General features: G+C 33.1%; 3 protein-coding genes across 3 annotated transcripts; all 3 read right to left on the bottom strand.

Moving 5' to 3' along the window:
- Positions 1 to 36,697: 36,697 nt before the first annotated feature.
- LOC127119905 (uncharacterized) lies at positions 36,698 to 40,106 on the bottom strand. The gene is made up of 7 exons (XM_051050271.1): positions 39,749 to 40,106; positions 39,569 to 39,658; positions 39,224 to 39,400; positions 38,648 to 38,818; positions 38,167 to 38,403; positions 37,963 to 38,051; positions 36,698 to 37,688 (listed from the first exon to the last, which is right to left on the bottom strand). The coding sequence occupies exons 1-7, from the start codon at positions 39,834 to 39,836 to the stop codon at positions 36,879 to 36,881; spliced, it is 1,662 nt and encodes a 553-aa protein (XP_050906228.1). The 5' UTR covers positions 39,837 to 40,106; the 3' UTR covers positions 36,698 to 36,878.
- A 1,061-nt stretch (positions 40,107 to 41,167) lies between these two features.
- On the bottom strand, positions 41,168 to 44,157 carry LOC127119895 (ATP synthase subunit epsilon, mitochondrial). The gene is made up of 3 exons (XM_051050262.1): positions 43,991 to 44,157; positions 43,021 to 43,221; positions 41,168 to 41,414 (listed from the first exon to the last, which is right to left on the bottom strand). The coding sequence occupies exons 2-3, from the start codon at positions 43,202 to 43,204 to the stop codon at positions 41,386 to 41,388; spliced, it is 213 nt and encodes a 70-aa protein (XP_050906219.1). The 5' UTR covers positions 43,205 to 43,221; positions 43,991 to 44,157; the 3' UTR covers positions 41,168 to 41,385.
- A 2,083-nt stretch (positions 44,158 to 46,240) lies between these two features.
- Positions 46,241 to 51,917, bottom strand: LOC127119888 (potassium transporter 8). The gene is made up of 8 exons (XM_051050252.1): positions 51,450 to 51,917; positions 50,832 to 51,321; positions 50,502 to 50,555; positions 48,770 to 49,030; positions 48,585 to 48,637; positions 48,008 to 48,131; positions 47,653 to 47,907; positions 46,241 to 47,422 (listed from the first exon to the last, which is right to left on the bottom strand). Exons 1-8 carry the CDS (start codon positions 51,486 to 51,488, stop codon positions 46,365 to 46,367), a joined length of 2,334 nt encoding a protein of 777 aa, XP_050906209.1. The 5' UTR covers positions 51,489 to 51,917; the 3' UTR covers positions 46,241 to 46,364.
- Between the last annotated feature and the right edge of the window lie 20,172 nt (positions 51,918 to 72,089).

The following is a 72,089-nucleotide window of genomic DNA, read 5'->3' as shown; positions in this document are numbered from 1 at the left end:
AAATGAAATGGTTTATTTACCAAAGTTTTATATCTTTCACTCCTATTCAATTTGGTCACAAATTTGACATCATTTGTATTTTTCTTGAGGGAGTTATGGATTTTAGAAGTTGAGGAAAATTGCTTGTTCAATGGTAATGGCCCAAAATGACCTATAATATTTCCTCTTGTCACATGCCCTTGCACATTTATTTTGACATTTATAAAATAATAAAAGTTGTAAATGATATCTTTAAATTTATCATGAAACTTGGATGGCCTTCATATCATAAAAATTGAGCAAGTTATGGTCCTTGGAAGTTGAACTCCCATCTAGGGCACAAACAAAATGACCTATAATCATTCACCATAAACAATGACTTTCCAAGCAAAATTAGCTATTTATTTCAAAATAAAAGTTGTTTGGAATGTCATAAATAGTAACATTTCTCTTGGAATCATTTTCATATGACAAAAACTATAAGAGATAGGGTTTAGGGAACCCTAGTTTTGACCAGTTGACTTTCTCTGGTCAGCCTCCTCGAACCAACTTAAAATATTGAATTTTTATTGATCTTTGGGACTCATAGAGGATCATATATGCATAAGATGATGTATAATGAAGTATCCCTTGATATCTTTGACCAATTGATGAAGAAGCTTGATGAGGAAGTCACACAAGATACCCAGATGAATTAGGGTTTCTCAGGAAAACAATCTTCAATCTCTTAATGAATTCTTGATAAAATTGACAAATTAAGAACATGGGGATCCATATATTATGTTTGGAACCATTGTTAGCCTTTTCTTGCTTGACCTCTTTCATTGAGGGTTTCAATCCCTAGGTATGAGCTTGATATGGCACAGATGGGCACACACACTACCTACAAAAGAAACAAGGCTACACATAGACATATTTTTTGTATTTTGGTTAGTAAACAAAATAAAATAAAGTATGATACAATCAAATGTGCTTGGTGATCTCTCCCAATACAAACCCAATGATTGAGGGGTAAGGTGGATGCCAAGGTGTGATCCCAAAGCCAATGCAAATGATGAGATAGCACGAGGGATCTCAGGGTCAAAATTAGGGTCTTGCACCTAACCTAGACTCTCTCACTCTTACTTACAATGAACCTTCTCATCTACCTCAGTATGAGGCTCCAACTGCTAGTTCAAATTCCTCTCATTCCCTAATGCCAACACCTAACACTGATAATGATTATCAAGCTCTTCGTAGTAGTTATTTCAGAGGAAGAGGTCGACCTGGAAAAGGTAGAGGAGGTAGATTCTCTAACTCTACCCATGCAATGTTAAGTTTGCTCTAAATTTGTTCATTCTGCTTTACAATGCTGGCATCATTTCAATCAAAACTTTCAGCATTCTTCATTCAATGGAAATAAGTCATTTGGTGCTCCTTAGCAACCTTGGCAGAATTACTCTTATGTCAATAATGTTTGGAACAAACATACTTCTCCCATGAGGCATTCACCTCCCTTTCAAGCTCCTCCAAGTACCTTTATTGCCAACACATTACCCTCCACTTCTACTTCCTAGTTTCCTAGCTCAGGAGCCTCTTTTCATGTGACTAGTGAAGCCAAAAACATTTAGCAAGCCACATATTTTGAAGGTCCTGATCAAATTTACATTGGCAATAGCCAAGGTTTGCATATTTCCTTTACTGGCTCTAGTTCTTTTCCATCTTTTATTCACCTTTACACACAACTTATACTCAACAATCTTCTACTTGTACCTTCTATAACTAAAAACCTAATTAGTGCTAGTCGACTTTCAAAGGTTAATCATGTTTATTTTTTGTTTTCTGCTGCTAAGTTTCTTGTTGAATCACATGAAACTGATGCCACTCTTCTTGAAGGTCATGTTGGAAATTATGGGCTTTATGAGTTTCCTCTATAGCATTATCCCCTCCTACAAAGTTTCCCACTATGTCTATGTCCGGTTTTCTTTTCAATGTACCTATTATTGATTCTACTTGTATAGGATCTAAGCTACCTAGTGTGTGACACCTTAGACTAGGTCATCCTAGTTTTAATTCCCTAATATGTGTTCTACAAGCTTGTAATATTACATTTCATTCTAAATACAATAATATATTTTGTACTTCATGTTGCATGGGAAAAACTCATAGGTTACCTTCTTTATCTTCATACACCATACACTCTACACCCTTAGAATGATATATTGTGATTTATGGAGACCTTCCCCCAATTTATCTACTATTACTATATGGAATTTATGGATGCATACTCCAAATTCACATGGTTTTACTTGCTTAAATATAAATCTTAAGCACTTAACATTTTTAAACAATTCAAGTCTATGGTTGAACTTCAACATGGTTATCCTTTTAAAAATGTACAGTATGATTGGGGAGGGGAGTTTAGACCCTTCACCAAATTCTTATATGAGATAGGTATTGTCCATAGATTCATTTGTCCTCACACTCACCACCAAAATGGTGTAGTTGAAATAGAGCATAGACATATTTTAGATCCTAGACTTACTTTACTCAGTCAGGCATCTTTACCCCTTGCCTATTAGGATTATGCTTTTTCTACTTCTATTTATCTTATCAATAGGATGCCATCTACCTCTCTTAATTTTCATGTTTCATGTATAACTTTGTTTAACACTCAACCTGACTATCACTTCTTAAAGGTGTTTGGGTGTGCTTGTTTCCCTCTCCTTCGACCATATCATGCTCATAGATTTGAGTTTAGATCCCAATAGTGCCTATTTCTTGGGTACTCCACCTCTTGCAAAGGCTATAGATGTCTCTCTTCCAATGGAAAATTATACATCTTTAAAGATGTCTTATTTAATGAAACTAGGTTTCCTTATCTTGATCTATTTCCTAAATCCAATCCTAGTACTTCCCCATATCATGGTGTCACATTATCACCTCTCCTTCTCATTCCTTCATCTAGTTTTCCTCACACTACTATGTCTCAATCTACACAGTCTCCTACTTCTTTTGCCACTTAGAAACATGCAGTCCATACTTCTCCTTCCAGGTTTGAGGCATCTTCTAGTTCCTCTCCTAAAACTCCCTTTGTTGAGTCTAATTCCTCTCAATCTTCTTCCTCCAACACTTCTCAATCTGAACACTCCTTAGCATTTCATGTTTATATACCTACTAGAGTCATTCCTCTTACTGATATCCCTGTCAATTCTTGTCATATGCAAACTAGGGGCAAATCAGGCTTCATTCAAACTAGAGTTGATCCTAGACTGCTTCTTGCCAACTCTGAACCCAAAAATGTTAAAGAAGCTCTTAGTGAGTTACAGTGGAAGTCTATAATGCAGGCATAGTTTGATGCCCTAATCAATAACAAAACATGGTCTCTTGCTGCTCTCCCATCTCATAGATAAGCTATAGGATGAAAATGGGTTTTTAGGGTGAAGAAAAATCTTGATGGGACTGTAAATAGGTACAAGGCTAGTATTCTTGCCAAAGGTTTTCATCAAAGACAATGGTTTTATTTTTAAGAAACCTTTTCACTAGTTGTCAAGCCTATTAATATAAGGGTTATGCTTACTATTATTATTACTTATCATTGGACCATTCAACAAATTGATATTAATAATGATTTTCTCAATGGATTGCTTGATGAGGAAGTATACATGGAACAACCTAAAGGGTTTGTCAATTATGATCTCTCACTTGTGTGTAAGCTCCACAAGGCCTTCTATGGCCTCAAGCAGGCTCCAAGGCAGTGGTTTGAAAGGTTGCAGGCTGCCTTGATTCAACTTCAATTTAAGGCCAGTAAATGTGATCCCTCTCTCTTCACTTACTCCTCTAATGGTCATACCCTCTACCTTCTTGTGTATGTAGATGACATAATCATAACTGGTAGCTCCAAGTCCTTGGTTCAGGACATCATCACCAAGCTAAACCAAGTCCTTTATTTTAATTTCGTATTTAATTTTCAGCTTAAACAGTTATTTGATACCTTCTCGTTGAACATATCATAACTTGAGCTACGAGTATCAGATTGATGCGTTCTAATATGCATTGGAAAGCTGAGAGGATAAGCTAAAAGTTTTTTGTTTAAGTAAGAAGTAAATAGGGAGTTCATAAAAGTTTCATAATTTTTATCAGTTCAGACTTAAGAGAATACTTATTTTTTGGGCCAATTTTGTATTAAAAAAATCCGGGTCGATTGCAATTAGGCACGATTTCCCTTGCTCTATTTAAAAAAATTAGTAGTTTTAAGTTTCATTATTCAGAATTCACAAAATAAGAATAGGGATTACAAATTATATGGAAAGCTAATTCCCAAAGAGTCGATCTACTGTTTTGGATTCCAATTTGAGGTTTTTATAAATTTCAGTTTAATTTCAATTTCTTTTTAATTATTCCTATAAAATCGTTTGCTTAATTTGATTTCTCTCGTTTTCTTAATTCAATTGTTTCTTATAGGATAGAGTTGATTAAATTCGATTGTTGTATGATTCTTAACTATAATCATGTTAGCGTAGCTTTTTTGTTATCGTGTTTGATTAAGTCGCGTTTGTTTAATTCGCGACAGCTTAAATATGTTTGCTTAATCCGGAAATTAGGAACATACATCACATAATACTTGCACTTGTCAGTGGGTATTGCAATCGAATATGATCGAATTCGATTAGGGAGTTGGAATTATAAGAATCAATGATAAGTAGGAAATTGATACAGTAGATTAACTTATTTATCAATTTTTCTTTTGCCTTTAATCATCTTCGATTTAAATTCTGAACCTTAAAAACCCTCATTCTTTTCATTCGTTTGATTACAACATTCAGGAGTCCTTGTGATACAACATTCGAGTGTCGCTTCCGTTTTACTGCACTTTTAAACTCGTTTTTGACCTGTATGCGACAATGGACTAAATCGGCGCCCTTTCCGGAGACTCTTCTTGATTTTAACCAATATTAAAGTCATAAGTGTTGCATTTCAACGTTCTTGCGTTCTGACCTTTTTGCGTTTTAGCGTAAAAAATTGGTTTTTAGGAAAAACGTCTCATATTAGTCTAATTCTTTTTCGATTCATTAGAAAAAAGTTAGGGATCAAAAGCTTCTATTTAGGAACTAAATGAAGGACGCCCCCTAAAATTCCGAAATTACTTATTTTTCTATTTATTTTGATATATTTTTTGTTTTTATATTTTCGAAAAAATCCGAAAACTTTTGTAGAGTCTTATTTTGACTTTATTAGATTTTTAGTGATATTTCCAATTTTTATTTTATTTTATTTTAATCGTTTTTCATTTTTTCAACTGTTTTTCTCATTAGGGACATTGTTGGTATTTTCGTCATTGTTGCATTACTGACTCATGATGCATGACTACTAGTGATTCTGATTTCGTGTTCTCCCATAATTTGTTTGACTCTGATTTTGAGTTTGGTTATTATAATATAGTTGAACAAAGAACCTTAAGAGAACTTGATGCATCTGATTCACTTTTTGTTGATTTCCCTTCTTTATCTGATTTTGATGACATTTATACTTGTGATGTTTGTACTGATACTCACTTGTGTTCAGTTTGTACTAAAATTGAAGCTGCTTTACAGGGTGATATTTCTTCTAATATTTCCTATGAGATTTCTATTGATAAAGTTGATGTTGCAGATGTAAATGTAGCTCTTGCTGTCAAAATTTTGCCATCCATTGAGTAACCACCTGCTTTAGAGCTAAAGTCACTCCCTGTGTTTTTAGAATTCAATAAAAAATTGTCTGCAATAATTTCATCCAAACTTGAATCTGAATAGGAACAAAAGTTGTTACAGTTATTACAGGAACATAAGAAGGGAATTGGATGGACCTTGGCTGACATTTCTGGTATTAGTTTGTCCATGGATATGCATAGAATCTTACTTGAAGATGGAGCAAAAGCACTGAGGCAGGTCCAAAGGCGACCTAACTCCTTGATTTTGGATGTTACAAAAAACAAGATCTATATTGCACCAAAGTACAAAGAGAATACCACTTTTTCGTTCGACACTTTTACCTATAGAAGAATATTCTTTGATCCTGGAATAAAAAGTGAAGATACTGATAAAAATTTCAAATTCAATTGACACTGCCTTAAGCTATTCCATGAGAGCCTCATATTTTAAGAGGAAACTATAGAAGAGATTTCATTGGGAAATGTTATTTATTCAGTCATCTATTTGTCTTAACTCTTCAGGTATGTTCTCTCCTCTCTCTCCTATCTCTTATTTTATATTTGTTTCTTTCATTGAGGACAATGTGTGTTTTAAGTGAGGGGGGTGGATGCCATTTAATTTTCTTGTTTTGTTTTCTTCATTTAATTTTCTTGTTTTGTTTTCTTCATTTAATTTTGTTGTTTTGTTTTCCTAAAAAAAGGTATGCATGTTTTTTCGTTGGTTTTTGGGGTTGTAAGCGTAAGTAATTTCTCCATTCTCTGACTAAAGATCATGATGTGATGGGAGTGATTTGATGTCCATTTTTAGTATGATAAGTAGGATTAAACTCTTAATTATGCATCATTTTTGGTAGATCATTAATATTTGTGAGATTTTGAGCCTAATAATGGATAACATTCAAAAATCCATCTATTTCTTTCTTGTATAAATTCACTCATGTTTGTTAGTCTCTAGAACTTGATATGACTCTGTTTGAAACTGTTTTATTACTTATGCATATTGATATGATAAAGACAACTTATTTTTTTATTATTTATTTTTTAGCCAGTTAGCCAAAAAGTCAATTCTTAATATATTATCCCTTGTTTGAAAATCCCATTGAGTCTATTTATCCTATTTTTTGTTTATAACTCATTACAAACCTAAAAGTGAAAAATAATAGTATCACCATATTCAAATGGTTGAAAGAGTCTTGTTTGAAACTGTGTGGGGTTGAATAACTATAGTTGTGATATTTCATTCAAAATTTGGTAGAAAATAGAAAAAGGAAAAAAAATAGAAAAAGAAGAAAAAAAGGAAAAGGAAAAGAATGATGACAGTACATATTCCTTCTGGAAAAAAATATTAAAAGAGAAAAGAGAAGAGAATTAGATGCAAGGTTGTTGTTTGAAAAAGAATGAAATTTTAGATAGTTCAACTCCCACAGTTTATTTCAATTTTCTTTTGATCCTTTGAATTTTAGCCTAGTACCCCCTTAGGATTTCTCTCAACCTTACCTTAGCCAAATTACAACCCGAATAAAAGTTCTTTTGATATTTGTGTGCATGTATTTCAAATTTTGGTTGTTAGAGTCTTTTCAAGTTTATGGTAATGCTAATTTTCATGATGTGTGTAACACCCCAATTTAATTTCCGTATTTATTTATTAGGTGTTTATTTTAATTAATCATTATTTGATGTGATAATTAATTAAATATGTGTTCGGGTGATTATTTGAATTATTTGAATATATGTGTTATTTGAATAATTAAATTTTATAAGTAGAAATAGCAATTGTCTAGTAATGGACCTAATTAATTAGAATGGGTGGATAAGTGGTTTAAGCTCATTATGAGTTAAAAAGATAGTAAGAATTTTAGAGATTAGAGTTAGTTTTGTAAAACAAAAGAAGAAGAGAGAATAGAATAGAAGAGGAAACTAAAAGAAGAAGGACCTATAGATTTCATCTATACTAAGGTAAGGGTGAGATTTCAAGTGGTTATGGGTAAACATAATGTATGTAATATATGTGGGTTAGATATCATGAACTTAGGATTTGAGGATTTTGATTTTTGAGAAACCCTAACATGTGTTTATGTTTTAATCCATGAAATTGATGTTTATGTTATGCTATGATGTTTCTATATTGAATTCCATGAATGGGTATGTGTATAGAACATGATTTGGTGTATAATTGCATGTTTGAGTTTCACTTGAAAATGGTTGATTTGGGATTTTGGTGAAAATTAGTGGAGCTTAGAATCTTGTTTCTATGATCCTAATAGTTGCTATATGATATATATATATATATATATATATATATATATATATATATATATATATATATATATATATATATATATATATATATATATATATATATATATATATATATATATATATATATATATATATATATATATATATATATATATATATATATATATATATATATATATATATATATATATATATGTTGTATAACTATTTATTTCATAAAAAATGATGGATTAATGTGGTTTTATGATGAAAATTCATGTTGGACAACAACATTTTTGCAACAACAAATTTTCTGGTTTTGACACATTTTGAAAAACTTGTAAATTCAATAACTTTTGAACCGTAACTCCGTTTGAGGTGTCGTTTGGACCGTTATGAAGCTAAGAATATTATCTATAACATGATATTCATTTTGATAATAGTATATTAATATTTTATCAAAAGAATCCTAATATGGATGTATGTTGTATGTGTGGTGAATATGAATGACATGTTTTCTATTGTTTGGCATGTATTGGATGATTTTAGATGGATTTTGTGAAGAAACATAATACTTGAAATTATCTATGTAATGATGTGAATTGGTTAATTTGATGAATAACATGAATTGACTTGTTTGCTTTATGTTAATGTGTTGTGATGAGATGATGAATGCTATTTGATGTATTGTTTGGGATTGAAGTCATGTTAGGTGTATGTTGTGCAAATGTTGGATGTGGTATGCCTATGTATGATTAAGGCGTTGCATGAGGCTTGTTGTTGTTGCACACTTACACTAGCATGAGTCTATGAAAGAGGCAATGTTGGGTAATCTCGCGTAGATTATTTGCTTGTCCCAAACCTAACACCGAATGGGGTTTGAAAGCTTAAGGCCGAGTCAAGCTTTAGAGGTAGTTATCTAGTCTATTTGAGAGACGCTCGGTAAGCCAGAAATGATAACGGATGGGATCCGCATGCATATCGCATTGAGTTACACATTGAGTTGCACGTGTCGGTGTGAATTGTTGTTTGTGTGATTATGTGATATGATTGTGTGGATATGATTTTGGTAGATATGCATATACGTGGATTTTAGGTGATCCATTTGACATGAATTGTTGATGTGTTGTTGATATGATATGTGTGCATATTTGTGATATATGTGATGAAATGGTGACTTCTATACATTATGGAATCATGTGAAAGTTGTATACATATTTGATGATGATTTGTAAATGATGATGGATGATAATATGTACATGAAATCGATATGTTATGAAATATGACTTTTGTACATCGTTTAGTATTTATAAATGAATACTTGTGGGTTGTTGAGCCATATCGTATGATGATAAACATGTGATTCTTTAATAAGATGATATGATGCATGTTTGTATGAAGCGTGATGAATTCTAATAATATATGTATGTTTGTTATATATTTCATATTATTATGTTTTTCTATAATGATTTGAATTCTCACCCTTCTGTTGGAATGATGTTCTATCGCGACATCGCTCAGGTACCAGAGATAGTGGTGCTTCGCACAAGGATTAGATTCGGAGGCTAGTTCTTGTTGTGTTTTGACTAGGTAGTCTATAGTGCCATGGTCATGTAACACTTGGGTTTATGGGATTATTTGTATTTGTTTTGATGTTGAGAGATATTGTTTTGCTCTCTTTTATCTTGTTATTTGGATATGTTGGTTTTGATGTTGAGTGACCTTAGAGTCCAAAACGATATTTTGTGGTAGATGATTTATGGGAATCATCACTATTTACCATTTATGAAGAGAGATGTTATTTCGCTGTGTGAGTTTGCATGTTGGTTATTTGGTTTTGATTTATAATCCGTGTTACTTGTATGTGAACATGACATGTGTTGTTTCTGGCAGAAGTAAATATGATGCCCTCGTGTATGCATGATTTAATTTACTCTGATTATGCAATTGTATGTTGTATTTGAGTATTAGTAGTTTGGGGGGTATTACAATGTGCTTTGAGTGTAAACAATAACCTAAACAATGGAGAGTTGAGAGAATTTGCTTTAACTGTGAGGATCTTGCTGCTTATGATGTACTATTTGGTAAATTATTTTCTTATTTGCTTTGACTGTCACAAGAAGTTATTCACTAACACCATTTTTCTTGAAGCTTAGAATGAGGATTTTACTTACACCCTCGTGATCTTGAAAGTCTATGAATTTGCATGCTCTATTTTTCTCTTATTTTTCTGTTTTGAATTTTAACTTTAGAATTTTGCTCGGAGTGCAAAAGTTCAAGTGTGAGGGAATTTGATCAGTGCATTTTTATGCATATTATTTCATACATTTTATTACTATTATAGAGTGTCTTGTGTTATTTTTACTATTTTAGTTTGCTTCCTAAACATAATTTATGTTTACCTATATTTTAATTTCGTATTTAATGTTCAGCTTAAATAGTTATTTGATACCTTCTCGTTGAACATATCATAACTTGAGCTACGAGTATCAAATTGATGAGTTCTAATATGTGTTGGAAAGCTGAGAGAATAAACTACAAATTTTGCATTTAAGTAATAAGAAAATTAGCAGTTAATAAGAGTCGCATAATTCGTTTTCAATTCAAACTTAAGAAAATACTTAGTTTTGGGCGAGTTTTGTATTTTTTTCGGGTCGGTTGCTATTAGGCCCGAATTCCCTTGCTCTATTTAAACAAATAAGTAGTTTTAGGTTTAATTATTAAGCATTTACAAAATAAGGATATGGATTACGAATTTTATGGAGAGTTAATTCTCAAAGAGTCGATCTGTTGTTTCGGATTCCACTTTGAGGTTTTTATAAATTTCGATTTCTTTTCAATTATTCCTTTAAAATAGTTTGCTTAATTTGATTGATGCTTATAGGATAGAGTTCTTAACTATAATCGAATAGGATTGAATCCGCTTAGGGAACTGGAATTATAAGAATCAATGATAAGTAGGAAATTGATACAGTAGATTAACTTATTTATCAATTTTACTTTTACCTTTAATCATCTTCGATTTAAGTTATGAACCTTAAAACCCCTTTTTTTTCATTCATTTGGTTACGACGTTCAAGAGTCCTTATGATAGAACATTCGAGTGTCGCTTCCATTTTAATACATTTTTAAACTCATTTTCGACCCGTGTGTGATAGCGGATCACTCATCAATTCTGTCTTATCCCTTTCTTTATAGGTCAGTTGTAGGTGCATTACAATATGCCATCATAATAAGGCCTAACATTGCATATGCAGTAAATAAAGTTTGTTAGTGCATGGAATTCCTTCTTGAGGCACATTTGATAGCAGTTAAAAGGATCCTTAATTACCTCAAAGGAACCCTTGGACATGGCCTTCATCTCTCTCATTACTCTCCTCAAGTGACTTCTTCATTATAAGTGTTTTGTGATACCGATTGGGCCTTTGATCCTGATGATAGGAGGAGTACATCAAGTGCAACCATATTTTTTGGGGACAATCTCATCTTCTGGTGGTCCAAGAAACAACCAGTGGTGGCTAGATCTAGTACAGACCTTACTCAAGGAAATATATGTGTCAACTAAGCCACCAATCACCCTATGTGATAATCAATCTACAATTCTTCTTGCCCACAATCCCATTATACACACAAGAACCAAACACATGGAAATTGATCTATTTTTTTTGTTCCAGAGATGATGTTTGCCAAATAGTTGGATGTCATTCACATTCCTGGTACATATCAGCTGGCAGATGTAACGACAAAACCCATTGGCCCCACTGAATTTCTTGAGCTTAAGCACAAACTCAGGGTAGCTAAAACTTATGACTTCTCGACAAGTGTATCGATAATGTCGCAGTAATAAAAAGGTATTGATTCCACGGAGACTGTTATTTAACAAAACAATAGTTGTGCAAGTATAAAAAGTAACAAATGCGACCGGGGGGGGGGGGTCGAGTTTGGATGTGAAAAATAAAAATTATTCTAGAAAAATAAGAAAGCAGTCAAGTTTTGTATAGAATCTCTTATTTCTCCCCTGTTGATGTCTAATGCATTACATGAATGAGAAAGTCATTATATTACTATGGAGAATTAACACAACCATTATGTGCAATCCCTTGGTGTATAGCTCACTAATTCCTACTTGGGGTCTCCTATCCCTATTCAACCAGCGTAAGTGAAATTAGGCGATGCAATAGAACGTTAATTCAAATGTCACTACTTGGGGTCTTTTATCCCTATTCAACCAGTATAAGTATAACAATTGCCTTAGTTCTAACATATAGACTAATGGCCAGTATTCCCTATATGCCCAAAATCAGATTAAAAACGTATCTCATATAAAAAGCATTAAGCAAAAAAAGCAATTGAATAGAAATATAACTCCAATTATTCATGCAATGACAAATTAAACATATGTCCCAACATGTTCAAAATAAGTTCATCAAACAAAACCTAACTTAGAGATGTTTAACTACTCATAACGATACAATCAAATACCATACAATGAGATGATGGTTGCATCTGAAAATCCTTGAAGAATTTGCCTCCAATGGCTCCCAATTCTCTCAAAATCGCCCTCTTGATGCTCTTTATTGTCACTTTCAGTTAAAAATTGCAGAACCCTTGAAAAGATGTCAAAAACTCCCTTTTATAGCTGTCAAATCAGTTCAGAACGTGTGAGAGGCCCATAAAAGGACTTATCACGCGTGTGATAGCTCTTGTCGTGGCTGGAAAAATGACAGAGTCGACACCATTCTCTATTCGTTCTTAAGGAATAGGGAAATAATGATAAAACTTATAAATTAAAGGTGAGATATTGGGTTCGGGAGTCGGTTAAGTAAGGGGAAGGTGTTAGGCACCCCTTACCTCCATTGTACTAAATGGGATCCTCCTTTAGTTCTAGGGTTAGTGTGTTTCTAAGGAACATTTGCTTTAATATTTATTAATTGTTTAATTAATTATTTATTTATAAATTTTTTTTATTATTTTAATAAGGGAATCCCTAAGAAATGTTTTTAATTATTATACTCGTTAGAGTCTTACAACTTTATGCTTACGTACCCTCAAATTTATTGAAGGATCAGAGCCCGTAGTTAGTCTTAAAAAATGTTGGTTGGTTGGTTGTTTTTATCCCTTGAAAATTCTCACACATCAGGGACGGAGAAGTAATTGATTTGGAGAAAATGCTTCAATGCGATATGGTAGAGGTATTACAATTTGAAGTGTGTTGAATTTGATTGTATTCCTTTATTACTTGCACACACAAAAATATTTAATTTATTTAAGAAAATAAATTAATGATCATAATTATGTATTAGACACAATCCTTTATCCCGTTTTTATCCTCAATTTAACCCTTAAAAATCTTAGAGTTTTATCCATATTTTATCCCATAATTATCCCTGAAATTATTTTATAATTATCCCATGAATTAACCCTAATTGATTAATATTCCATAATTAATCTCATTATTATTTTTTATTTATATTAACCCATTTTTAAGAATTAATCCTAATTTCAACCTGCCTAATTATTCTAAAATTAATCCCTAACATTAATTATATTTTTGTTAATTATAATAATCTAAGTAATTATTTAATTACATTTTTTTAATTAATCCTTAAATTTTTTTAATCTAATTTTATATTATAACCCTAATTAATAGTTATTGTAAAAATATTAATTAACCCTAATTATCCCAATTTAATATTATTAACCTTACATTCTTGATTAATATTTCATAATTAATTATATTTTTTATTCTTTTTATTTTTTTCATAGAATTATAATAGTATAAAAATTCTATTAATCTTAATATAGTATTAACTAATTAATTTTTTTGTGTTTAAAAGAGAAAAGGGAATATTTTGTATTTTTAGAATTTAAAATGAAATAAGAGGTATATTTTTTTATTCTTGTTTTTAAGTGAAATAAAAGAGTATTTTTCTATGTTTTTGATATTTTATGTAAAACTAATTTAAATTAAATTAAAAATTAACACCTAAATTAATTTAATTAAACCAAAAGTAATAAAATTAGGGATAGGGGTGTGAAGTTAGAAGGGAGTTGGGTGGTGAGTATAGACATAAAGGCCAAAGAATCATTTGGCCCTAATTCTAATAAAATTAATGAATAAAATAATAAATAGATAAAAAATCAAGAGTGTTGCATTCGTATTCCTTGATGAAAAGTTTGACTTAGTTTGACTTTTCTAGGGAGGCGTCGACGGGGGTTGCGGCTGAAGAAGCTTCGGAAGGCGGCGTGCGACGATTCTGAGGTGTCGCCGGTGGGAAAGCGGTTATGCATGGTGTGTGTGACATCGCTCTTCTCTTGTGCAAGATGGACCTTCATCGGAAGACTTCGGCAATCATGAACAGTAGTGTCGGCGTTGCGATTTCACGTTTTTCCTACTTCTTCCTCTTTTCTGCTTGCTTCAGATTCAAATGATTACATTTGTTTGTTATGTTTTTTCGATTGAATTTGAACATTATAGAATTTGGATCCTATGTTGTTGATAACGTTGTTATGATTGAATTGTTGTGGTTAGTGGTGTTGGGAAGTTTGGTACAGGGGTGTTCGTGGTTCATGAACTGCATTGAATCAAACCACATTTATAGTTCAGTTCAGTTTATAATAACCATTTTAAAAAAAATGCAGTTAATTGTTAAAATGGTTTCAATTCAGTTTAAAACTAATTTATAACCGGTTTGTATTTATAAACTAGTTTATAACAAGTTTGTAATTATAAACCAATTTTATAATTTGAACTCTTTTCAAATCAATTTTTTGAATTTTATAAAAAATAATTAATTTTAAAAAATAATAATATTTGAAAATATTTTTTTTTAACTTTTATTTATAAAAATTAATTAAAATTTTTATTTTTCTGATAAAAAATTGGAATAAATATTTTTAAAATTTCATGCAAAAAAATATTTTGATTTTAATTTTCGGGGGAAAAAATCCAGAATAAACTTTTTTCGAATTTTATTTTTGGAAAAACAAAAATAAAATCATTTTATTTTTATATTTCAAAAATTTTGGGAAAAATTTCACTACAAAAATTATTTTATTCTGAAATTTTTATTTTAAAAAAAAATATTTTTTCAGATTTTTTTTATTTCAAAAAACATTTTTTTTTATTTTTCTGATTTTTTTATTTCAAAAAACAATTTTTTTTTTATTTTTCTGATTTTTTTATTTCAAATTAAATTATATTTTTTTAATGAATAAAAAAAATACAAAACATTTTATTTTCAGATTGTTTTCTAAAAAAACTATATATTTTTTTATAATTTTATTTTTAATTTTCAATAAAATATTTTTTATTTTTCATAATTATAAATATTTTTAATTTCCATTTTTTTCACTCTCACTAATTCTTTTTTTATTAAAAAAAATTATAATTAAAGCAATTTATAAAAGAAAACTGGTTACGAATCAGTTTTAAACTGAATTATAATTGATTAATTTATGCTGCAATGCAATTCAGTTTAGGCATATAATTTGATTAACCATATTTTTGCACACCCCTAATTTGGTATGATTGTTAATGAAGAAATTGGTTTATGTTTGTTGAGAGTGGAGAAAGATTACTGATGACTTTGTGTGTGACATTGGTTTTATGTTGCCATTTCCTTGGTCTCTATAGTGTGTTGTCTGTGCATAGACTTGTATTGTTCTTGCATGTTAAAGGAGTATGGTGTTTTGGGTATGAATGTGAAGGAGGAATAATGGTCGTGGTGATTTGTGGCTTTTTCCTCCCTCTGCCCATATTTTTCCTTTTGATTTTATAGTAAAAATTAAGTTTTTTAGAATTAAAGTGGATTGAATATTTGGGATTAAGATTATGATATTTTTCTATTTTGATTTTGGGAAAGAATTGAAATGTGTTTGATTTGGGATGATTTGGAGTAATTGAGTTGGATTGCTTTTGTAATATTTTGGAATGTTTTTTTTTAATTGATTTGGAACAATAGTGAGTAACCGTGCTTTTGGAATTGGAAAAATGGATATTGGAATATGTTTTATTCTCATAATGATAGTAACAATAACAATATTTTTTTTGTCTTTTTATAATAATTTTCACCCTTAATAGTAATTAATTTAATAATATTTTTTTAATAATAATAATAATGATAACTTAAAATTAATAACAAGGATAACATATAATAATAATAATAATAACTATAATAATTATAAAAAGCAAAAAGAAAAAAAGTAAATAAATTAAAACTAGAAAAGTGAGAAAACTAAAAAAAAACATAAAAGGTCTCAAGCAAGATTTGAACTCAAGTTATTACCAAACAGACTATCATGATCATTTTAAATAAAATAGAACACAAACCAATATGATGATAAAAAGTTTATGATTTTGAATTTTTTTACTCTTTCTTGCATAAAATAGAACAAATATTATTAATAATATTTTTTGGGGTTTTTTGGATTCTTTTAAAGTAAAAGTGCATAAAAATGGAAAAATAATATTTATCTAAAAGTTGTTTGATTAAAAAATTAAAAACAAAAAATGTAATTTATTTTGATTTTGTGAAAAAAGAAAAAAAAATGCATTAAAAATGAAAAAACTATTATTCAAACTTGGGACATGATGCTTGTACCTCCTTATATTTTCACATCACTAACAAATGAATTATCTCATTCATTTGAGATAAAATGCAACTAAAACCTATATAATAGTAAAGAAGTGGAGAAAATTTAGGGTACTACAACTCTCATCGTGCGCGCAATGCTGACAAAACTCTTCTATCACTCGCACGATGGTGTGCGTGATTATTCTAGTAGCCACACGTTTTTTCCTCCTTTATTCATCAGATTTTTACTAAGTCTTATTTCTTCATACTTGGTCATTTTTGCATCTTTCTTTGGTCTTTATTCTTCAATTTTACTCCTCTTTGACTTATTTTGATCTGTTTCTTCGATCAAAAATATACAATAGCAGAGTGTGATCACTAACTCTCCATGAGTTTGTAATATTGAGATAAATAAATGAAAGTCACAAAAGTTAGTTACAAACAAAATTATGAATAGTATAAACATAGCTTTCTAACAAATCAGAATAACTTAGGAGATAAGACAATAACTTTCAATTGTATTTTTTTTTTTAGGTTTCGGGAGAGAAATGGAACACTAAAAGAATTATCTTTTGATAACCTAATTATGTTTAATTTTTCATTATGATTTAATTTCAATTTTTAATCTTTTAAAAATAAAATATAAATAAAAACAAATATAAATTAATATGTGTCATGCTACATGGATAATTATTTGAATGAAAAATAAAATAAACGGAATTGTGTTCATGCCACATCACATATAGTAATTGTGTCATGCTACAGGATGATGTATAATATGTTCAAATTGTTTTGATGGTTGTAATCGCTTAGTTATAGTAATGGTATTTTATTTGTTGTAATTTGTTGTGTTGTTGTTTATGTGTTGCTTGTGTGTTGCTTGTGTGTTGAATGTGTTGTATTTGTTTGTGATGGTATTTCCTCACAAAGTTACCATATGAAATAAATATTTTTTTTAATATAAAGCAAAAGAGGTACAATTAAAATTATTTTGTTGTGCTTGTTCCAACACTGAGACAATTAGTACGATTGTGACGGGGCTGCGACATGAACTACATAATCGAACCATTTTGTTCGCCGTATCCATTTCGGTTCGAATACGAGTGCTATTTGGGCCGCCCTTTTTCTTTCTTCGCATTACTTCATTGTGCCAGAGAATGTCCCCTTGATATTCAGGCCATTGATCCTATTTTGCAGCCACTGAAAAGCTAATTTTGTAAACATTGGATAGGCTTATGACTTTGTAAACGTCTGATAGTAAGTAGGATGGGTCCCTTCGAACCTTTGAACATGCCGCAATGACATGGGAGCACGGCATACGAAAGACTTGGAACTTTCCGCAGTCACACCAACCTATATCTAGTTCCACTCTGTATTGTCCCATCGACATGCCTTCATTGTGATTCATGAACTCGGCAACACTGTACCAACCTTTAGTACGGTCAAACACCATGACCAAATGTATGTTAACTTTGGAAGCGTCGTGTCTAATGAATTTCATTGAAGCATCACTGAACAACTGCCCAGATTATAATACTGAACTCCATTTGGAATGTCTGGTCTCAAACAACGCCATTAGCCTGAAATATGTTGCTTGCACTAAAGCGGTTATAGGTAGGTTTCAGATGCCTTTGAAGACAATGTTCATTGATTCCACAAGATCTATCATCATGTGGCCCCAACGTTGACCGTTATCGTATGCCTTAGTCCACTTCTCCAATGGAATACTGTCGATCTATCGTATTGCATCTACGTTAGACAATCTGATGTCTTCGTGGTAGTGTTTGAAAGAAGGTTCTTTTAATGCATAACCTGCGTTGAAAACCTTCTTCCTTAACATTTTTTCTTTGATCTCTCGCGTAAAATTTTGAGCGATATGTCCAATGCAGTAGACATGCATCGACGGAAGATCCTACCAGTCATTATCAATGTTTTTGTAGGCACTCACTGTTGAATGGTGTCGGTCAGAGATCAAACATAAGTTAGGTTGAAGAGCAACGTGTAACCATAGATTTTTTAGGAAAAAAACTCCATATCTCAACAGTCTCTCATTCAACTAGGGCAAAGGTGATTGGAAAAGTGTTGTTGTTACCATCTTGTGCCACTGCCATCAGTAACATTCCTTTATATTTCCTGTACAACCATGTACCATCAATTTGTATAATAGGTTTATATAAAGCAAAACCTTTGATGCATGGTTGATACGCCCAGAAGAGACAGTGGAATATTCCATTTCCAATAGCTCAAGTTCCGTCTGGGGTATACGTCGACAACGTTTCCAACTTGACAATAGTCCCTGGAGCATAATGTTTAAGAGCCACCAAGTATTTTGGAAGTTGTTTGTAAGACTCCTCCCAATTGTCATACACTTTGTCAACCGCCTTTGTCCTAGCTATCCAAGTATTAATGTATGATGGAGTATAGTTGTATTGTGTTATAATATGCGAGATTATTGTACTCACCTTTAACGATGGATTATCGCTAATGAAAGACAAAATTTCATCGCATATTAACTGAGAGCTAAGTTTGTGATGGTCTTGCATTAGGTTCGTGAGCATGCATGTGTGAACTAGACCCACGGATCCAATCTCCCAAGAATCACTCCTCTTCCAGTAAGAAGCTGACAACCGGCACCCAAATTATTACTTGTCGTGTGTTAAGGAGCACAACATACATGACTATCTGGTAATGGATCCTCTTCTTCTTCATCGTTCACCATTGAATCAACCAATAACTCGACTTCTTCTTCTTCCTCATCAACAACATTGACTTCAGCTTGTTCATCGTCATCAGTTTCACAAAACACTTATGACTGATCAATAAACTGAGACACTTGTTATTGTTGTTGTGGTAATATATATAACTCTATATCGTTGTACCCAGATTGTTCATGACTGACAAACATATGATGAACATCGTCATCATCTCGAATCTTCAACTGATAAAACTTTACTTTGTTGTCTACAAACCACACCGGATTTTTATAGATGATTTGGCCCACATGACTACACTGCAATTTATTTTCTATTCTTTATTTCAAATGTGAAAAATTAGATCGTCGATTTATTATAAATCGAGTTACTTCTGTGTTACGAAATCAAAAACTGAATAATTGATGCTCAAATATTTCACCATCGGTATGTGCACTGATCGTGTAATGTGGTGAGGAAGACATTTTTTTAAATGTAAGTTTAGTGTTTGATGGCGAATGCATTGATCTGTTATTCTCATGCAGTTAAATAGGGGAGACGATGTATGCACTGATCACGCAATTAATCTGCAAAGACAAGATAATGCAACATAAAGAATCCATGCAGAGACAAGACAATGCAAAGCATGTGCCTGCAAAGAATCTCTGCCCTAATAATCCAACACTAGAAGCATGTGCTTGCAAAGAATACGTATATGCCCTAATAATCCAAGGTAGACGCCCTTTTTAATGGCGCATAAAGCAAGGCATATGCCACTTGCCTTGGCACCTCTTCCTTGCACGCATAAAAAGGCATGCATGCGCCACTAACCTTGGCACATATGACCATGCATGTCTTAAACAAAGCATGTGCCACTTGCCTAGGCGCCTACACTTATCCCCGCATGCATGCGCCCTAGCCTTACCCATATCCCATGCTTCACATGTTGCATTCACATTCACATGCTGCAAATTATCTCATATATAAATAGGGTTACAACTCACAACACTTAACATCTGCAACACTAGCAATCAACCTTTGTAACACTCAACCTCTGTAACACTTAACCTCTACATCACTCAACCTATATAACACTCAACCTCTACAACACTATGTCTCTATTGACTATGGATGATGAACATCGAGGAACAACCGACAATATCGCGACATTTGTATGTTATTACTTCTTCTTACTTATTTTGTACTTATTTCTTACTTATGTTTCTATTGTTTATTACTTCTTCTTACTTTATTTCTTACTTATGTTTTATTAGGACCCAAAACGATTTCGATGTCGTGTACATGAATATGTACCCCACGATCCTTTGATAGAACCATATATTCGAGGATGTGGTTTTGGTAATTTCCTCAACATAGTCTTATACTCGGTTGACTACAAATTTATTCTTGCTTTGTTAGAGAGATGGAGACCCGAGACTCACACATTTCACCCTCCTTTCGATGAGTGTACCGTCACACTTGAGGACATCTACATGTTGTTAGGTCTATGTATTGATGGTAAGGCCGTGAATGATAGAGTTAACCAGGATAACTCTATATGTAATGAATTGTTGGATGCCCCTTTGTGTGACGACACAACTACGGGAGAGACTTCTAGGGGTCAAGGTATTAACTTAAAATATCTCAAACAATATTATGCGAGTATAACATTAACCGAAAAATCTATCGAGTATGAAAAAATAATTAAAGCTCGGTGTTATATTATGATTCTATTCGGTAATTTTTTATTTCCTGAAAGTACTGATAATACGGTAAATATTATGTATTTACCGTTGTTACGAAACATAAATAAGGTAAGCACATATAGTTGGGGTTCAACTGTTTTGACCCATCTATACAGTGTGTTGTGTAAAAATTCCAAAAAAAATATTTGTACGTTTTATTCATGCGCGTATTTGCTACAAGCATGGGGTTGGTCAAAAATGTTGTCACTTGCCCTGGTAAACGAGAAGTCATTCATATTTCCCTTTGTAACAAAGTAAGCTTAAAACTTTACCATCTAATTTATTAGACTTTATATTACAACTAACTGTAAATAATATTTTTCAAATGTTTTCGATCTAGGTGGTCAGTTAAAGAGATGAACTATAACAGGTGTCTGAAACACGTTGTAGTAGTCTATCGCAATCTATTGGACCACATTGGACTAGACAATGTAATACTACTACACAACTCTACTTTTGATTTAAAAATAAGTATCAAATTACATATCATCTAATCATGTCATATTCTTGTACAGTTTATCTGGAGGTCATATATGGGTCTTGATCGTTAGGTTAACCATGATGATTATGTAATTTGGACAGCAAAAACACTAATTATCTGGTTCACTACTGTGGAGATGCACCAGAGTGACCGTTTAAAATTGTAGTTCGACATACAGCAATTCCAGAACCTCCGACGTGTTTGGGAGATTGGCATCAACAAAGAGTCGATGCTCAATGGGATTATTCCGACTGGAGAGACTTTGCAAAAGAGATGTGTCGTCATTGGAGGAATCGACGGCAAACGAACCAGTCATATAGGGTGCTAGACCAACTCAACATTATATGACATGGTTTTGGTCAGTTACACCGTCACAATTTTGTCTGAGCCAAGGTATTTGATTGATCCACGCCAACTAGCTTCGTCATCATGCGCCCAACAACAAATCCCCGTCCAAGAACAATGTTAACCCACCCAAATCCAACGACCAACCTCACACCATCACCCTACCATATACACCCAACAACCAAACACCTAACCTCGCAACCCTTTCATGCCACACACTCAAACTCAAAACCAAGAATCAAACTCTAACCACCAACAACCATACACAGTCACCACAATAGTCTATAGCCCAAATAATTCATATGATTCAGTGTCATGCCATCGTAGCCACCCCCCCCCCCCAACCAATGACCATCCAAACATTTCATCGCCACAACATCCAACCATTGATTCGTTTCCAAACTGATTCAATGTCTCAATTCGGGCAACCATACTGTCCACAATTCACCCAACCACAACGACCCAACTACGACAACATGGGCACCGAACTCAATTACGGAAGCACTGTTGGCAACAATCCCCCAACTATTAGGGACAAATGATGACACATCTATCAAATACCGCTGGATCTTCCACCGAACCTTCACACCAGCCACCATGTGATCATGTCAGCACTTAAAGACCCCAAACACTTTAGAAAAATCGTGGGAAACCTCGAAGACAGACTAATGCACTTGGATGTGGAACATGTGGCGTTTCAATTGAGCGGGTCATTGAATTTCTTGTAAATTCTATATATATTTTTATTATAATATAAATATATTTTTTATTTTCAATATTTTTTTTAATTAATTATAAATTTAACATTTAAATTTAAAAAAAATGAAATGTGCATACGCCACATGCATTGACGCATACACTATGTAGTGTATGCATGCGCCAATGCATGTGGCACCAAGGCATGCATGCACCAATGCATGTGACGCCTACATGCGTTGGTTTTGCATGCATGCGTCTGCACTCTGGGCGCCTTCTATGTGCCTTAGTTAGATGTGTCAGTTCAACTGACGCATCAATTAAAAAAGATGGTTATTTTGTTATATTTTTTGAAAATTTGATTATTTTGATATTTTAGTTGAAAATATTGATTGTTTAAAAAAAATCCACTTTTTCTTTAATTAACGAAAATAGTATAATTAATTAAAAAAATTAACTTCATAAATTAACTTTGTAACGAAAATAGTATAACTTTTCTTTAATCAACTTGTTTGTCAGTACAACATAAAGCCAATACTATATTCCCTCACAAATTCCATTTTGCTTTTTCCATTTTTTTAATAATTATACATTCAGATTTCAAATTGAAATGCAATTTCAATAAAGAATACACACAATAACTAGAACTCCCTTTTCTTTTCTTTTTCTTTTCTAGGAACAGCCTTAGTTAATTAGTACTTTTTAATATAAATTAAATACTCTTTCATGCATCTGCGAAAATTAATTCTTCAACCCTTTTGTTTTAGTTTAAAAAATATATTTTTTTCTTTATATATTTTTTTAAAAGTTATAAAAAAAATGAAATTACTAAAAACTATTTTAACTCATTTTCTATAGTTTAAAATATTACTTTTGATATTGAATAACATAAATATACATTGAAAATTAAAGTTTAATCAAAATCACATAAAATGCTTATAAAAAAATATATTTTTCAAAAATAATTTTTATCATTCAAAATAATTTTAAATTTAAGTGATTTTTAAAAAATTTAATATTTAAATGTTAGAATAAAAAAATAAAATACTTAAAGTAATATTTTATGAATAATTATTTAAACACACTTTTTTTTAATTCTTTATAAAAATAATTAAAAATATATATATAATATTATAAATATGATTAAAAAAAACTAAAACAGACTATTGAAAAAATCTCAAATCTCACTTTTGTTAGTTGTAGAGCTAACTTATATAAAATGATCCTCTCACCTTACAAGTTGATTTTGTAAAATTGAATTAACATAAATTTTGATTCCGTCCATTCACATAAAACTTAATAATAATTTATATAAGATGATATTTGTTAACACTTAGATTACTATCAACACCAACAACACAGTTGGGACCACAAATAGGAGAGAGCCCAAAACAGATGCACTGGATTAACCCAATGAGAAGAGAGGATCCAAGAGAGCAAGTAACAGGCCCAAGAATCTCAGCAACTACGTTTAACAGAATCACAGCTGAAAAATTAGAGCAACATTATCCTAAGGTTCTAGAAGAATCACAGCTCAGCAAAATCTATCAATTTTGTTAAATTCTGTTAGGATCTTTTTGATAGAATCATTTTGAATCCATGTAATCTAAGAGAAACATTGGATTGATTGAGTAGAATCATTCATGATCGTAAGGAATTATCATGAAAAGCCTCTCACTGGAAATATGTTGTAAGGTTCAAGCCCTGCAACCTGCAACCTGCAACTTTATCTCAGGCAACATCACTAGCTAAAATCCAAGAAGATCAAATATAGGAAAGTCGTCGTGGTTTTAAAACAAACCAACAACTCTGACAACTCAAACACCGACAAATAATCATCCAACCCACCACCACGGCTAACCCTTAACCCTGCATGCGTCCAATTCTGCAAGCTTTCACCGGAACAAATGTCTTCTCGGCGAGAAAAAAACCTCTACTAAATTTGCAAAGAAACCTTCATCCTTGGAAATAAATGCAAGGGTTGTTTCTGACGAGCCAGATATCGAACCACCAATTCAAGAACTAACCCTCACTCTACCACCTGAAACAATGAACAATACCACCAATTCTGACCACCTCGATGGCCAAATCAGTTTCTATGGCCTCTCTAGTTCCGTTGCTGTATCCACCATGCGCATCACCGGCAAATTGGGACGAAAGTAGAAATTTTAAATTGTGGAGACAATATATTTGTGTAGTGTAATAAATTAACATTTATTTTTTAAAACATAAATTTATATTATATGTATTTTACAAGATTTATCTTTAAAAAATATTTAATAATTTTTGCAACTTATGTGTAATTTTCTCAATTTTAGTATCATCAAAAAAATATTTATTTATCTATCTTTTTCTATATAAATATAACTAATGATGTATGAGTAGTATGTGGTTCTTGGTGATAATGTGATAGTGTTAAAATAAAAATATATAAAATAACTTTTTTTTAATTATTTTAATCAAAATTCATTTTAAAATTGATTTTCAAAATAAAATAAAACATTCACAAATTCATAATTATATAAAATGGAACCCTAAATAATGATTCATATGCCATATAATTTATATTTAATTTTTAATAATATATATTTTAATTAATTATTCTATTTTAATTTATATCTTTATTATTAATCATTATATTTATGTGTGTATAGCAGCACTCATGTATGGAGCACAGATACATTTATGTGTGTATAGTAGCACTCATATATATATATATATATATATATATATAACAGAGTGGGGCATGCAACCCCATTTTAATGCAATGCAAGTAGCTTCGTTCCTGCCGGCAAAATCGACAACCACTTTGTTATTTTGTTATAATGTTTATCGATGGTGGAAGTAGTCACAACTTCATTCAAAGTCGCATGGCTAAATTTTCAAATTTACCATCTCTCCTGATGAACACTCTTAAGGTCATGGTAGGCAACTGTCACCTACTATAATGTAAGAGTCTTTTCCATGACATGGTGTTGACTCTCCAATCACATTCATTCACCGTAGATTTCTATATCATTCCACTCAGTGGAGCAGATATAATACTTGGGGCCCATGGCTTAAATTGTTAGGCCCGATATTCATGGACTACACTTCTCTCACCCTCTCTTTCACATATAATAATAAATCGAAAATTTTACTTTTTACTCCATCAATTATACCTATACCTCTACGTTATAATTTTTGAGACCAAAATACTCATATAAATTAGTTATAGAGTAAGTCTTCTAGTTCACAATAAACATATCGGAACTCTTAGTAAAAGACTTTCGGTTCGCCTCATATTTGAAACGTTGAACCGGAACTCTTGTTAAAAGACTTCCGATTTCCAAACTGTTTACCGGAACTCTTCTTAAAAGACTTCCAATTTTCATGTAATTCACCGGGAGTCTTATTAAAAGTGTTCCGGTGTTCAAACATTAATTTTTTTCACACCGGAACTCTTTTTAGAAGTGCTCCGGTGCTTTTTTTAATTTTTTTTTAATTTTTTTATAGTGGTTCGAAGACGGGGTGCCGACGGTAGGATTCCAGATCGTAGTTTAGCACGGGGCGCATCTACATTTGCAATAAAGTCGGTTGACTTTCCAGAAGGGTCGTACGATACATCTCTTTTGATAAAGTACAAACATCATGTTGCTCGACATTTATGGTTTGGTGAGGTAAATAAACGACATATATTTGATACTGAATAATATTTGAATATTTTATATTATGTGTTTTAATTGTTTTCAGGAGAGATGTCCGAAGAAAGAGTTGAAGGTTGCTGGACACAGGCTTAAGCTGACATCGAGGGTTCCATAAGCTCTTCCACAACAGACTAAGAGTTAGGTTTCTAGGTATGGGTTATATTCACTTCAGAGAACTAGTTTGACGAAGATAGACACAAACCTGGTATCCGCATTTGTGGAGAAATGACATCTAGAAACATCTTCATTTCACATGTCGTTTGGTGAGATGAGCATTACTTTGGATGACGTCTCTTATCTGCTTCACTTGCCCATCAGGGGTGTGTTTTGGAGCCCTCAAGATGTAACTAAAAAGGTTGTTGTTGAACTTGTTATTGACTACTTATGAGTGTCACAGAGTGAGGCACAGACACATGTCTGTAGCTACGGGGGTTCTTACTATAAATTGGAGTGAGTATACGATTTATTCATATAGCATAGAGCTACTTCTAGCTGGACATATGAGACTAAAGCGTATTTGTTGATGTTGGTGGGTTCCATAATTTTTTCCGACAAGACCTTTACGTTTGTCGAGGCACAATACATCTTACTGTTTACGGACTTAAAGAGATGTTCAGGATACAGTTGGAGAGCAACTATATTGGTTACCCTTTAGTGATACCTGAGAGATGCTTCCATGTTCAGTTGCAAGCAGCTCGATGGATATCCTACTCTCCTATAGGTATTTAATTTAATTTTGTTTATTATATGTAAATTAATTTTATAAAGTATGTTAATTTAATTTATTTTATTTATTATGTTTTTATATTGTAATAGTGTTAGATTCACGAGTACTTTCCAATAGAGAGAATTGGAAATCAGCTGATAATTTTGGTCTTCCTCGAGCGATGTGATGGTCCTATAAGCAAGGAGTCCTGAAGGTGGATGACTTGCGACTTATTTTGGACGAGTTGACACCTGCCAACGTCATATGGCGTCCCTCGAGGATCATAGAGTATGGTGTCAGTTTGATGAGTTATGTTTGTACAGGGGGTGTTTGAAGTGGGGTGACATAGTTTTTCCATACTTGCCTGACATATGTATACCTCAATTCGGATACAGTCAGTATGTTCCACCCCCACCTCCTGATTGTATGATGGCTAATGATATTGATGTTGATTGGATTGGTTACCATCAGATCGTTGTTGTTGTGATCCCTCTGACAATATTGGCTACCACTCCATCAGATATAGATGATGGATACCTTGAGTGGTATTATTGTGTTTCGTAACCTCATTTGGTCCCGCCCCATCGTGATGAGCCAAGAGAGGTGTCAGTTCCTGTTTAGGAAGCAAGACCATCTGATCCTAATTAGGCTCATGTTTCTACATTGATTCATCATTATCTCAGACAAGTTAACGCTGAAGAGGATGACTAGTGGTTTGCTGATTCATTTGAACCTTTGCATATTTCTCGTTCACATTGATTTATGTATTAAATTTTAGAACTTAATGTATTTAAACTGAATGACATAATATAATATTCATGTTTTGATTACATATTCATGCTAATATAGGCGTAAGTTATTGTCAATGTTGTAGACGTCCTGCAAATCCTAACATCCAAGACGTTGTTGATGGACAACAAAACTTCTTCCAATCTAATGTGTCTAGTGGCAACGGAACCCCCTCTTTCATGTTTCCCTGATAACAATAATTAAAACATATATTTAATAAAGTGAACTAAGTAAAATAATTAAAATAGTAAGTCATATAAAATAAAATACGTACCTGAACCCAATGATTTTTGTTAACAAAACCAATGCAATAAATGGAGACATTTGGTGAATGTGAATTTGTCATAGGAAATAAAGTCATGCACGGTTTGCCTAAACAGACAAGTACAACATTATAGAAATTTCCTATCAAGTAACCCATATCTGGTAGAGTCAACCATTTTTGTGGTGGTTGTGGACCAAAGGAATCTATCATCAAAGATTCCTTCACTTTTGCTAACCGATTATAAAATAACCTGTCATACAAACCTGATCTTTCCTGGTCTATTATTTCCAACTCCAAGTGTCGGCGAACCATTGACCAACCATCCTCACCATATCCATGCAATGATACAATGACTCTAAATCCATAATTACCATGTGATACAACATTGACTACATCTTCAATGTATGACCTAATATGATTAGGAAATTGAAGAGCGAAATGTTTCTTTGATTGTGGTTGCTTCTTTGATAATTTTAACTTCTTCGAAATCTATGATGGTTGAGATTGCCTCTATGAATATTGAGATGCTTGATCAACATACTCATGATACGAAGGGTCCCTATAAACATCATATCCTACTTTTTTTTCCTTTCTTCTTCACTCCTCTTTTGGTTTTTTATTTCTCAGGTGGTGGACACAATGAAGTCATTGTGGGGTAGGCAAGTTCACAAACCCTACTTTTTAATTCCCTTTCCCAATAACATCTAATGACCTAAACCATTTCCACAATTCATCTATTGCACAACTCATATCCACCTTTGATCCATCATCTGCATCTACCTCTAACTAAACTTCCATAGTTAGTTTCCTCCAATGAACATGAACAACATCTATTGGTATCGATATACCACCAAGTGTGTATCTTACTAACTCACAAGCACAAGGTAACACATAATATATTTTAAGAGTACATACACATATTTGCCTGTTAGTTCCAACATAATCAAATCTCAATAACTCTTCAGCAATATGTCTCAAAGCAGCTCAAGACACTCAACCACGTAGATTACCATAAAATGGACTTATACGCGCGTGATCAACTTCGTAAATTTTTTTTTGAAAAGAAGCTCTAATGTTGCCCTGTTGTAACCTCAAGTTGTTATTCATAGCTTCCCAATATTTGACCATGTCACCTATACTGTTTCCCAACATCTACTTTAACTTCCAATGAGCAGATTCAACCCTAAAAATAATACATATTGAAAATATTAAAAATATCACATAAAAAAATACATAGTAAAAAATATAACACATACCGATTAGTCGTTGTGTTATCCAAATGTAGCACTCGATTAATCCATGCTCCTAGAAATCTCTGCCTATGTGGAGTCAACCATGTGTCTTTCACATAATTAATAAATCCACTAAAATCAACACATGCTTGCATAAGTTGATGCAATCGTTGATCATACTCAACCTCATCACTAACCCAAACAACTTCCATCCATAATGTGTCAAATGTCTTTTGCGTGTCATTCACCATATATTGCTTGCATTTTGCACCAACATTTTTGTTAATGTGAAATCTACATAGAAAATTAATCGACCTAGGAAACACAATTTCAATTGCTTTCATCAAAACAAGATCTCTATCTGTCAAAATCACTTGTGGACACAAATTTTTCTTCACAGACAATTCTTTAAGTTTCTCCAATACCCAACAAAAATTATATGTCTGCTCAGACTCCATATACGCAAATGCGACAACAAACGTCAACTCGGTTGATGTCATGCCAACAATTTCAAACAACGGTTGTCTATATTTGTTTGTCTTGTAGGTGTTATCCATAACTAACATAATAGGAAAAATATTCAACAACTTAACTGAATCGGAATGGGTCTAAAATATCTCTCTCACAACTTCTGAGCCATCCTTTTTTCTACTCTAATACACATAGCCTGCATCCTCAATAAGCTTAAACAAATATTTTATCTCACTTCTAGGATCTTTTATCTCTTTTTCTATCATACTCTTATGCTTATATATTTGCATGATCCGAGTGGCATTCTCTAGATCTCGGTCTTGCAAGGAAAGCAATATGTGTCTAGGTGGTACATGTCTCTTTGTCAAATCAACAACATGTTGCTTCTCATCCGTGGTCAACCTACCAACAAATGAATGACCTTCTAATCTATCAGGTAAACCATAGTTATGGACCCCATGTTTTACATAAATCTTCCAACCAGACCCATCTTTCGCCGGAGTCGACCAAATTTTAAATGGGCATTCACATTTTTTGGACGCATTTTGGGTTTCACTATCAGTATCCTTGTATTTCTCAACTTTATCACAACCAAATATTAATTTGTTACTTCTCCCTCTCTTGCTTGTTTCAGTATCTGAACGAGTGATAATAACGGTTACTTTATTATGGATTCCAACCTCTTTAATCCACCTGATCACCAATTCTCGTGTACCAAATCTTTGAGTAGTTAAAGAAGCACCAGAAGTATCTACACATATTTGGAGAATAATTTCCATACCTGCACAATAAAAAATTGTCAAAAAAAAAAATTAACAATGCAAACTGGAAGACTTCAAAGAAGAGTTACGGATCATAGAAATAACAAACAGGAAGTCTTTCGGAAACTTCCGGTATATGTTAGTCTGTTAACCAAAACACATATGGTAAGTGTTCCGGAATGGTATTTTTAAAACTGAACCGAAACTCTTCAAGTAAGTCTTCCGGAACACATTATGCATTAAATCGGATGTCTTCCACAAAGTGTTCTGGTTTAGGGAAAAAACATACCGGAAGTCTTTTCTAATGTGTTCCTCTACGATGATGAATAATGCAATTTTCAGAAGTCTCAATTAAATGGTTAAAAGTGAAATGGTAAATTGGTTAAAAACAAACAAGGATAAAATTGGTATTTTAAAAAAAATTAGGGGTATAGGTATAACTGTAGGGGTATGAGGTAAAATTTTCTTACAAACCTATACTACTCAAAGCAGATGCATCCCAAAGCCTAACAGCTATTTCAGCCCAATAACTTAAATGTTGTGTCCAAACCCATTATGCTTCTGAACTATTTCATATCCAAATTATCCAACCAACCACCTTATTTGACCCACACCCTATCCCTTCCATTAACAAACTTTCCCCCCAATATTCCTCAATCTTCAACCCCAATCCATACCTTCCCCCTTGAAGAAACTATGATCATCGCATTCACCTTCAACCATCGTTTTCCACAGTATCAGTACAACCCTATTGTTACCCTTTTTCACAAAGAAATAAAATTTAGCATCAAGTCAAAGAGATGCTTCAATATGGTTTCCACCCCCCCCCCCCCCCTCATTTCCTCTCACTTTCATCGACAATCACCCACTTATCACACCACTCTCCATTTTAGATTCTAAGTGGGATAACTCAACTAGCCCTCCTACTTGTATGGTTCTCATTCAATGGAAGTACCTCAACCTATAAGATACTATTTGGGAATCTTAGCATTACATTTCTATAACTTATCACCTTGAGGACAAGGTGGTTTTCTCAACCCTAGGTGATGTTAACACTCCAATTACTATCAATACCAACAACACAGTTGGGACCAAAATAGTAAATATCACATAATAAATATACTAGACTATCCCAATAAGAAGAGAGAATCCAAGAGAGCAATGAATGGGCTCAAGCATCTCAAAAACTACGTTTAATAGAATCACAGTTGGAGAATTAGAGCAACATTATCCTAAGATTCTAGAAGAATCACATCTCAGCAAAATCTATCAATTTTGTTAAGTTATGTTAGGATCTTTTTGTTAGAATCATTTGTGTTCCATGTAATCTAGAATAACCATTGGATTGATTGAGTAGAATCATTCATGAATGTAAGGAATTGCTATAAAAAGGTTAACAAAATGATGGATAAAGCAAGTAAAATTTCCCATTTCATTGTCCATGTAAGGAGTGTTGGATTTAGGCTTCCTTACTATATGGAGAAATACCCAAATATGATTAGCCCATTTTTCTCACTTATTTATATGGAGATGATAAATTTAGGGTTGAAAGAGATAGAGAGAAAATAAGGATTCAAAAGAGAGAAAAGAGGAGAGAAACCTATTCTCGTTTTTCTGTAACCAGTCTCACTAAATTGACGATCCCAGATTCGTTAATGTCGGATCAAGCTCAAATTGGTAGGGAATATTCGCAACACCTGTATCTAACTTCTGATCATTTAGAATTTCAAAACAAGGTCTGAGCTGAGAAATATTTGCTTCTCACTGAAGCTACAGATTTGGGTAGTTTTTCAGCTTTTTGATTCTTATTTATAAGCTAGTTTGCTTTGTGACTTGCGATTGTTAGCACTAGGTTGTGAATCACTTTAAGACTCTCTTGTTCCCTTAATTGATTATAGTGGATCTATTTCTTTGGTCTAGGCGACTCATGGTTTTTACTTTCATATTGAGGTATTTCCACGTTAAAGTATCATATTTGTTTTTTGCTTTTATTTGTTTGATTTGTCGTCTTATATTTGTTGTTGATCCTCAAGGTTCCTACAAGTGTGAGGAATTTTATATTTGTTGTATATTATTTTGTTATTGTATCTTAATTTCCCATCAAAGTGGTATCAGAGCTCCTGGTTAAGGACTATTTTACTTGTTTCAATGGTGGAGTCAAATACAAAGATGAAAATTATATTGTTGAATAGTTATAATTACCGTTTATGGAAGGGCAAGATGAAAGACTTACTATTTATGAAGAAACTTCATTTACCGGTTTTTAGTTCTACAAAGATGAATTATGTGTCTGATGAAGAATGAGAGTTTAAACATCAACATGTAGGTGGTTTTATTCGATAATATGTAGAAGATAATATTTATAATCATATTGCTAATAAGACACATGCAAAAACTTTGTGGGGGAAGATATGGTCCTTGTATGACTCTAAATCAGGGAATAATAAATTGTTCTTATTGAATAGCTTCATGAGTTTGAAGTATAAGGAAGGGACTTCTATTTCATATCACTTTAGTGAATTTCAAGGGCTCCTTGATCAGATGTCAGGAATGAGTATCAAATTTGATGATGATTTTTTTGGACTATTTCTATTGCTATCTTTACCATAGTCTTGGGAGACGTTTCAGGTTTCTATCATAAGTTATGCTCCAAGAGGTGTTGTTTCTTTGGAAACGAATCGGGGTGGTATTCTTAATGAGGAGATGATAAGGAAGGCATAAGGTTCTTCATCTCAATCTGAGGTACTTCTCATTGAAAATAATGGAGAAGTCATAAAAAGGAACCGAATGGTGGTAGAGAGATAGTAGAAGCAAGTCTAAGTCATGATACAAGAATTTGGAGTGTCATTGTTTTCACAAAATAGGACACGTACAAAAGTATTACTATCAATGGAAATGATATAACAAAGGAAAGAAGGATAAGTCTAAACAAATAGACCATGAAGATCATGATGATGATCGTGTTACTACTTCTATTAGTGATGATCTTGTTATTCTCTGTGATCGTGAGTCTGTTAATCTTATATCAGACGAGAGTACATGGATAGTTAATCTTGTATCAGCTTCTCGCTTGTCTGCAAAATAAAGTGCACCACTAAAGGATTTTACCTTTAATGGAGGATTTCTTCAATCAAAGCAAGGAAACTATAAGTTTATGCCTTGAAGACAAAAGACCAAGTGTCGGAAAAGTTCAAAAAATTCCATGCTTTGATTGAGAGGCAGACAAGCGAAAAGTTGAAATGTGTTTGTTTAGACAATGGTGGAGAGTATTGTGGACCATTTGATTCATATTGCAAGTAACATTTATATTGCACATGAAAATACTCCTCCTAAAATTCCTCAGTTTGATGGTTTAGCAGAGAAGATGAATAGAACACTAATTGAGAGAGTAAGGTGTGTGTTCTCTAAAGCTAAGTTGCTTAATAATTATTAGGGCGAAGCACTTTACACGGCAGTGCATGTTCTTAATCTCACTCCTACTATTGTTTTGAACAGTGAAGTTCCAGACAAAATTTGGTTTGGAAAGAATGTCAAGTATGATCATTTTAGGGTCTTTGGTTGTAAGGATTTTGTGCATATTCCAAAGTATGAAAAATCCAAGTTTGATGCAAAGTCAAAACAGTGTATCTTCATCGGCTAAGGGCAATATGAGTTTGGTTACAGGTTGTATGTTCCCGTAGGGAATAAGCTTATCCGAAGTCGCGATGTGGTGTTCATGGAAGACCAAATTATTAAAGACATTGATAGTATAGAAGACTACACCCAAGAAAGATATAATTTTGTCTAATGTTGATCCAGTTTGGTTACCTAGTCATAATTTGTATGCTATTAGTGGTGATGATTAGAATGGTGAGCCATATTGAAGACATTGGTAGTATAGAAGGATACACCCAAGAAAGATTATGTTGATTATCAACCACTTGCAGATAAGGTCAATAGTCCAACTAATGATGGTGATGGGGAGAGTGATATGTCACAAGATGACATTCTTGGTGAAGCTTTAGAATCATCTCAAGTTCAACTTAGGAGGTCTAATAGGAAAAGACAACCTTATACAAGATATAATTATGATGAGTATGTGACCTTGACTGGTGAGGGTGAACCTGAGTGTTTTCAAGAGGCCATGGAAAGTGATGAAAATCAAAAGTGGTTGGATGCAATGCATGATGAGATGAAATCATTGCATGATAATCATATGTATGATTTAGTGAAGTTTCCTAAAGGCAAAAGGGATTTGGAAAATAAGTGAATTTATAGAGTTAAATATGAGAGAAACTGTAAGTCTTCTAGATATAAAGCCAGGTTAGTGGTGAAATGTTTCCTTTAAAGAAATAATGTTAATTTTAATGATATTTTCTCACATGTTGTGAAGATGTCGCCAATTAGAACCCTGTTGAGTTTGGTTGCTACTCTTGATTTAGAGGTTGAGAAAATGGATGTGAAAATGGCTTTCCTTCATGGTGATTTGGAGGAAGAGATCTACATGAAATCCACCTGATGGCTTTCAAGTTAAAGGAAAAGAAGATCATGTGTGTAAATTGAGAAAGAGTTTATTTGGGTTTTAGCAAACTCCAATGCAATGGTACAAGAAGTTTGAGTCTGTTATGTGTGATCAAGGATATCAGAAGACTACTTCAGATCATGGCGTCTTTGTTAGAAAATTTTCTAACGATGACTTCATTATCCTATTGTTATATGTTGAGGATATGTTTATTATAGGGAAAATTATTTATAACATTAAAATGTTAAAGTAGCCATTGGGAGCGTCATATTAAATTGAAAGACATGGGAACATCTAAATAGATTCTTGACATTAGAAACATGTGTGACAGAAAAGATAGAAACTTGGATGTCACAAGAATATTAAATCAAAAGAGTGTTGCAAAGATTCAAAATGGAAAGTTCTAAGGCGGTAAGAACTCGTCTTGCTACTCATTTCAAGTTGAGTTCTAATCAAAGTTCTTCAAGTGAAGATGAAGCGGTTGATACGAAACGTGTTTCTTATGTGTATGTTGTGGGTAGTTTGATGTATGCAACAGTGTGTACAAGACCAGATATAGCACATGTTGTTGGTACAGTCATTATATTTTTTTCAAATCCAGGTATAAAGTATTGGAATATTGTAAGATGGATTTTAAGGTATCTTCGCGGTACTACTTTCGCGAGGCTTTATTTTGGAGGAGATAAGTTTACTCTAGTGTGATACTCTGAATTTGATATGGCTAGAGACATTGATTCCAGAAAGTCCACTTCGGGCTACATGATTAAATTTGCAGGGGAAGTTGTGGCTTGGTAGCCCAGATTGCAAAAGTGTCTAGCATTGTCTACTACAGAGGTTGAGTTCATTGTCATTACTGAAGCATGTAAAGACTTACTATTATTAAAGAAATTTTTGCAGTAGCTTGGTTTTGTTCAAGACAAATATGTGTTATTTGTTGATAGTCAAATCGTTATTCATTTTGGTAAGAATCTGACTTTTCATAATAGGTTCAAACACATTGATGTGAGATGTCATTAGATACGTGATGTTTTGGAAGCTAAGTTGTTGGAGTTATCTAAAGGCCATACAGATGATAATGGTTATGATATGATGACTAAAGTATTATCAAGAGGGAAATTTGAAGCTTGTTGTGATATCGTCATTTTGGCGATTTCTTCCACATAGTTGTGAGGGGGAGATTTGTTAGGTTTGGGCTCCCTTCTTATGTGGAGAAAGGCCTAAATATGATTAACATATTTGTCTCACTTATTTAAGTGGAGAGGATCAATTTAGGGTTGAGAGAGATAAAGAGAAAATAAGGATTCAAAAGAGAGATACGAGGAGAGAAACCTATTCTCATTTTTCTACAACAAGTCTCACTAAATCGACGATCCCGGATTCGTAAACCATCGGATCGAACTCAAATTTGGAGGACAGGTTCGAAACACTTGTATTTAACTTATGACCATTCAGAATTTCAAAACAAGGTTTAAGATGAGAGATATCTGCTTCGCACTGAAGCTGCAGATTTGGGTAATTTTTCAGCTTTCTTATTCTTATTTGTAAGCTAGTTTGTTGTGTGATTTGCAGTTGTTAGCATTAGTTTGTGAATCACTTTAAAACTCTCTTGTATCCTTAATTTATTAAAGTGGAGCTATTTCTTTGATCTGGACGACTCGTTGTTTTTATTCTCATATTGAGGGATTTTTCACGTTAAAATATCGGTATTATTTTGTTCCTTTATTTGTTCGATTTACCGTCTTATATTTGTTGTTGATCCTCAAAATTCCTATAAGTGTGGAGAATTTTATATCCACTACATACTAGTTTGTTATTGTGTCTTAATTTCCCATCGAAGATATCCCTTTTCTACAACTTAAAAAAATCACACACCTAATATGCAAATTTTATAACGTTTAGTTAGGTACAAGTCTAATACAAACTTACTCAAAGTTACATGATATAAAATTTTCATTCAATTTCTAATACACAAAATTATTACTTCATATTGCATCAATATCCATGCAATTTGACACTATGAAATCTATGCAATTTGATACTATGAAATCTTCAATAACTTTTAGAGTAACCTACATAATTTAATCTAGGACGAATATTATGGTGACTAAATTTTGGATCACCATAATCAACAGCCTTAATCACCATAGCTTCACGTCTTCCATCATGTTCTTGAACTGCACCAAACACAATCTCATTTGTTTCACAATTCTGCTCATAGTAACTCGATGGAGTCGTAGAAGAATACCGAGTTTGAACTTGATGTTGTTGTTGGTGTTGCGTCTTAGAATGTTGTTGTTGCTGATGACGATGATGTTGTTGTTGTTCATTATAAGCACTATCCAACATGTTCATGTATGCATGATTACACTGTGGAATTGTATTTTCTGTCTGTCTGTTTATCTGTGCTGACGTTGGAAAAATATTTGTTTCATAGAGACTATTATCTCTGGTTTTTTCCAACATTTCTAATTCCTTATTCGTGTAAGGATATGTTTTTCTTTGCGTAGGTGTTTTAATTTCCATATTAGGAGGTGGTTCATCTTCGTCCGGAATCACAAAACTTTCTTGCATTGGCCAAGAATTTGAGTGTCGATTTGGATAATGATATTGTTGCTGATGTTGTTGATATTGATGATATGAAAGTTGTTTTCTTTTCGATCCTACGAACAAGCTTAAAAAGATTTCACCCATGGATGAACTCGAGTTCACTAAAAGCCTTCCAAGAGAAACAAAGAAGCCTTCATCGTGTTTATCAAATTCCTCTTCATTCGGGATTAGATGAGGCCTAACCGATTTGGAAGGAGGTCTCTGTTGCGATGCATACGGTGTTCCCATTGTTCGAATATGAGCTCTTGAATCCTGATAATAAAAAGACCTAGATTATCGAATTTCAACTTATACACCAACATATATTATTTAAAATAAAAGTTCGCAACAACGATCTAGGACGATCTGGGATGTAGCATTACAGTTTTTTAAGTTGATAAATTACAATATGACCGTTTTAAAAACATCATCCGACTTCAATTCTCTTTAATATTAAACATTGTGAAATTCAATTGTATCTTATATTTGATCAAATGTTTTCTAATTTAATTTTATTTATTTATAAAAATGTACGAGTAAAACTTACATCAGAAGAAGAAAACATATCTCTCACTCTCCTCTGAAGTAATGCTAACATATAACCAAAGAATCCAGCACAAACAAGTGCAGCTATTCCTGTAAAATTGTTGATTGCAAACATTTTATATTAGAATGTCACAAAGCATAATAAACAAATAAAAATAGTAATAAAGATTAAAGATTATATATTTAATGTGAATTATATTCATACCTAAGGGGAAACTATTGTCATACTCATACTCATCATTAGTACTAGAAGTAATGCAATCATGTTGATTGAGTTGTATCTCTCTAATTGCATGGTTTCCTCTATCTACCACCAAAAGAGAACAAGTACTACTAACATAAACTATATCAAAATCATTTGAAAATCTTGCTTCTTCACTTGGACCATCAACATGTCCTCCTACTTGGCCCCTTTTTCCTCCACCTGCAATAGTAGTTACCCCTATACAAAACACATTTCATAGAGTTAAATTAAGCGCTTCTAAACATAAGCACTTATTACAAAAGTGCTTATATGTATAAGCTATTTTTTTAACCAAATATAAAATTAAATTAAATTATTTTTCGTATAAATTATAATTAACCTAGAAGAATTTATGAAAAATAAGATATAAATAATTAATCGGACACTATACAAACACGATACATATACAAACACGATACAGATACCATACAGACACTAATACCTTCATCAGTGATCTTTCTGATAGCCATATTCAATGTGTCAGCAATGTAAACATTGCCACTATCATCAACTGTAAGCCCTTTAGGATGGTTAAGTCTTGCATCTCTGGCTCTTCCATCTATATGACCAATATACCCTTCTGAAGATCCAGCAAGCAGCTTTGGTTTGCTATCTATTGTTCATCCATGCATTACACAAAATCCAAACCAAAAAAATTATGGATTAATTTTCAAATTAAAAAATCATATATCAATAAAGAAATTATGGAATATCGAAAAGTGGAACCTTGAGCTTAACAAAAGTTCATTGTTTCTTGGGAGTGAAGCAAAGTCATTTGTATAAGGTATATGACTAAAACAAAAAACATTCTTAAAGGACACATTTCAATTTTGAATCTAGTATATTTGCACAATGAAGCAAAGTAAAAGCCATAAAACAAATGAAAACTTCTAAGTTTGATTATTTTATTTTATTTTAAATGATTTTTTTTCCACATAAAAAATTGTAACAAACTAGCTATAGAAAATAATGATTTATTCGCATTATTTACTTAGACAATTTAATAAAGGAAATTTACATCTTGACATTGGGCTTGAGATCTTGTAGACATTACTGTTCTCAGAATCCAGAATCAAAAATTCACCATCTGAAGAAATTTCAATTGAATATGGCTCAATTCCAAGCTTACTTCCATCAAATATTGTTTCCACATTATAACCACTTTCGAATTTCACCATGGATCGACTATGTTGAACTGAGAAATTATTTTTCATGAAATTAAACCAATGTTAGCACATTAATATAGTAACAAGAAAATTAGAAACTCAATGGAAATACTAGAAAAAAATAACTAAGTTAGTGATGGAAATTTAAATTTCTCCGTCGCTAATTTTGATTTTTTTTATAGTAGTGAGATTTGTACCTGTTACTTTTGGTTTGGATTTTTGTGATTGTGACCATATCCATTTAAGAAGAGAAGAAACAACATTGGAAACAACTCCGGTAACAATTTCTGCATGTTACATGAGTTTAATTAATACTATATAGTAAAATATAAGGATAAATAATATTTACAAGAGTTTAGAGGTTTGAGATAACTTACTTGCAGGTGGTGATGTAGCTGAAGTTTGAGATAACAAACTGAGTAGAGCAACAAAAACAAAAAGGAACATGAAATAATTCTTAGTCATTGTTTGTTTTCCTAGGTTGAGAGACTTAAGGAGCAACAAGTTGTGAAATGAAATGGTGACACATTATAATTCATGGATGGTGTCTAATATAAGCTATTTTGAGAAGAAAAAAAGAGTAGCACTAGCTTTTTTTTAGAAAGAAAAAAAAAAGTAAGGATTTAAGGGATAGAATAATAGATGAGATAGAGGTTTTGGAAGAGGGGCAGAGGAGACAGAAATTAGAAGTGATAGTGAGAGACATTGAATTGAATTGAGATAGAAGTTTTATTATTGAAGTTGTCACATTGCCAAAAATCTTAAATTGTTCGATCTATTTTCATTTTAGGATTCTTATTTAATGAATTAACTTTTGAAAGTGAGATCCAAACCCTTTTTTTTGTTTAAACATTTTCATCTAATTGCATCTTTTATTTTCTCCAAAACATTTGTAAAAATAGTCATTAATGTTATTGATAGTGTTAATCATTTACTTTTTTTTCTTCAAATTTTATTCTAGAAACTAAGAAGTTAAACAAATTAAATAAATGCAAAGTTATATACTAATGAATATTGTATGACTCGTGAAAGAGTGTTCCTTTCGTTCAATATTTTAAAACCGGAACGAATCGGACGGTTCAAGTAGTTGAATTGAAAACCGAAGTTGAATCTGATCCAATTAATCTTTTAAAAATGTTAGTGGATCAAAATTAAAATAAAATCGAATTAAATCATTCAAAACCGTTCAAACCAGATTTGGTATAACCGCCTGATTCAAAAACTGCATCAAATCAATTTTTTTGTAATATTAATATATCAATATCAAAACTTAAACACTAATTAATTATAAAAAAAAGTATTATTAATATTGTTGTATTGAGTTTAAAATGAATTTTTAAAATATTTAATTTATTAAGCTTTAAATATATGATTATTGTGTAACATGTTTATGAATTATTATTTTATTTAGATGAAGCAATTGAACATGAATGTTCCACCAGTCAGATTTATAAAACATGGCTTTCATTACATGGCATCCCTTCTAGCTAAACATGTGCATCATCTTCGAATAGTGGCTAGATTTCATGTATTATTTGCTATTAAGAGTTTGATACGTCTATGCAATCACTATAGGAATTTTCTTTTTACTAGTTCTTCGAATCTACTTTTCATTCCATTCCCTATACTTTTGCTGGTCAAAATGCAAACCTTTTTCTTTTTATAAATAATAACGTTTAGGTTACGCTATTACTTGCAAATCATGTGGAATGTGGTGCTTTTACCGTGAATCAGCACTTTGAATAATTGTTTACTTTAAATTTCCCTAGAACATTTAAATTCAACAAGATTCATCCTAGGGAGGAATATTGCCATGTAAATTATTTCATAAACTTGTGCCCAACTTTGTTGTGTTCAAACTTTAATTATTACAAGATTAACCATGCAAATCCAAAATTTGGTGCATGTGGCCATATCATGGACAAAAAAACTACAATGGAAAACATAAAATCCAAAAGGTTCAAATGTCAATTAACTTCCAGCAGATCTCAAACAATTCTGCATGCATTCCGACTCAAAGATCTGGGGTGTCTGATCGAAGAGCTGATAAAAAAACAATTGATCACTTTAATCAGAAATAATACCATAAATATAATAAAAATGCAAATATTTCGGAGCCTTAGACAGAAAATGGGCATGTAGTCAAAACAAATGTTGTGAATTATCAATAATATATTTACTTCAATATCAACCCTTTTTCCTTAGATCCTTGTCAAGTGTAACATTTTTTGGTTTCCAAGTGTGTTTTGAATAAACTTGATTGTCTAAAATTGTGTCAAAGGAAAAGTAATTTATGTTTGAATGATTTTACTCTAGAAGCAAATTTGACAAAAACCTGGTGCAAATTTCTAAACCTAATGAAAATAATCGTATTAGAGTATAATCAAACTAAATTTGAAGCAAAACTCAATGAAAATATAATCGCTTTTCATCAATTTGAGGTTTGGGAACAAAAATTATGTTTCAAAGGAAAATATTTACCAAAACCACACATGGGTTGAATGTGATCTTAAAGGGTTTGAATTTATAGCACAAGGAGATAACATTGTTACAATGAGTTAGAAACAACCAACAAATGATATCTTCGAGCCAGTACATAGAATTTGGAATAGAACAACCCAATGACAAGTTGGAAAAGCATCCTCTCATGACATGGTTTATGTTTTGTGAAGTAATGAAATAGAAAAGTAAGAGAGTGGGTGAGTAGCTTGTGAAGCACGGAGACTCTACACGAACACCGTGACACTGCTAATGTCTAAAATATAGGACACCAGAACACCGCAGAACACCGCGACACTGCTAATGACCAAAATATAGGACACCAGAAGACCGTGACACTGCTAATGTCCAAGATATAGAACACCAGAACACAGCAATACATATTTTCTATGTATAAATTACAATACTACCATGACAAGAATCGAAATTGAATTATGAGGAATTATAGCAAAATTATGATAAGAAAAAGGATCATGGATTTTATAACAACGAGTTAATAATCTCAAGATATTGAGCCTCGCAAAAAAAATAAAAGAGACATCTTTCTGCGATTTATCTCAAAAAGTAAAAGATCTAATCTAGGGTTAGGAGTGGTCTGATAAGTGTCTAGCCAAGAGCAAATGTCAGCTGCTCAGTCTCTTGCCGAGTGTCCGAGATGTGTCTAACAGATACTTGAGCCAATTTTTTTCCAGGGGCGTGTCTACTAGGAGTCAGAACTAAAGATATATAGTTTTTAGTTGGATACTGCTAAGAGGTGAATACACATGTCAAAGGCGTGTGTATGTATGATAAGTGTCAGTGTCCCAAATGTGTCAGCTTGACAGATCACTTTGGAAAGTTGTGTGCGCTTCATAGCACGTCGAACAGAAAATGATCCTCTCATAACAATGTTGTGTTTTGTGAAGAAAAGGAATACACAGACATACAGATCCTAAAAAAAGTTGCACCTAGGAGTCATATATATAGACTACAATTTGTGGTGCCATATCTTAGATAAATAAATGAGACAATTCATTCCTAGACTCAACATTTTGTTTGAAAAATCATTAAATGTAGCAAATTAACCCTGAAAATTTTAATTAGGGTATGAAATGAAACATGATAGCAACTAGATTTGTATGATAAAAAGAAGAGAGAAAAGGGACCGTACTAGGTTTTTCGGGTTTGCCGTCAACCCATTTCGAAAGAGAGAAATGGACTTTCTCACGAGCGATAGCTTCGGTCTTGTGAGGTTCCTTGAGGCAATTCCTGACAAGGTTCGCGCATATGTTGGAGTAAGTTATGTATGTCATTCCCGCTGCCCTCCAGAACGGCACTGCTCCAGTTGACGCCATTGGTTGATAATAAGACCCTGTTTGGATATAAAATGATGTTTGAAAGTACATAATAAGTTGTCTAGTTATGTGAATATCTAAATTAAACACGTGGGAGAAAAACTGATATCAAAATACTCATATTCCAAACATCACTTCATTCTCAATAAATCATCAAAATCTTTCAAAGAGCTACTACACCACAAACTATTACAAAAGTATGTAGAACCCAAAACCACTCTAGAAACTGTAACAAATATTCACTACCCGTGAAAATACAGTAGAGACAGATACATAAAACAAGTATATACAAAGAAGTGATAAATAAGTCATTCATAACTTAATATATCAACAAAAAAATGAAAGCATGTGGTTGACATTCATGTTGATATTCCATATAAACTCAGCTTTGAAGCCAAATACATAGTTACTGCTGCAAAGCTGGATTCAAGAAATGAATCCAAGTTGAACAAAAGTACGTAAATACAGAAGAATCAATTGAAAGCATTTATAGGACATAGAAGTATAAATCAATTATAATTTCATCGATAAAATTGTCAATACAGAAGAGTCAATTACGATTACAATTACAATTTACAACTAATCAAACATTGCTAACATCATATTCCACAATCTTAGCTAAATCGCATACTCTAAAACAAATTCAGATTTCGAAATTTCACACAAATGTAGCAAATCTCATTCAAACGAAAACGATATGAGAAACAAGCAAATTGGATCAGACAAAAATCGGAAGATGGAAGAAGCAAATCGAATAGAGGATAAAAGGAACATTGATTGATTTACCTGAGTTGAAAATGAAGAGGAACGAGCTAGGGTTCGTTCGATTGGTGGTTGTGAGTGTTCAGATTGAATGCCTCAGGCGAGAGTTGCGAGAAGATGTTCGTTTTCGTCTTATTGGATCTTAAGCTTCTGGGAATTCATAAGCCCAATTTGCATTGAAAATTTTATTTCATACCCCTCAATTGAAATTCTTACCCCCATAATTTGTGTTAACCCAATTTTGTCCTTAATGCTTTTGAAAAACTACTTATAGTAATTGTGGGGTAGGATTTTTTAAGTGACCTATCCTTACAAGTGTTGTTCACAATTATAACAGCCACTTGTTATTTGCTTTAGTCAGAAATATTTATGCAAGAAAAGAAAATGCAATTAATTAGACCACTTCTCAATCAAAATAAATCTAGTTGGATCACAAACAAGTACTAGGGGCCAGTTTGTTTTAGCTTTAAAAAAATGGATTTTACAAAAATATTTTTTAAAATATTACAAGTTTTTCTAAATTTATTTTTTATAAATTAAAAGATTGAATTGTTCATTGTATAACATAAATATACATTATTGAAGATCAAAACATAGTCAAAATCACAATTTAAAAAAAAATTGTATCTCAAAAATGATTTTTAAAAAAAGCTATTTGAAATAGCTTCAAAATTAAGTGATTTTTTGAAATTTTGATATCCAAAAAAAGTTTCGATAAAATAATAAAATATCTAAAATAATATTTTAAAAATAACTATTCAAACAAAATTTGCATTCGAAGCTTTTATGAAAAGTTTCTTTGTAATTTTTTTTTACACTAAAATATATAACACTATAAAAATCATTTTTAAAAAAAAGCCAAAACAAACGGACCCTAATTCAATAGTTTAGGAGTGGTTTTCTGTTTAAAAATTAAAAATAAAAATCAAATCAAATCAAATTAAGTTTTAATGGTAATAAATAGAAGTTAATGGTGGTTAATGGTCATCATAGTGAAAACTAGAGTGGTAGTTAATGGTTGACAATGATTGACAATGTGGTCAAGCATATAGTAAATAATAGTCAAATTGATGATCGACAATCGTCAGAGTGGTGGCTTGGGAGTACGGGTGGCAAACAGGTATGCCCGTCTCGTTTAGGCCCGCACCGCAAAAGCCCGCGAAAAAATGGGGCGGGATGGGACAGTCATAGTTGAGGATGTAGGCCTAAAACTTAGGCCCACCCCGCAAAAAAGTGAAGGCGGGGCGGGGACAGCCTGCGGGCACTGCACTCTTTAAGCCTAAAAATATAAAAATTTATGTAAATACACGTGCCCGCAAAAACTCGCGGAAAAATAGGGCGGGGCGGGACAGACACATTAGAAGATGAGGGATTATAGAGGTAGTTTAAGGTGTGTAGCTTGACTATTAATGATGGATATAGTAATAGTGGTAGGTTGTGATAGATGTGATAATTAGCGATATGGTAACCTCTTTATATAGAGAATTTTTTATAACAGACCAAAAAAAAGTGTAATATTTACGGTTTTTTAATGTCACTATAAATTATAAGAAGTGTCTTTATCATTTTAATAAATTTCAGAAAAGTAAATGGATATTTTAAAATTAGATAGGACTTCAAGGTTATTTTAATAAATTTCAAAAGAGGCTAGTGTAATTTTTCCATATATTTAAAATAGTGGTTGTGATAGGAGTGACTGATCGTTCAACAATATTCAAAATAGTGGTCTCCGTCTACTAGTAATGATAGTGTCAAATCTAAATTCCCTAATTACCTTAAAAGATACTAATTCGTGAAACATGTCAAATCTAAATTCTCTAATTATAATTAACTTAAAAGATACTCAATTGGTTAAATCCTTAAATCCAAAACTCTAATTTTACAGTTATAAATATTGATTACAAAATCAACTGCAAATAATCTTAAAAACCATTTGGGTGTATAAGCTCGTAAATCCCACTCACACATACAACTAATAAAGTTGATTAGATCTTAACATATAATTAAAAAAAATTAATGTTATAATTTCCTTCCTTACTTCTGTTTTAGAGTCTAATATTTTTAAATAAATGTACAAACAATAATAAACCCCCAAAACCCTCTGCACCCCTCAATTTTTCCTATAATAAACTCCTCAATATCCAATAAACGTTTACACCTTCCATTTATTTGTTGTCTCAATCAATTTCTTTTTCTGTCAAAATACTCACAAACTTGATCTACATTCATTAGTCCCTACAAATACCTTATTTATGTACACCAAGAAAATACAAATTGAAACAAAAACTTGGTAGCAATTTTACTCATAGGAAACTTGGACTTAGAGTGTCACTATACAAAATGCCACCATTTATCTTGTATAAGGATCACTAGATACAAAACTAGCTACTAACTAAACTCATACATGATAGATCATTCCTACCTCTAAGGTAGATGCATGAGGTAAACTTAAAGCATAAGTTGGTCCTCTAGAGTTTCTCCTTAAGAAATCATAACCATAATTTATAACTACTTTCTTTATCCAACTTGATCCTCTTTTTGCTCTCACATATGAATGACTCATTATGAATGCCATTCCTGCTTCCTTTGCTTCCATAAGTTCAACCAATTCTGCCCTTGTATCCATATCCATCCGCGGACTATCCGGCACAACGAATCTCACTCTCTTCTTCACTTTTTTCGGCGGCTTCACTTCCTTCAACTCCGACGAAGTTCCTTCTATTTGAGAATTATTATCTTGATTGTCGTCCGAAATCTTCACGCCTTCTGAGTTTGACGATGAGGTCCCAACAACGGTCATCTTTGTATCGTCTTCGAAACTTCCTAAGCCTGAGCTGTATTCAGAAATATCGGATCGGATAAATTCTGCTATGCTGCAAATAAGATCATTTTCAAACTCCATATCATCTTTATGAACGTCGCGGTAGCCATACCGTGCTATGCACCTATAAAGCCTATACTCCTTTGGTCCAATTCTACCAACTAAGAATCTCTCTCGAGGTGCAACGTGCGGTACCGGGACGGATTTGATGCATAGAAAGATTACAACTTGGTGGAAAGCAGGAAGATTGGTAACAAAATGAGAGAAGACAGACGGGATCCCGGCTACAAGCTCGGTGTGTATTAGGCCAATTCCTTTAACCCTTACGATTCCTAGAGTCGGGCCTAAACCAAGGAGCCAATTGATAGGGACCTTATTTTGAACATCAAACTCATATTTCATAACTGTGCCATAGTGCCATACATACATGATAATAAGAAAGATGAGTGAAAGCGCAATGGGGACCCATGCACCTTCAAGGAACTTGATGAGTGAGGCAGAGAAATAGAGAGCTTCAATGGAACCAAAGAACACTAAAAAGCAAATAGCTACCCAAGCACTTTTGTGCCAACACAAGACTATAACCAGAGACATTAAGCATGTGGTCACCAGCATGACGGTTATCACCGCCAAACCTGTTTATCGAAAGAAAACAAATAATCATGATTATTAACCAAACATATGCTTAAGATCTATGAAGCGTCGACACAGACATGGACACCGAACACGAAACTGATAGTTAAGATGATTGCTCACCTCAAAGGCGAAAACATAGAACAATATTGCACATCAATGTAATCAAAGTTGTAAGATGCAATTGGATTGATGAACAACACATTAAACTATTCCATAATGATGCAGTTACCTGCTGCATTTCCGAGGCGTTTGGTATCTCGAAAAGCAATTGTAACAGCCAGGCAAAGAAGCATCAAACTCCAGTTGATCTCAGGAATGTAAATCTGACCATGCGTTTTGGATGATGTATGAACTATTTTGACTTTTGGGAAGCATCCTAAAGAGGAACACTGTTTGATTATCGAGAAAGTTCCGGTGATAATAGCTTGGCTTCCAACCACAGCTTGAAGTATGGCTATGGCAAGAACAGGCCATCTAAGTTTTACTAAAAAAACGAGAAAAAGAAAAGTCAAGATATATATATCTAGATAAACACTAACCATTCTTTGAACATATGCATGTAGAGAATATCGCAAAGAATCTACCTGGTACAGATACATAAAACCCAATTCTATAGTCAGTTTCAAGGGTATGATGCTTGGAAAGATACGCGGCTTGTCCCATATAGGCTAAGATCAAAGAAGGGTATACCAAGAAAGTGAAAGCAATCTGCAGGTAAATGACTTCTTGTTAAAACAGTTGATTATTTTCCATTTCTGCAAATAGTTGAGTACGATTTTATTTTGAAGGTCAAAGAATGTAAAAGGCCTATTGATAGTTCTTCATATGAATTAATTTAGCTAATGAAAAAATGATACTTTACAAGATCATTGACATAATGGTGCTTATACATATCTCTTCAGTAATGAATGCACCAAATGCACACATTGTGTACATACACAGTTGCTTTGACAAATGATTTAGTGTTTGGCTTAACGATGGTTTTGGCAGAATCACACTTGACGACCAAGATTTTCGACATAATCAGTGTCACCATAATTTCACCAATCTCACCGCCAAATCAAGCATAGACTTAGACAATTCATCACTTTCCATCCAACATTTGCTCATAATTAAGAATTCGAAGTGCCAAATAAAAGGCTTCATCACTTATGTGTGTACCTGGATAGACAATTGCGAAAAGTGTCCTAAATCAGCAAACATAGCTTCTGAGCCTGCAACGTCGAGCCAACAGTATCAGATAAAGATCAAGCATACAGGAACACATTTTCCTTAACATAGGCCCAATATGGATAAACAACATAATTAAGCGCTCATAGAGTAAGCGCATATCATATACCCCATACCTGTTATACACAATAGAATCCCTCCCAATGACATCCAACCTCCCGATTGAGTCTTTTTCAGAAATTTGAACATGTAGTATGGGGAGAGAGCTTGGTAAACATGCGGATTCCAGTGGATAATATTATAAATACCAATAGAACTGATGCATATCAGCCAGGTCAACACAACAGGCGCGAAAAGAGATCCAATCCGGTGAGTGCCGTAATGTTGAAGCGCAAATAAAAACAACAGTATTATACAAGCAACTGGAACCTCCACATCTGCATAACCAAATTACATCGCTGTTAACAAGTGGAAACAAAAGCAAATGTACAACTTAATTAAGCACTTATAGTTATAGCTTAAGCACTTTTCGTATAAGTGCTTATGTATATACTATTTTTACAAAAATATAAAAAATCAAATAATTTCAAAGTTGTTATTAACAGTGATTCAAATGACTTTTCTATAAAACAACAGAATAATCTTACAGATTTCAAACTATCAAAAAACAAAAAGAAAAAGTTAGGTCAATATATAAAAGTGTAATTGGGGTGACTTCATGCTATAGTATTTGAACAACTACAATTTTTTGAAGTTGACAGAATTAGGCCACAGATAATCATTATTTATAAATCAAAGTGGGATTACACACACTGTACTTAACTAGTCTAATAGTGCTAATACCTAATTTTGTAGCCAATCAAATAATCAATCACTTTTCCAGGTTGATCCACGTCGAATTATCGAATGAAATCCCATCCAAATCACAGTACTTTATATTATACAAACTTATAATCTAATGAAAGGTTAACTTTATAAAGGAATTAACTTTTGTTTTAATACTTGAACTTCTGATTACTAAACTTTACATCTTAGCCACATGGTTTTAATATTCTAATCAGTTTAAGATCGATTACATGTTTTAGCACAAAAGTGACTTTTGAAATTGGTTCTACATTTTCTTCCACTAACTTAAACAGCATGCAATAATAGGTAACATGAAAAGAAAATGGTTAAAAATAAGATTTCATTCATGCATTAAACAAATCAATTTTGATACCAAACCAAACTTTTTTAATGTTATTATTATCTTTAAATTATCTTGACAGCATATATGCCATTGACTAAGACAAATGCAATGTCACATTATTGTAAGATATACAAACAATGAGGATTATTCTAAACTTGTAAATTATTGTAAGAACATATTCCCAAGAATTGTTCATGATACCAAACATTTGATATATACTCATCATCAAAGTTGGATTCTGTGAAACAAATCAATTAGTTTAATCTGCAATTGTAAGCTACATGTAGCATCATACAAAATTTAAAAAAAAAATTGATGATTAAATAAAGAACTCCAAGTTGTATATATTAAAAAATTGGACAGCTTTTTTCAGTTTACTCAAATTATCCAAAAGGCCTTTTTTTAGCAGCAAATACCCAATAAAAGCATAATCTTCTTAAAATAGAAGCTAGATTATTATCACTATTGCATTACAATCTGTGTTTTAAAACCAAAACCAAATCGTTGAACCGGTTGAACTATGAACTAGTCTTTACTGTGGTTCCGTTATTTTGGCGATGGATCGCGGTTTTGTCTTGGTCTGAGCAAATTAATGCAGTTGAACCAAACTCATAGGGCTCGACGGTTCACTCTCTGATTCGGTTTTTAAAATATTGACTAAAAGTTTGTAGAAAAAATTGAAAACAAAACTAGTTTTTTTTCTTCAAAAAGGAACTTACATTTGTGCTGCTCTTTAGACATGGAAAGCTCTAAACCTGAAATAGCAGAAAAAACTGCAAAAATGGCAAAAGACACAAAACTGAGTCACCACCAAGATCAAATATTTTCACTATTTGCAATGAAATCACAGAAAAACTACACTTTGAAGCTAACAAAATCAAGGCACCACCGTGATTTCATCAAATTCAATGTGATTCCAAACATGCATGAAGCATATGTTTGAATGGCCGAGTTTTGCAAAATCGCGGTGGCTCGCTGTAATTCTGGCAATTTCACCGCTAATCTAAACATGCACAGAGTATTATTACTGTATCAGAAATCACAAATACCAGAAATCGCTGGTGTGAGAACACCATCACCAATAACCATGCATGTCCCAATCAACGCAAGAACAAGAAGAACCCTCTGAAGCACCCTATGTTTCTCCAACAAAGATTTCAAACCAGACCCAACATTTCTCTTATTGATTGCAGCAGTTTCATCCATTGTGTACTGTGTTAAATCCTCATCTGCAAGCTGTGTATTAGGCATCAAACTCACACGAGCATGTCTACATAGCAAAGAGTACAGAGCAAAAGTCCCTCCTTCACCATTATCATCCGCCCTCAAAACAATGAACACATACTTGAAAAGTGGAATCAGTGTCAGTGTCCAAAACACAAAAGACAATACACCAAAGATTTCTTCATTTGTGTCCGAATGTTCAATATCCTCAGCAAAAGCACTTTTGTAAACATAAAGTGGAGAAGTGCTTAAATCTCCATACACAACTCCTAAACTTTGATAAGCCAAAACCAACACATGCTTCCATGATTCCTCCTACAAAGACAGAAAACAAAAAGTCACATAATTACTAATAAAAGCAAAGATTTTTGAAGATATTTTATATTTCTGAAATTCCAACATGACACAGACATAAACACAAACATGTTATGTTCCACCCTTACCTTAATTGGGTTCTTGTGGATCACAGACTCAAGATCCATGATGAGAATTTGAGTTTTTGAGAACTAAAAAGAAACCATTTTTATATGACCCTTATGAATTATCAACAAACCCAATTGAAATAACAATTCAAACAAAAACAAAAACCGAAATTTAAGAGAAAAAGAAAAGTGCTTTTGTTAATGACTTAATGGTCCAGTGTCTATGTATGTATATATGTATATATGTATACGTAACTACTAACTTTTATCTACTACTTTTATTAAAATATTTTAATTTTATATTATAAAAAAAATTGTATTAGAGGAAAAGTGGATGAACAAAAGAGTGACAAATGCAGACAAAAGAAGAACAAACACGAAACACAACAAACAATAGAGTTTAGAGAATAGTGGTGTGATGATGTAAGGTTGTTGTTGGAGAATGAGGTTTTGAGAAATGGTGAGTGAAAGGGTGAATGTGTGTGTTGCTTGGTGAAATGTTGGTGGAGATTGGGGAAGGTGAGGATTTAGGTTTTTGAACTTATTACTAGTAGTAACTTTCATTTGGAATAATTAAAAACTTTAATTTTATATAGTAACATTATTTATTAATTCAAAATATTTAAAATAGTATTTTATTTTAATATAATAAAATCATTTATATCTAGTAATATATTAATTAATATAGTTATAATACATTAATTGAATTATATTTATTTATCTACACTAATCCCTTTAGTCAAAACAAATTAAACTAATTACTATAATAAGCTTATTTTTGAAAAAAAAACATTTCACATTATAATTACCAAAATTAATAATTTAAAAAATATATTATACTACATTATTAAGAAAAATATTTCTATCTCTAAAATATATATATCATCATCTGAATTGATAAGATAATACTGTCATTATTGATTGGTGAGCAAACAAAATTAATATGACAATAAATGAAATGTTGAATGGATGAAAAAGAAAAAAAAGAAATATTTAAATATTTTTATAGAAATATATAAATATATATGGGAAATTTATAAAATGATATTTTGTGATTTGATGAGATTGTATAAGGAATATTTTGGGGATGATGAAAGAAATGGAAAACAGTTGTAGTACTATTACACGTGTGTGTGAGGATAGGAACAATGTTTGTTCCATGGTGAGAGGGAGCATTTAACAATCTTCCAAATTCCAACAGCCAGCGCACAGTAATTGCAACTACATGGAGTTACAATCACCTAACACTGACTAGTGACCACTTTCTTGAAACTGTCATGTCCATTTAATGTATACTACTATTTTTTGTACTAGTATTTAAAAATCTATAAATAGTGGATTACTACAAGTATTTGATAATACATTATAAAGAAAAAGGTTTAAAAAATTAAAGTTTAAATGCATTTTTTACTCTTTTATTTTAATTTTTTTATAAATTTTAGTTCTTTTTAAAATAAATTAGTTTTTTTTACCGAACTTCTTCTTTCTTGAATTTTTTGTGATTTCCGTTCAGGTTTATTTAGTTGTCACTTTAATTTCTAACGTGGACCTGACATGCTAATGACCGTGTGAAATTATGTCATATAATTTTGTCATGTCATTCAAAATAAAAAAATATGTTTGGTGGTATTTATGTAAATAAATTTAATCAATTATTTTTATTTCTAATTAATTATATAAATTGATTAATTAATTATATTAATGATTTGTCGTTGGAGCGAGAAGTTGAGTTCTCCATAAACTTAGTACCTGGTATTAGTCTTGTGTCGATGACACCATATCGAATGTCTGCGTCAGAGTTGAGTGAGCTAAAGAAACAGTTACAAGATCTGTTGGAGATGAAGTTTGTCAGGCCTAGTGTATCGTCGTGGGGAGCGTCGATTTTATTGGTTAAGAAGAAAGATGGTAGCATGAGGTTATGTGTTGATTATCATAGCTGGATAAGGTTACTATCAAGAACAAATATCTTTTTCCTATGATCGATGGCCTTGTGGATCAGTTGGTTGGTACTTGCATGTTCAATAAGGTTGATTGGTGATCGGGTTATCATTAGATTCGAGTAAAGTCAGAAGATATTCCAAATATTGTGTTTAGAACTCGGTATGATCACTATGAGTATTCAGTGATGTCGTTCGGTGTGTCTAATGCGTCACATGTGTTCATGGAGTATATGAATATGATCTTCCATCCTTACTTGGACCAGTTTATGGTTGTGTTCATCAATGATATTTTGGTGCAATCCAAGTCAGATGAAGAGCATGTGGGTCATCTGAGAGTTATGTTGCAGACTTTGCAATAAAAGAAATTGTATGCCAAGCTATCCAAGTGTGAGTTATGGTTAAAGGAAGTAAGTTTTCTTGGTCATATGATTTATAGTGGTGGTATATCAGTTGATCCGTCGAAGGTTGATGTCGTGTTGTAGTGGGAGACTCTTAAGTCTGTTACATAGATCAGAAGTTTTCTGGGTTTGGCTGGTTATTACAGAAGGTTTATTGAAGGCTTTTCGAAGTTAATTTTGCCTTTGACTCAGTTGACTCGAAAAGGGCAAGCATATGTGTGGGATGTTCAATGTGAGGAGAGTTTTCAAGAACTCAAGAGGAAGTGATGTCACCGCCAGTTTAGATTTTGCCGAGTCCTGGTGAATTATTTATGGTTTATTATGATGCGTCGAAGATGGACTTATGTGGTGTGCTTATGCATAATGATCAATTTGTAGCTTATGCTTTGAGACAACTGAAGGTTCATGAAAGAAATTATCATACCCATGATTTAAAGTTGGCAATTGTGGTGTTTGTGTTAAAAGTTTAGAGACATTATATGTTTAGCTCTAGATTTGAAGTGTCCGGCGATCATAAGAGTTTGAAATACCTGTTTGATCAGAAGGAGTTGAATATGAGGCAGAGGAGGTGGGTCGAGTTTTTGAAGGATTATGATTTTGGTTTGAGTTACCATCCTGGTAAAGCCACCGTGGTAGCAAATGCTTTGAGTAGGAAGTTGTTACATATGTCGATGCTTATTGTTCAAGAATTAGATTTGATTGAGCAGTTCATAGACCTTAATTTGGTGTGCGAAATGACTCTTAACAATGTGAAGTTGGGTATGCTGAAGCTGACTAGTGGCATTCTTGAAGAAATCGGAGAGGTCTAGAAAGTTGACTTGGGATTCATTGATCGGTTGGTGTTAATCAAACAAGGTAAAAAGGTGGACTTTAGGATGGATGAGGATGGTATTATGAGATTCCATGATAGAGTTCGTGTGCCTGATGTGTCAGAGCTTAAGAAGGGAGTTCTTGAGGAAGGTCATAGGAGTAGTCTGAGTATCCATCCTAGTGCTACTAAAATGTATCAAAGATCTGAGTAGGGTGTTTTGGTGGCCAGGAATGAAGAAGGAGGTTGCTGAGTTTGTGTGTGCGTGTTTGACTTGCTATAAGTAAAAGATAGAGGATCAGAAGCCACTAGGATTGACGCAAACGTTGAGCATTCCTGAGTAGAAATGAGATAACATTTATATAGATTTTTTGATCGATTTTACCTATAGCAACATTTTCCACTCTAGCATTGGAATGACTCATTTTGAAGTATTGTATTCTAAAAGGTGTAGGACACTTTTATGTTAGTATGAATCGGGATAGAGTGTTATGCTTGGACCTGAGATCATTCAACAGACTACTGAGAAGGTCAAAATTATTCAGGAGAAGATGAAAGCATCGTGTAGCAGGCAGAAGAGTTACCATAACAATAGGAGAAAGGCTCTCGAGTTTCAAGAGGGTGATCATGTATTTTTTAGAGTTACTCGGGTAACTGGTGTTGGTCATGCGTTGAAGTCTAAGAAGATTACGCCATATTTTGTTGGTCGTTATCAGATTCTCCAAAGAGTCAGAGAAGTTGCCTGTCGAGTTGCCTTACCATCATTTCTTTCGAATCTTCATGATGTCTTGTATGTGTCTTAACTTTGGAGGTATAGTCTTGATCCGTCTCATATGAATCAAGTGGATGATGTGCAAATTAGAGAGAACTAGATCGTTGAGGCATCTCCCTTGAGGGTAGAGGATCGAGAAGTGAAACGTTTAAGAGGTAAGGATATCACATTGGTGAAGGTAGCGTGGGGAGGACCTGACGGGGGAATGTGATATGGGAGGTGGAGAGTCATATGAGAGGGTCTTATCCGACTTTGTTTCCTTCACGTAAATTTTCGAAGGTGAAAATCCTTTAAGTGATGGAGAGTTGTAACACCTCATATTTATTTTAATAGTATTAACGCATTTTACTATTGTTTTTAAATAATTATTTAAAACTTTCAGTGTGTTTATATAATTATGTGTTTATTTATTTATTTTGAGTGGTGGAATAATTAATCGGGAATAGTGAGTGTTTTAATTAATTAATGAATTAAACTTAATTAATTAGTGAGAGTGGTGGAATTTAATTGAATTAGAATAATTAATTTAATTATAATATTAGAATATTAAGAGAATATTAGAAGTTTGAGAGTTTTGAAATTAAAATGAGATTTAAATAAAAAAAATAGGAATATTAGAGTAATATTTATTTATTAGAAATAATTAGAAATTAGAAAATAGAGAGTAAGGGAGAAATAGGTTGTGGTGAGTAAAAAGAGGTGTAGGGAGACTTGAATATAAAATAAAGTAAAATTAGGTTAATTGGGGATTAGAGAAAGTTGGGAAAAAGTCAGAACGTGAGAGAGGTAAGAGTTGGAAAAAAATGCAAGCTTGATAGAGGAAGAAACACCATTAACAAAGCTTGGAATTGTTGCTGAAAATCAGAGGTAAAAGGGGGAAATTGGTTCAAATATGGGTGTTTAATATCATATACACTACTACAAATAATACTTTTTATGACGAAGCTTTCACCTCGAACATGTTAAAAATCGAGAGTATAGTTCTAAAGATGTGAAAAACATAAGAAATTGGGGTTTGAATTGGGTTTTACAAAAACAAAAGTTTTTTTACCAACTCAAGAACACCACTTAAAAGTTAATAACAAAGAGATAAAAACACAAGTATTTTTGTCCTGGATCGCTTGAAACTCAAAGTTACTCCAGTCCATCCGTCAAGGTGATTTTGCCTTATACACAAGGACTTAATCCACTATAATCAATTTATTACAATAATCACAAAGAATAACCTTCTTTGTCTTCTCAAGGATCCGACTATACCCTAGTCTCCTTAAGGACACACAAAGAATAACCTTTTTTGTCTTCTCAAGGATCCGATTATACCCTAGTCTCCTTAAGGAATCAAACAAACATTTTGAATAATATTTTGCGTGTCACAAATTGCTTCTACACCAGCAGATTTTACATAAATGATAAACAATTACTCAAAGAAAAACTGTGTATATAGAATGATAGTTTTTCACAAAGAAATAGACTTTTTCAAGTTTAGTAGTGCTTCAGCATTCTTGTGTATTCTCTCGTTTGTTTTTCTTCAAGTCTCCAAGTTACACTTATATAGCATAAGAAGAAGACCGTTAGAGGGCAAAAAGGGAAAACCAAATAGAGCGGATGTTCACTATTGGATGGTGAAAGGAGTGATATTGCATATTGTCCTTCGCCCATAAATTCAGTGACATGTGTGATGAATAACAATATCCTTGCCCACGAATTCAGGTAGTGGAAAGGATATTTGATTTGTATTATGTACTATTTAATCACGTGCCCATTTGATCTTATCTTCAAGTTCATTGGCTTCTAATGAAAGTTGATGAAGCATTAAATGAAGAAACATAAAGATAGATTCAGAATCTTTTGTCAGAACCTTAACAATGACATTAGTCTGGCTTGAGATCTTCAGTATCTTCATAATCTTCAAGGTCTTCAGAATCTACAATCAGAACCTTGATAACCTCAACGTCTGGCTTGAGATCTTCAGAATCTTCAACTAAGTAACACAACTTCAGAAGTTTTCCATTCTCCAGAAGCTTAGTAATCAGAGTCACGTCCAGAAGCACGAACCGAGAGAATGTTGCAGCAGCAACATAGCGTTTCCTCATAAGCTTCTCAAAAGTGAATTAGCACATAAGCAGAAAGATCATTGCAACAACAATATTGAACATCTTTCAGAACTTCTTATGACTGGCACATAAGTGGAATTATAACTCATCGTTCAGAAACTGATGACGTTGCACGTCATATACCCATAATCAAAACCGGTTGTTAAAGTTACACAATAATAAACCATTAGGGTACTGAAATTGTTCTCACAAAATACAACATTATTATCATAAAAACTCAAGGTATAGATGCAGAACCAAATCTTGTTCTAACAATCTCCCTCTTTTTGATGATGACAAAACATGTATTTTGATTAACAGATTTGTATCGGGTAATCACAGAAGAATACATCTTACAAAAGAACAAAGCTCCCCCTGAGATGTATAATCCTAAAAAGATAAAATCATAATGAAAGAGCATTTTCCTGACTAACCTTTTTGAAGTACTAGAATGATCTTCAATCAAAATCTGGTTTGTCTTCAGAAGTTGCTTGATGTTATCTAAAGCACTAGTTTGTTAATATCAATATTATGATGAACTTCACTTCAGAAGCTTGGTTGAATTTTTTTGAAGAAGCTTCAGAGTCTGGTTATCTTCAGAAGCTTGAATTATGATTCTCTTTGAAATTCTCTTTAAGAGCTAGATTACCTTTGAAGAATAAATGTCTTTGAAAAGATCTTTCAGAACCTGGTTAAGACTTCTTCTTAAAATCTTGATTGCCAAGTCTGATTACTATGGAAGTTATACTTCCTCATAACTTGAAGCTGAATTTTTCAATTATTCAAAACTTGACGCCAGGTACCCAATATTACAAGTTTAGAACATGGTTACTAATTCCTTGAAGACTCATATGTTTGGATCAGATTCTCAATCATCAGCATGAAAGTTTTTCGGACTCAGATAGTAGACCATTTCTTCAGAAACTGGTAACTTACATTCTGATATTTGAAACTTCACAAGAGCTTCTGATGTTTGATCTTAACCCAGCAAAACAACTAACAAACTATTCTTCGAAGTTATCAACCTATTTATGGTCTATATCAATAAATTTTAAGTGAAAAATACCCTTTTGAACATAGTTACATAAAAAGTTATCTTTAATTTCAATATGCTTAGCCCTAGAATGAAAGATAGGATTCTTAGACAAACAAATAACAAAAGTATTATCACAGAGGATATGAATGTTACTCTCGAATATCTGATAATCTTCCAGATGACTCTTCATCTAGAGTATCTGAGTGTTGCATCCAAAAGTTGCAATATATTCAGTTTCGGCTATTGAAAGCGCAATTATTGAGTGTCTTTTGTTGGACCATGAGATCATATTGTCTCCCAGAAATTGATAACTTCCAGAAGTGCTTTTCCTTTATATTTTGTCTCTAGTGTAGTCAGCATCACAATAGCCTACTAATTTATATTCACTTGATTTTCTATAAAACAAACCAAGGTTAGTAGTACCTTTTAGATAACTAAAGATTCCCTTAACAGCAGTGTCGCTACTGAGGTTTCGGAGCGACGAACCAGGATTGAACTAAAGAAGGCCTCCTCAATCGAAGAGAAGAAAGAAGGAAAAGCAGAAGAGTCGCCACCGAATTTTATTGGATTTCCTCTATGGGAGAGGAGAGGGAAAATCGTCGATAAAATCCTTGAAAGGAAAAGTGAACACATAGGAAGTGCAAATTTATGGATAAGGAATCAGTCTCACAACCGAGACTTGGGTTCGGAAGTTGATTATGCAAGGGGAAGGTATTAGCACTCCTCAAGTCCATGGTACTCCATGAGAACCATTTAGGTTATCTGCGTACGTGGGTATTTATCTCTCTTATGTTTATTTTTATTCCTATTTACAAAAAAAGTGTGAAAGAAAAGGGTTTTGGGTTTTTTATATTGTGTTCTCCAAGGATTGTGGCTCTTGTACCTACGTATCACTCATAGGGTGATGAGGAATCAGAGCTCCGTAGTTCGAAGTAGAAAATGTTTGTGTGTTGGTTGATTTTACCTTTGAAAAAAGGGTTTTCAGGGTGATGCCATAAGGCACAAAAAAGAATTTGATGGGTTGTGTTGGTTTTACCTTGAATAAGGGTTTATGAAAAAGAGTTTGTGATTAGATTGCACTAAAGTTTATGGGCGGAGGTGAAAATTATAGACAAACAAGCCAAGCGTCTTATGTCCAAAATAATCAGAGTAAGGGTAGGAAAGCTACATTCTTACTCATTCTCCACCACTTAATTGCCTGTGATGCACAATGCTAATTGTGGGTTTATTGTATTTTGAATTTGATTATGAAAATGCCACTTGACGTTGAATCAAAGGTTTGTTGATTTGATTATGAAATTGGGCAATGTAATGAATACACAAAGTAACCAACAGAAAAGTAAAGAGTCTCATTATAAGGTAGACCAAGAGAAAGCCTTGTGTGTGTAAAAGTGACCTAAGCTAACAAAGGATAATGGTCTTACAAACATGTCTTCCTAGGGTAGTGACATGATGTCATTCTTACAACCGATATGTAAGTTACAAATGAAATCCAAAGTCAAAGACAAAGTGTCACAAGATATAGAAAGAGTAAAGTCCTCCAAGCAAAGGTCCTAAATGAGATCCTCTAAGTCCAAGTTGATTACAATGAATATGATGATGAATATGATAAGACTAAAAAAGATTCATTTCACTTGTAATCAACTTGGACTTAGAGGATCTCATTTAGGACCTTTGCTTGGAGGATTTTACTCTTTCTATATCTTGTGACACTTTGTCTTTGAATACAATGAATATGATGATGAATACTTGAATGTAAATTACAATGTAACATCATATAAAGTAAATAATAAAATAAATAATGATAATAACAATAACAATGGTTAGTGGTAATCAAAGTTAGTAAAGTTTAAGTATGGTTAGTAGTATGTGATATGTTCAAGACTTGAGGATTATCTATCTTTAGGTTAAAAGATCCAAAATATGACAGATCAGGGGATAACTTATCATTGTTGCAAAGTATTGAAGATGATAAAATAATCAACTTACAATAGATTTATAACAATGAGAGTTATGCAAACCCCAAGTTCATCTATCAATAACTTGACAAAAAGAAACTATACCAACTTAAGTGTTAAAGATTAATGAATTAATTAGTGATTAGGTTAGACAAGTTTAAATGATCAATGTACAATATAAACAAGTTAGTATAATGGTTATAGGTTTAGTATATCAATAGAAACATAATGAATCAAATGAAACTACAAGTTAAGATATGCACAAATAAAGCTTCAACTATATGTCAAATGGTCCAAATTTAGTTGATGTAGAGGCAACCTATTCATGCCTCAAAGTATCATGAATGATCCATTGATCATTCATTGATAGGTTTGAAGCATGGAAGGTTCAAACATCCCAAATCAAACCATAACCATGAATTTATAGACGTCATTAGCTACCCAAGTTCAATACCCCATAAGTCCATAAAAAATTACTCAAATGAAATGAAATAAAACATAATAAAATAGTAGTGACAAAAATAACATGAGTTTATGTTGGAAATATTTTCATCAAAATAAAAACAAATGGTAAAAAATCGTTTGAAATGAAAATAAATGGGGTGGAAAATAAATAAAACAAAAGAAAAAGAAATAAAAATGGAGCAAATATGCACGTTGGGATTGAACCCCCGACCCTAGGGTCATGAGGGGACAAACCCCTCATCCATTAGGCCAAGCTCCCTTTGGTGATTCAGAAGTGCCTCAACATAATAAAATAAAATAACAGATAAAGGAATAGGATGTGCGTGCTAGCTGGCCAATCAAAGAGATCCAACTGATACATTCAAATTTAAAAATACGCGCAGAGGCATCATCTTCAACCTTGAGACTTCAGAATCAAAACCCAAAACACGTGTTTTTCATGGGATTTAAACATGGAATCAACATCTACGCATAACTACGAATTAACCTTCACACTCATTAGCCATTGATTGGCTCTAAGTGTGGAGTATTTTGCCAAAAATCAGAAGAACCAGTTAACCTAAAATAAAAATTAAATGAAAGATGTTGACCAATCAGAACTCAAAACATGGGGTTAATGATCAGGGGATGATTTTGAGTTGATTGATAACTTGTTTGAAGGGTATAAGTGTAGTTACCTGGTCGGAATCAGTTTCAGGTATGAACTCCAATGAGTTGGTGTAGCTCAGGTGAGGTGTTGGGAAGGTGAGTTAAGGTTTGGAAAAGATTCAACGATGATTAGGGAAAGATTCTGGGTGGTTGGTTTGAATTGAAAAGCTTTGAAACTCAAAAATTGTATCTATATTTTTGAAGAGAGAACTTGGTTTCGTAGCAGGGTGATTCTGGCTTTCTAAGCTTGGTTATGCAGTGGAACACCTTCCCTTATTTATAGGGAAAGGTGATGGAGTGGTTTGGAGGGAGAAAATAGATGGTTTCTTCAGAAAAGGGAAAATTCAAAATATGGAGACTTGTTGGACAAGTGTGGTATATGCTCAGCCTGCAATTCTCCTCCCATCAATCTGTTTTTCCATTTGCATTATTTTGGTGGGTCAAGGGTGGTCCCAAAAACTGCTGAGGTGTCTTTGGTTTTGTGCATTTTTGGCAAAAACTTCCTTTTGAACCATGGCTTGGGTTGTTGTTTTGTGGTTTTGGTCACACTCCAAATTGCTTAAAAATGTATTCTATAATGTTTTGCAACATGTTAGGGATCAGAAAGAATCAAAACAAATAAGTTTGGTGGCTTAATGCATCCATATGCAAATTCTAACTAGTGTTCGTCTGGCCTAAGCATCATGATAATTTCCAATTTTTGAACCAAGGCCAAATGAATTTGGCTGGTGTATTTTACATGAAATTTGTGTCAAATGTTCCTTGCCATGTTCTTAGTCAGATGCAAAAAGAACCAGGTCAAAAGGAGTTGTGGTTTGGAAATGGCAATGTGGTAAAGTGGTGGTCTTGTTCATATTTCTAGGGCATGCTAGGCACATTGGACCAACTTGGCCAATGCAAACATTGAGGCCCTTTCTCAATGAATTAGGCCTTGTACCTTAAAACAAAGTTGAAGAGGGAATCAATTAGGACATTTGGCTCAAAGAAGATCTTGAAAAGCTGCAAGATGAAAAAGTTATGGACCTTGGACCAAATCATTAGTGATTCTTGCTAAAATGCGACCAACCAACTTGACCTAGAAATGTCACTTTGTGATTTCTTGATTTTTAAGGCACAATGGTGGATGTTTGAAGCTCATATGATCATATCATGATATAGAATGAATCTTGAAGCTTTGTGAAGTGATTTTAGGTCATGTTCAAAGGTGAGTCCAATGCCTTGTACAAGCCAATGAGGGTTAAGAGCTTGGGTTGAGGTCCCTGGGTGACCAGATGAATCTTCATATGTGTTCAATGGGGATTCACCATCCAATTTGGTTTGGAGAGTGAGTGAGATGACTTGAATGATCCTCCAAGCTTGTGTGGATGCTTGAGGATAAAGATTTGGGTCATGTTGGCTTGGGCACACCTCAACATGATCAGTGGGTCTTAAGGCTTCATAGATGAACCTCATGCCTTTGGTTTGTGGAACATTGTGGATCATTAGGAACAAATTCTTATGATATGATATGTGTGGGATGTATGCTCATAAATTAGGGTTATACATGGTGATATGGAGGTAGGGTAAATTTGAGGGTATGACAAGCAGTTAAGTGAGTTTCCCTAGGATTTGATTAGAAGTGAGCACATAAGCAGACACTGAATAAAGTATCAGGTATATAAGCGATTAGATAAAGGAGAGAGCCTATCATACCTCTGAATAGCTTCTGATTTACCTTACTGCTTACCTCTTCTTTCTCCAGAATACATGTAGGATGCATTAGAGTCTTTGCTTGCTTGCATTCTGATAAGTTAAACTTCTTCAGAAGTTCCTTTGTATATTTGTTCTGATGAATATATGTTCCTTATGATCGTTGATCAATCTGGATTCCCAGAAAGAACTTGAGTTCTCCCATCAGACTCATTTCAAACTCTGCTTGCATTGACTTTGCAAAATCCTTGCATAACAAAACATTAGCAGAACCAAAAACAATATCATCAACAGAAATTTGCACAACCAGAATATCATTCTTAAAGGTTTTGCAAAAGAAAGTTATGTCCACTTTCCCCCTGGTAAAATCATTTTCCAAAAGGAAGTTACATAGTCTATCATACCAAGCTCTAGGAGCTTGCTTCAAACCATATAATGACTTTTTTAACTTAAAAACAAAGTCAAGATTTTGAGAACTTTCAAATCCAAGGGGTTGATGCACATATATTTCTTCAGATATGTATCCATTTAAGAATGCACTCTTAAAATTCATCTGATAAAGGATGATGTTATGATTTATTGCAAATGAGATTGAAAGATGAATAAAATCTAACTTGGCAACTAGAGCAAAGGTTTTTGTATAGTTTATACCTTCTTGCTAACTATAACCTTATGCTACCAGTCGAGCCTTGTTTCTGACAAATTCTCCCTTCTCATTGAGCTTGCTTATGAAAACCCATAGGGTTCCAATGACACGGAAACCCTTTAGTTTATGAGCAAGATCCCAAACTTCATTTCTGGTGAATTGATTCAATTCATCTTGCATAGACAAAATCTATTCATTATCTAGAAGAGCTTCATCAATAGATGTGGGTTCTATCAGAGATACCCATCCTAGAAAAGTCTCTTCAGAAGGTTTAAATGAAGATCTAGTTTTGACTGTAGCATCTTTATCTCCCAGAATGAACTCTTTAGAATGAGAAGTTCTTGGTTTACTCTTCTTATAATGAGTTATACCAACAACAACTTCTGGTTGAGTCGGTTCTAAGCCGTTCGCTTCAGTTTGCTTACTTTGCTTTCTGAGTCTTTTTCTCCAAAATTATTATCCTTGGATTCTGAAAGTTTAATCTTTAAATCTGCAAATTTCTCAACTAGCTTTAACTTTTCAGGGTTAAGCTTATCATTGAATCTAACATGAATTGATTCTTCAATAATTCGTGTTTCAGTGTAAAATATTATGTAGCCTTTAGAGTGTTCAAAATATCCTAACAATAAACACTTATGTGCTTTAGAATAAAACTTGCCGAGATTCTCTTTAGTGTTCAACATAAAACACTCACAGCCAAAAGGGTGAAAGTAAGAAATATTGGGCTTTCTGTTCTTCCATAATTCATAAGGAGTGTTACCCATAATAGGTCTAATAGAAATCATGTTCTGAATATAACACATTGTGTTAACTGCTTCCTCCCATAAATGCTTAGCCATATCAGTTTCTTAGATCATGGTGCGAGCCATTTCTTGAAAAGTCATATTCTTCCTTTCTACAACCCCATTTTGCCGTGGAGTTCTAGGACAGGAGAAATCATGGAAAATGCCATTTGCATCAAAATGATTTTTAAAATGTTTATTTTCAAATTTGCCACCATGATCACTTTTGACTCTAACTATTTTGCAGTTCATTTCTGTTTACACTAGTGAGCAAAAAGTAGAGAACACAAAATGTGATTCATCCTTGTGTTTCAACAACTTTCCCCGTTTCTAACGACTATAGTCATCAATGATGACCAATCCACACTTTTTTCAATTGATTGAGGCAGTTCCCACTGGTCCAAAGAAATCAATGTGCAGAAGTTCTAATGGTCTAGAGGTAGAAACAACAATTTTTGTTTTGAAATATGTTTTAGAAAACTTGCCTTTTTTATATGCTTCACAAAGAGCATCTGAAGAGAACTTCAGGTTGGATAAGCCTCTGACTGATCCAAGCTTATTTAGCTAATAAATCTTTCTCATGCTAACATGGCCCAAACTTCTGTGCCATACCTGTTACTCCTCATTAACAGACATTAGACATTTTACATTTTGATCCTCAAGATCAGAAAGTTTGATTTAATAAATGTTGTTCTTTCTCTTCCCATTAAAGAGGATTGTACCATATTTCTGACTAACATCCTTATAGGATTTTTGATTAAAAATGATATCATAACCATTGTCACTAAGTTGAGTAATTAACAAAAGGTTATGCACCAAACCATTAACAAAAAGAACATTAGTAATAGAAGGAAGTTTATTGTTACCAATAGTTCCGGAGCCAATGATCTTTCCTTTCTGGTTTCCTCCGAAACCAACGAAGCCTTCAGGCCTAAGTTACAAATCTTGGAACATATACCTTATACCTGTCATATGTCGCAAGCATTTACTGTCCAGGTACCATGATTGTTGTTTCAACTGAGTTGCTAAGGATGTCTGCAACATAAATTATTTTATCCTTAGGTACTCATTTTTGGGTCCTCTCTTGTTAGTTTTCCCAGAGTTTCTTACAACTTTGGGTCTTTGTGCAGGAGGATAATCATGGTGAATTTGTGTATGATACTTAGGTTTCAGAACCGAGTTCTTACCATTTGTATGTTTATGTGTCTGTGCATAAACATTAAGATCAATGCCATCTGGCCCGAAATGCCCATAGAGAGGTTTTGGTTTTACCTTCTGACTTTTGTTAGGTTTTATAGTTTTTGTACAACCTAAACCTTTCTTACCATTTCTGCTAACTCCATAGGTCAAAGAAGCCATTTTGCTTCTATCTATGCTTTTAGCCAGAAAGTACTGGAATGCTCAATCATATCTAATGACGCAGTCAGTACGAGAAGCTTCTGAAACTATTTCCTCCTCTAGTTTTGAAATTTTTTCTTTTCAATGTAGAGTTGTTACTTTCTAAAGAAAATACTTTTTCATTTAGAGAGAAAATATATTTCTCAAGCTCACTGCGAGTTTCATAAGCAACTACTTGGACTTGTTTAAGGTCCTTGTACTTACTTTGAAGGCTCTGGTACTTTTCTAGCACTTCAGAGAGACATGATTCAAGATCAAGACGATATAGGTTTGAAAATACCTCTTCAGAATTGGAGTTCGATTCTGATTCTGACAACACCTTGTCTTCTGGTTCTTTAGAACATTTTGGATCAGTTGTTGTTGCCATCAATGGAACATTGACTTGTTCCTCGTCAAAATCTTCTTCTTCTGATTCTGAATCGTCCTATGTAGCCAGTCCCTTCTTGCCTTTAGAAACATTCTTTATAAGCCTTCTGCCCTTTTTTCCAGGACCTTACTTCTTTTGTTCAGACGAAGAATCAAAACGAAAAGTGATCCTTCTAGATCCTGTGAACTTACTTTGACCACTGTGTCTGTGCTTCTAGAGTCTGTTGAATCTCTTTGAAATTAGACACAACTCATCACCATCTTTTGAGTCTTCATCAAGTCCTTCTGATTCTTCCTCAGCTTGATAAGATCTTGTCTTCTCGTGGCTTCTTAAAGAACTAATAAGTTCTTCAAGACTAATAATGTTAAGATCCTTTTCCAGCTTCAAAGTAATTACCATAGGTCTCCATTTTTTAGGGAGAATTTTGATAACCTGCTTGACGTGGTCAGCTGTAGAGTATCTTTTGTCTAGAACTTTCAGACCTGCAACAAGCATCTGAAACATTGAGAACATGGTCTCAACTATTTTATCATCCTCCATTCTTAATGCCTCGTACTTATGGATTAAGGCCAAGGCCTTTGTCTTCTTTACTTGAGCATTCCCCTCATGAATCATCCTTAGAGAGTCCAAAATAGATTTGGCAGAATCTCTGTTTATTATCTTCTCATACTCAGTATAAGAGATATCATTTAGCAATATAGTTCTGGCCTTATGATGATTTTTGAAATCTTTCTTCTGTTGATCAGTCATAGCACTTCTTGCTATATTATTTCCTTCAGCATTAACTGGGTGAACGTAGCCATCGACTACAAGATCCCAGAGATCAACATCGTAACCAAGAAAGAAACTTTATATTCTATCTTTCCAATAATCAAATTTCTCACCATCAAAGATTGGTGGTTTTGCACTGTAGTGATCTCTTTCATTGTTGTTAACAATATTAGCAGTGTTAGCAGCAACCATTGGATCGGTGCTGAAAACGGTGAAGTGTCGATAATTTTTTTATCACAATCAGAACTGGAGCTCGGATGCCAATTGAAGATGTGAAAAACACAAGAAAAGGGGGTTTGAATTGGGTTTTACAAAAACAAAAGCTTTTTTATCAACTTAAGAACACCACTTAAAAATTAATAACAAAAAGATAAAAATACAAGTATTTTTATCCTGGTTTGCTTGAAACTCAAAGCTACTATAGTCCACCCACCAAGGTGATTTTTCCTTATACACAAGGACTTAATCCAATATAATCAATTGATTATAATAATCACAAAGAATAAACTTATTTGTCTTCTCAAGGATCCGACTATACCCTAGTTTCCTTAAGGACACACAAAGAATAACCTTCTTTGTCTTCTCAAGGATCCGACTATATCCCAGACTCCTTAAGGAATCAAACAAACAGTTTGAATAATATTTTATGTGTTACAGGTTGCTTCTACACGAGCAGATTTTACATAAATGATAAATAATTACTCAAAGAAAAATTGTGTATATAGAATGATAGCTTTGCACACAAAAATAGACTTTTTCAAGTTTAGCAGTGCTTCAGCATTCTTGTGTATTCTCTCGTTTATTTTTATTCAAGTCTCAAAGTCTCTCTTATATAACATAAGAAGAAGACCGCTGGAGGGAAAAAAAGGAAAAATCAAATAGAGCGGTTGTCCACTATTGGATGGTGAAAGGAGTGATACTGCATATTGTCCTTCGCCCACAAATTCAGTGACAGGTGTGATGTATAGTACCGTCCTTGCCCATGAATTAAGGTAGTGGAAAGGATATTTGATTTATACTATATACTATTTGATCACATGCCCACTTGATCTTATCTTCAAGTTCATTGACTTCTGATGAATGTTGATGAAGCATGAAATGAAGAAACATAAAGGTAGATTCAGAAACTTCAGATTCTTCTGTCAAAACCTTGACAGCATCAATAGTCTGGCTTGAGATCTTCAGTATCTTCAGAATCTACAGTCAAAACCTTGATAACCTCAATGTCTGACTTGAGATCTTTAGAATCTTTAGCTAAGTAACACAATTTCAGAAGCTTGCCATTTTTCAGAAGCTTAGTGATCAAAGTCACGTCCAAAAGCACAAACCGAGAAAATGTTGCAGCAACAACATATCATTTCCTCAGAAGCTTCTCTAAAGTGAATCAGCACAGAAGCAGAAAGATCATTGCAACAACAAGATTGAACATCTTTTAGAACTTCTTATGACTGGCGCAAAAGCGGAATTGGAACTCATCATTCAGAAACGGATGAGGTTGCATGTCATATACTCAAAATCGAAACTGGATGTTAAAGCTACACAATAAAAACCATTAGGGTACCAAAATTATTCTTACACAAATACAACATTGTTATCATAAAAAATCAAGGTATAGATGCAGAACCAAATCTTGTTATAACAAGTTCTTGATAGCGTCAAGCTAACAACCTGTTACCTCAGTTTTCCATAAAACCGGAGGAATATATGTATAAGGGAGCACTATTTTATTTTTATTATAACATATTACCTAACTTTTTTAAAAATTGAGGAAATATAAATATTAGAGAGGTCGCTTCGAATCCTGACTACTTTATTTTTATGTTTTTTTCAATAGTTTAATTAGTATTTCTCACTTGGCGTCTTTTCAAATTCCATTTTTCTTTGTTAAAATTTGTTTTCTTCATTTTTTTCTAAGTTAATTAGTAAAACTCAAAGTCTTTGTTATCATAAAAAAATTAGGCAAAAATACGATTGAAAAGGAAAGGAAAAAAGTCATTAATAATCAATTACATATTACAAAAAAAAAGGACAGCAAATAAATATTCCACATATTCAAACTTCTGACTCCTCTCAACTTCAACAGTTAATCCTCCCTTTTTTACCCTTTTAACTATCCTTAGCTGAGAGAAAAGTTCAGAAAGAACTCTTCCATATGGTATGAGGAAATTCATTTCCTCGTGAGAGGTCATAACCATTCCCACTAAGAAGTTAAAAATAGTAAGAGGAAGATAATTTTGATGTCGTGGATAAGGAAGTACAAAATATGCTTGTCATTTGAAGTAAGCGTTTCTAGTTGTTTCTCTCTTGGACAGAGATTTGACATTAGAAGTTGATGCCAAACTTTTTCAATTGGGATGAGAGTAGCATGACTGATGAGCTTATTGTAGTTGGCATAAATTAGGCGAAGGTGAATTGATAAGACATTTTTGAATATATAATGTTCATCACAGTTATCTCTCTTCACACTTTATTGTCTGAGCAATAAGTGATGAAGTAACTGTGATAGGAAACTCATATACATTGGGTTGTATTATTTGACCAGATTTTCTAACAGAGGCATTTAACCAGAACTCTGTTATGGAATTAGTGTAGATGGGTCCATGAAGCATATGGTGCTAGTTTGAAAAAAAAACTATTGCTAGGATTCGAATCCATGACCATTTAAACTAACCATTGAATTATGTTTAAACCGATGGATAAAGTTATGACTTTTCATGTCATCCATCATTACCTCGACATTGAAACTGAGGTGAAATCAATTTTGTGTCTGACATGTCATGTTTTATTTGTATTAGTGATAGGATAGAGAATATCTTTAACCTTTTCTTCTTCTTCCCTTAGATATGGTTGTGCAAACCTCTCTAAATCAGTATATGTTATTTGCTGTAATTTGATTGTTAATGTATGTTAAATTATGTGTGAAATCTTGTATGCCAATTGAAATGAAATTCTGAGTTGTGATTTCTTGTGAAATTGCTTAAAAGTGATGAATATGTTCATGAATCGATTCTTAATTAGTGAATGGATCTTTGATATATATATTATTTGTTTTTTTAATTATTGTTTTATTATTGTGTGTCAAATTCTGAGCATTTGACTTTTTACAGAATCGAAATCGTAGCTCCGAAAGTTCTTAAATGGGAGAAAATTGTATTTGTGTGAAAATCTGGCCTAGAAACTGCTACGGGTGGCCGTAGCTGGCCCCTGGTTTTAGTATCAGGGGTGTCATAAAATTTTGTTTCATGCGTAACTTGAGTTTCGTGACTCCGTTTGAGGCGCAGTTCAAAGCGCTGGAAAGTCAACGTAGAGGACTACCCTATGGTAATATCCCCAGATGTTGAATGTGTACTTGAAGACATGATTATGTTGTGTTACTTGGTGTGTAACATTATTTGATGGTTAACAACGATGTAACCATTTTTTATTGTTGTGATTGAATGAATTAATGATTACTTCGTTAAGAGGGTCGCTCATGTTGATGTTGAGATGATTATTAATTAGAAATTATATAACTTTGACTATTATGTTGCATTTTAAAAATTGGTTATTATGATGAATTTAATAATTGATTTTGTTTGAAATATTCGGCTTGTTGGTGGAACTGTTTACTATGACCTTACATTAGTTAATTTTGAGTTCAGTTCAGTGGTGGAATCGATGTGTTGATGTTGGAGTTAGAGGTGGTGGTGATGCCTTCATGTGATTTTTATGTATCATTTTCATGCATTCATATATTTTGGAGTTAGGATGGACTCAGTCCATTGACGAGTCATAATCTAGTATTGTGATCAGCGACGGGTATTGATATAGTGTTGTGATTAATATGGAGCTCATGTTTAGTATTATAACCATTTATGATCTCAGGGTTTAGTGTTGTAACACATGGATGTATTTAGTAACATACCTTTGAACTTTCAAACCTTTATACCACATGCATCATAGTAGAGTCAAGGTGTCCATTATATACATAATATTGCATTGTGAATGATTGATATTGATTGAATTATTTTGTGTATTTATGTTTATTGTGTTATACACTGCTGTAAGACCCCAATTTTGTCCCTAAAATCCCTCATGGCATCATAGCATCTCATAGCTTAAGCCTCAAGGATCATTGAGCATCTTGGCTTCCTTGCCCTTTGGTTGGGATCTCCTGTGAGTGGTTTGAGGTCACCAGGCATGCTTGCATTGTATATCATTGCTTTTCTTATTTTAATCACTAACCAAAAGCACAAAAATATGTCATCTAACATTTTGTTTTGCAGTCTAAGCAAGCACAGGTCAAGCAATTCAAGAGCATCCTTTGTACAAGAGCTGATGGTATTTTCTTGGTGTGAGGACCACATGATATTATATTGAGCTTATATGAGCTAGGTTTCATTTTGAGGCAAATTCCCCAAGTGGTAAAGGCTCAAGTGCATTCAAGCATGTCAAGGTCGTCTGAGGACCAAATAATCAGATGTGCAGTCAACTGAGGGCTTTGAGGTGGGGGATATGATTTGAGACATCCATTCATGTTCAAACAAGGCCTATTCATCATGTCAAACATCTATCTTGAATATTGTTAAGTCATGGCAAAAGTTTTCCAAAATGGAAAGTGACCTGTAATTTCAAGTTTCCAAAAATGGCAAGTTTTTGGTCCACATTCAACTTGAATTTCCAACATCAAAAAAGCTTCAAATGAATTTTTGGTGAACATGAAAGTTGAAGATATTTCTCTCCTCTTTTCAAAGAGTCCTATATCATGTCCATCTGATGATTGGTTGAGAAGTTATGGCAAAATGATCACAAAGCATGCATGGAGATTCAACATAGCATAACTTTTGATCTAAAACTCCAAATTGGTCCACTCTTTTTGCAAAATGCTCCTTATGACCAATACATTCCAAA

The sequence above is a fragment of the Lathyrus oleraceus genome, chromosome 1 (assembly GCF_024323335.1).
Source record: "Lathyrus oleraceus cultivar Zhongwan6 chromosome 1, CAAS_Psat_ZW6_1.0, whole genome shotgun sequence".
Taxonomy (NCBI): Eukaryota; Viridiplantae; Streptophyta; class Magnoliopsida; order Fabales; family Fabaceae; genus Lathyrus; species Lathyrus oleraceus.
The sequence above is the reverse complement of the archived record's forward strand: the minus strand, read 5'-3'. Positions and strand labels throughout refer to the sequence as shown.

Excerpts from the sequence above, each read along its gene's own strand:
- LOC127119905 (XM_051050271.1), bottom strand. The coding sequence starts at position 39,836 with ATGACTAAGAATTATTTCATGTTCCTTTTTGTTTTTGTTGCTCTACTC. Across the intron at positions 38,819-39,223 it reads CTCAAGCCCAATGTCAAGAT|ATAGCAAACCAAAGCTGCTT; the intron begins GTAAATTTCCTT and ends GATGAACAATAG. Across the intron at positions 37,689-37,962 it reads ATATGTTTTCTTCTTCTGAT|GATTCAAGAGCTCATATTCG; the intron begins GTAAGTTTTACT and ends TTTTATTATCAG.
- LOC127119895 (XM_051050262.1), bottom strand. The coding sequence starts at position 43,204 with ATGGCGTCAACTGGAGCAGTGCCGTTCTGGAGGGCAGCGGGAATGACA. Across the intron at positions 41,415-43,020 it reads CGGCAAACCCGAAAAACCTA|CTCTTCGATCAGACACCCCA; the intron begins GTACGGTCCCTT and ends TTTTTTTATCAG.
- LOC127119888 (XM_051050252.1), bottom strand. The coding sequence starts at position 51,488 with ATGGATCTTGAGTCTGTGATCCACAAGAACCCAATTAAG. Across the intron at positions 51,322-51,449 it reads TCCACAAGAACCCAATTAAG|GAGGAATCATGGAAGCATGT; the intron begins GTAAGGGTGGAA and ends CTGTCTTTGTAG. Across the intron at positions 49,031-50,501 it reads GTCTAAAGAGCAGCACAAAT|ATGTGGAGGTTCCAGTTGCT; the intron begins GTAAGTTCCTTT and ends TTGGTTATGCAG.